General features: G+C 52.6%; 1 protein-coding gene and 1 long non-coding RNA gene across 2 annotated transcripts; both read left to right on the top strand.

Moving 5' to 3' along the window:
• Positions 1-6,787: 6,787 nt before the first annotated feature.
• LOC309800754 lies at positions 6,788-8,571 on the top strand. Its single transcript, XR_014293500.1, has 3 exons — positions 6,788-6,824; positions 7,400-7,520; positions 7,855-8,571. It is a non-coding gene; the product is annotated as an uncharacterized lncRNA (long non-coding RNA).
• An 8,359-nt stretch (positions 8,572-16,930) lies between these two features.
• RHBG (Rh family B glycoprotein) lies at positions 16,931-28,515 on the top strand. Its single transcript, XM_082614464.1, has 10 exons — positions 16,931-17,141; positions 22,363-22,549; positions 23,263-23,413; positions 23,536-23,683; positions 25,348-25,514; positions 25,818-25,955; positions 26,039-26,172; positions 26,733-26,854; positions 27,859-27,932; positions 28,134-28,515. Exons 1-10 carry the CDS (start codon positions 16,955-16,957, stop codon positions 28,200-28,202), a joined length of 1,377 nt encoding a protein of 458 aa, XP_082470590.1. The 5' UTR covers positions 16,931-16,954; the 3' UTR covers positions 28,203-28,515.
• The last annotated feature ends 41,827 nt before the right edge of the window (positions 28,516-70,342 follow it).

Below are 70,342 nucleotides of genomic sequence, written 5' to 3' on the forward strand. Positions count from 1 at the left end.
TTCGTTGATGCGCGAAGGCTTTCTCTAGTTGCAGCGAGCGGGGACTACTCTTTGTTGCGGTTTGCGGGCTTCTCATTGTGGTGGCTTCTCTTGTTGTGGAGCACAGGCTCTAGGCACTTGGGCTTCAGTAGTTGTGGCTCAAGGGCTTCAGTAGTTGTGGCACGTGGGCTCTAGAGCGCAGGCTCAGTAGTTGTGGCACACGGGCTTAGTTGCTCCGCAGCATGTGGGATCTTCCCGGACCAGGGATCGAACCTGTGTCCCCTGCATTGGCAGGCAGATTCTTAGCCACTGTGCCACCAGGGAAGCCCAGGAACTTGGCTTTTACTCTGAGTGAAATGGGAAACCATTGGAGGATTGTGAAGAGTCATGTGATCAGAAATACATTTATTTTGACAGGATGACTCTAGCTCCTGTGTTGAGAATAGATTGTATTAGAGGCAAGGGAGGAAGAGGAGGTTATTTTAATAATCCGAGCAAGAGGTGAAGGCAGCTTGGACCAGGGTCATAGCTACGGAGGTGGTAAAAAACGTTTAGAGTCTGAATATATTTTGAAGGTATAGGTCTCAGGATTTGGTGATAGAAGGATACGATGTATGAGAGAAAGAGAAGTCAAGGATGATGCTAGATTTTTGACCTGAATGTCTGGAATGATAGAGTTGTCATTTATGAGATGGAGAAGCCTGGGAGAGGAATAGGAAGGGGTGGATGCAGAAGTAAGGTTCTGACTGTGTTAGGTTTGTGATGCTTGTTATGTATTTAAGTGGAAATGTCCACCAGGCAGTTAGATACATGACTTAAATTCAGGGGGGAGGTTTGGGAGGAGATAAAGATTCCATAGACATCAGTGTATTAATGATATTGAAAGCTACAAAACTGGAGGAGATCACCTAGAGAATGAAGAGGCAGATAACAGAGCTCTGGGCACCACAAGGCTAAGAGTTGCATGAGAGGAAGAGCTACTCTCAGGCTCTGCTGTCCTTAGCTTTGATTGGAAAGGCTAAGGTAGTGTTAGATGAAAACATCTTCAAGAATGAAAAGAGCCAAATTACCTTTCTTTCACTGTTAGGAACATAATTTGATTACTAGAAACAAAAGTTACTTTAATTATTTTCCCCAATTTTCCACCAATATTTTCTTTCCCGTACCTCCTTGTCTCTGATTTTCCAATCTTTCTCCTTCCAGGCCCCTGATCAACCAAGCCATTCACCACTACCGTCCAGAACTCCATGTATACTCGACCTCAGGCCACTTCTGCCATACAAAGTAAACGATTGACTAGGTGTGATGCTCAAGGCTCTGGTCCGGGAAGGAGCTCCCTCCATGGTGTCCTTTAGGGCCACCCTTGAGTAAGGCTGTGATACAGAGGCAGCCCATTTACAGCTAACCCCAGTATATCATGTTGACCCATCTCTGACCAGACTGAGTTGTTGTTTTTAACTTTGATTTACAGAGAATTTAGAACATACACATAAGTAAATAGAATAGTATATGAACTCCCATCTATCCCTAACTCAGGCTTAACCATGGCCATTTCTGTCCCATTCACTTCCCCTCTCATGATATTTTAAACAAGTTGCATACATTACATAATTTCACTGTAAATATTTTAGTATGTATCACTAAAAGATAAATGCTTTTGAGAAATGACAACATTATTATTACACTTGAAAATAGCAATAATACCTTAATATCAAATATATAGGAAGTGTTCAAAATCAGACCTGAGTTTTTGTTCCTCTGTCAGTTGGTCTTGGAAAGTTTCCCATGAGGCCATAGATATGAGTTGAGGCAAAAGCACTGGAGCAAAGGACATAGACAGTCTGGACCACCAGTTGATGTAATTAGCATGGGTCTTTTGGATCTGCTCAGGCCTAATCCCAAATATGCCATTTTCCCATTGTACAATGGATTGCTGCTGTGCCCTCCCAATCTTATGACTCAATGGATCTGATAATACCCAGTCAAGATGAGTAGCTCTGGATGAATAGTCACTCGATGTCCCATAGTCAGTGCTGGGTCTGTGCTCAAGCCCTATAGCCCATTTTTCAAATGATAACATTCTCTTTCACAGTAGGCAGAGTTTGGCTCCAGAACCCTGAGTCTGTGTTACAGCCCTCCTATTGGGGCTTTCTAGAGACTCTCTACAATGTTCTAATCCACTGTAGAGACCTTTGGATTCATTGTGTTTTTTTGTGTCATGTGGCTTTAGTGGCAGGACAGCTTCAGTCATAGCCTGGACATGCCATAGAGCTCTCGCTTGTGTTGAACCCCACTCAAAACTGATAGCCCTTCAGGTCACCTAATAAATGGTTTGGAACAATATTCCCATGTGTGGGATATGTTGCCTCCAAAATCTAAAGAGTTCTGCCGGTTACCATTCTTCTTAGTGGTAAGGGACACAAAATGCAACTATTTGTCCTTCACTTTAGGGGAGATGTTCTGGCATACCTTAGATTATTGGATCCCTAAAAATTTCTTCAATGTTGCAGTGTTGGAGGACAGAGGGAATGAAAAGCACCTACCAAACTGAGAAGGCATCTTGAGACTGTAAAACGTGGCAGCTCCATATAATCAGTGGATCAGTGGGTGGGACTGGGATCGAGCTGCTTTCTGTACCACAGAGGGGCCATTGGGATAATTTTATAGTTAACCTAGGGTATGGGGGTAGGTGCTTGGAAATAGGACGTACATTCCTAAGTTAAGATTTGTGAATGGGTAACTAGTCCTGTGGGCACTGGGAATACGTCAGGGAAGGTTTTTCATCATTGTTTGGGGACTAACAGAGCATAGAGGCTACCTAGTCCGAATGATTATTAGGAAATATCTATTAACTACAAAGCCCTTGATGACAGAGAAGTGATTCACTGCACACTACAGTCCTGGGTAGGGTCAGCGAAAGGTCAGGAGAAACTGTAAGGGCCCAAGATGACGTCAGTCACACTAACAGCCATACAGTCAGGAGCCTGAATCTTCTAGTCTTACTGAACTACTTACCACTTCATGATCATCAAGTCCAATTAGTAAATCATCAATATAGTGGACTGGCATATGTTGGGCAGCATGTCAAGACAATTGAGTTCCCTTCAGACTCTACTGGTTAGAGAACAGGAGAGTTAGCATGATCTTATGGCGAGACAGTGATTTTGTACTGCTGTCCTTCTTATATAAAGGCAAATTGCTTTAAACCAACCTTACCAAGGAGGATAGAGAACACACTTGCGAGACCAATAGTCACATGTCAATGCTAGAAGCTGGCCAGTAAATATACCACATTCAGTATGGCGGCTATGATTGGGGCTACCATGTGGTTAAATTTATGGTAACCCATTATCATCCACTCTGTTTGGCTTTTGCAGGAGCCAGACAAATGAATAGTATATGAACCCTTATGCATCCATCACTTTATCCCAACAAAACTACCATCCCTGTATCCTTTAAGTATTTGATGGTGGTGCTAATCTCTGCAAGGGGAGAGGGTTGCTTCTGCTGACCTGGCGTGTTCAGATGAAGCTGGAGGTTCAGAATTCTCAGGTTCATGCGCACAGATGTCTCATTCCAGGTCTTTGAGTCTTACTCTTTTCCTATCAGGGTCCTGACTTTGATATAGGAGACCTGTTGGTGCTGTGCATTCAGCCTCCTTTGCTGTTCTGCTACCCTCAGTTAGATCCCGTATCTGATTTTCTCACTGTCTGCCCTGCAACTTAGATGAGAGTCTTCTTAGGCATTGCCAAAGAGGCTCTCTGACTTTCGTGGTATGCCTTGAGTTGTTAGTTGGTTGACCTGAGCCTATAATTTTCTTTTTTTTGAAGGCTTCCAAAGCAATTAAAAGCCAGCCAATCCTTATAATTACCATTGCCCCCATGCCATTAAAGGGTAAAAGCTAACACAAATGCCAACACTTCACCTTTTACCACATCCCAGTCCACCACGGGTGAGAATCTTAGTTATTTGATGCTAAAATACACCAGGAATTACCAACAATGGAATCCTTTTTGCCATCTGACTAAAAAGTGATCCGGGGCTTCCCTGGTGGCGCAGTGGTTGAGAGTCTGCCTGCCGATGCAGGGGACATGGGTTCGTGCCCCGGTCCGGGAAGATCCCACGTGCCGTGGAGCGGCTGGGCCTGTGAGCCATGGCCGCTGAGCCTGCGTGCCCGGAGCCTGTGCCCCGCCACGGGAGAGGCCACAACAGTGAGAGGCCCGCGTACCGCAAAAAAAAAAAAAAAAAAAAAAAAGTGATCCGGCTCCAAAATCCCATCCTGATAGTCTTCATTCTAGTCTGGAACCAGTTGTTTTAGCCTGTTTCCCCCAAAAGCAAAGCCTGAATCAAGTGTTTTCACGCAGGTAGTTTATTTGGGAATGCGATCCAGAGAGAAGTTATGCAGAACAAGCGGAGTGGACAGGGAAGAAGGGAAAGATGATATAAAGATGCATCATTCAGTTGGCCACCACTACAGGTGACTCATGCTCAATCCCACAGGACCTTCTGAGGAGCCTCATGAAATGGATCTCAAAACCATTTCTGAGAAATGAAATGAAATGAAAAGAGGTAATGAAGAGGGGAAATGTATCTATTGGCTCCTGACCCCTGCTGGACAAGAGTGCCCCACTATTGTTAACTCCCTGTCTTAATCAGTCTAGGATGCTATAACAAAGTACCATAGTGGTGATCATTTTGTAATGTATAAAGATACCGAGGGAATTCCCTGGCCGTCCAGTGGTTAGGACTCCACGCTCTCAGTGCCGAGGGCCTGGGTTCCATCCGTGGTCAGGGTACTAAGATCCCGCAAGTCACACAGCATGGTCAAAAAATTAAAACAAAATAAAATACAAATCGAATCACTATGTTGTACACCTGAAACTAATATAATATTGTAAGTCAGTTATACTTCAATAAACAAACAAAAAACAGAAAAACAAAGTACCATGTACTGAGTGGCTTACAAAAAACAAATTTAATCTCATAGTTCTGGAGGCTGGAAGTCTAAGATCAGGGTGCCAGCCTGGTCGAGTTCTGGTGAGGGTCCTCTTCCAACTTCTTGTATCCTCACATGGTGAAAAGAGGGTGAGAGAGTTCTCTGGGGTCCCCCCTTTTTTTTTTGCGGTATGCAGGCCTCTCACTGTTGTGGCCCCTCCCATTGCGGAGCACAGGCTCTGGACGTGCAGGCTCAGCGGCCATGGCTCACGGGCCCAGCCACTCCGCGGCACGTGGGATCTTCCCGGACCGGGGCACGAACCCGTGTCCCCTGCATCGGCAGGCGGAGTCTCAACCACTGCACCACCAGGGAAGCCCTGGGGTCCCTTTTTAAGAGCACTAATCCCGTTCACGGGGACTCCACCCTCATGACCTAATCAACTCCCAATGTCCCACCTCCTAATACCATCACACTGATGGGGTAGAGTTTAGAGTTTCAGTTTCAACTTAGAGTTTCAGTTTCAGTTTAGAATTTTGGGAGGCTACATTCAGTCCCTAGCACCCCCATGCTTCCAGTTTACACATGCATAAGTGTTTGTAGGTTCTTGCAAAGAAGCCCCAGGGCAATAAATGGGAGGGGTGGCACAGATTCCAAGGAGAGACACTGACAGGTTGTACCTGCACTTAGCTGGTTGAAGCTTGTATGAAACTGTCACTGCAGCATTAGCTGGAGCAAGAGGTAGGGTCCAGAGAATTTACAGAATAGTTGCCTGTTATAACACGTGATAGTGCCTTTGGAACATCCTCATGACAGTGTTTCAGAGGGAATTGCAGGGAGGGGTATGGGAGAAGGAAAATGGCTGGTGTGCCTGAGTGGCATTCCCCCAGTGTCCTTCTCCTCCTGGCTTTCCCCTCAATGGGGCTGAGATTTCACTAACTACTGTTCCTCTTCCTTCTTACCTGACTGTGTATCCTAGAGATACTAGATTTTGCCATTACTTCCTCTCCAGGGCTTGATTCCTTTTTGGGTTCTGGGGCCTTTCTAATTGGTCTGAGGCCAAGAGAAAGGCCCGGAGAAAAATCTTTAAGAGGAGCCTGGGTCCCTCCTCCTCTTCTACACTGGGGCAGAGGGGGTGGGGTGGAATTGACTGATGGAAACCCTGGGATCCTCACAGCCTTCTAGTCTCATCCAGAACCTCCAGCGCAGAGTGCTAAACTACCTCCCTGCAAATAAGCCCTCTGCTGTGGGCTTCCTCTGACACAGGGTTTTGGTTTTCCCTTCCCTTTACCACTGACACATTGGCATTTTTCCACTGAATGAACAGTGGTGCCCAGACTGACATCTTCTGCTCAATCCTGCTTTGCCACCACTTTCTTCTCTGGGTGAGCTGGGCCAACTCTTGCCCGGCAGGTCCTTCCCTCTGTGTACTGACACTGACTCCTGGGGATGGGATGAAAACCAAGGGAATGGCAGGGTCCCATAAGTGAAGACCTCATAAAGCAGGCAGTAGGATCCTAAGGACTCAAGTAGTAGATTTTCTGAGACAGGAGGTGATGGGTGCATCTGATTCAAGGACTACTGTTTGCTGCCAAACTGAACACTTGCTGAAAAAGTCTGAAGATGGGTAGTTTTTGTTTTGGATTTTTCACGAAGTGCGACACTAACAAAGAAGTGAAACCATTCTGTGTTCTCAAGTTTGACTGGTTTGACTGGTTTGTTCTTTAAGCAGGTTAAACCGTGAACACACATCCTTGGTGAAGAGGGTAAGCCATTATCGACCTTTGTTTCCCTGAGGTTCTGAGACTCTTAGAGCTAGAAAAGGCCTGAAAGTTCGTCAGCGTGCATCAGAATCACCCAGAGGGCTTGTTCCATGCAGACTGCTGGCCCCGCTCCTGGAGTTTCTGATTGGGTAGGTCTGGGGCAGATCCCAAGAGCTCTCCTTTCTTTCCTTCATTTATTTATTTATTTATTTATTTTTGGCTGCATTGGGTCTTTGTTGCTGTGCGCGGGCTTCCTCTAGTTGCAGAGAGCAGGGGCTACTCCTCGTTGTGGTGCACAGGCTTCTCATTGTGGTGGCTTCTCTTGCTGTGGAGCATGGGCTCTAGGCGCCCAGGCTTCAGTAATTGTGGCACGTGGGCTCAGTAGTTGTGGCGCATGGGCTTAGCTGCTCCGCAGTATGTGGGATCTTCCTGGACCAGGGATCAAACCCGTGTCCCCTGCATTGGCAGGCGGATTCTTAACCCCTGCGCCACCAGGGAATTCCCAACCTCTCCCTTCTAACAAGCTCCCTGGTGGCAGGGGGCTGATGTGCTGGTCTAGATCAGCGATCCTCAACTCTGGCTACTCATTGAAATTGTCTGGAGAGCTTTAAAAGAAAAATACTGGTGCTGAGACTCCACCCAAACCTGTTAAATCAAAGTCTCTGGGGGTGGGGGCAAGCACTGGTATTTTTTCAGAGTTTCTTCCCCAACCCAAATGATTCAGAGGGACACTGATCCAGCATCTCCGCCAGGCCAGCATGGTTCACTTGAGGGAGTGGGTGCTGCCATACGGGGTCTCTCACAATCATCTGCTGAGCCTTTTCAACTTTCCCGCAGTGGCTCTGGTGAGTGTGCTTTAGGGCCCCCTACCCCTCTATGTCTATGATTCTCCTGCCAGGAATTACCCAGCTACCTGCCCAGCTGCAGGAAGCCCAGTCTCCTTCCAGGGCAGCAGGTCTGGGTGCTAGAAGACTCTTGTACCTAAACCTGGGTCTGACTCCTACAGCTTTCTCCAAGCACTTAGTAAGCCAATTCCATGGTGAAGACAGGAACCAATAGTGCCATCCCCAGCCCCTGCAATCTCAGACCTCCATTGCCCAGATAAAGCAGCCCCCGTTCCTGTAACATCCTCCTGTGGCTTTCATCTGAACCTGCCTCTCTGTTTATTGCTCATCTCAGATGTGACAGTTCTACCTGAATCCAGAACTTCAGGTGTGTCCAGAGCTTGGAAAAATGAAGATCAGAAGGGGAGATTCAGAACCCTGGAGGAGTTCTCTGGGAGCATTTCCCCAAGCCACTCCTCTATCCCACTGGCCCAGCTTCTCCCTTCCTGAACTCAGGATCTTCTGGGTTTTGTCATCTGATATTTGCAAACCACTTGGCAGGAGTTTGATGCCATCAGACCACCAGTTTCAAGTAGTGACACATTTTTTTATTATTATTATTATTTGGCCACGTGGCGTGGCTTTCGGGATCTTAGTTCCCCAACCTGGGATTGAACCGGGCCACGGCAGTGAAAGGGCTGACTCCTAACCGCTAGACCACCAGGGAATTCCCAGTAGTGACACATTTTAAAACAATACAGTTAGGGCTTCCCTGGTGGCGCAGTGGTTGAGAGTCCGCCTGCCGATGCAGGGGATACGGGTTCGTGTCCCGGTCCGGGAAGATCCCACATGCCGCGGAGCGGCTGGGCCCGTGAGCCATGGCCGCTGAGCCTGTGCGTCCGGAGCCTGTGCTCCGTAACGGGAGAGGCCACAACACTGAGAGGCCCGTGTACCGCAAAAAATAAAAAAATAAAAAAAAAATAAAATAAAATAAAACAATACAGTTAAAAAGAACTTTAGTGAGTTTCACATTAGTGAAGAATCAGGGGTTTTTTGTTCCTGTTCTTGACAGCTTTTCCTGTTGCTGTATGACCAACGCATAGAATAGTGCCTGGCACATAGCTGGCTCTCAGTAGCCATTTGCTGCATATTTAAATGGCTGATAAAATGAAATACTTAAATAGATAAATATTTATTGAATGAGTCAGTGGGAAGGATAATATCGTTTACAAACTGATCTGGCTAAGAAGATAGGACAGTGAAGAGCACACTGAGAGCCAGCCAGGGAGCCTAGCCCAGCCAACAGGGCGGGGTCTCCCTCTTTCCTGTCCACCATCGCTGCCCACGCCCACGAAGATGGAGGGGTGCGGCCTGCCCCCTCCATGGGAGCTAACCTGCTACCGGCTTGAGCTGTGAGTGCTGGAGCTGCAAGCCTAGGGTGAAGGTGTTGTTGGCAGAGGAAGGTGGGGACCGGTGGGATGACTTAGCTCCATTGCCAGCTGACCAGCTGTCTCAGGGTGGAGGGCCTGGCAGAGGAAGCAGTAGGGAAGGGCAGGCCCTCGAGGATGGGGATCTGGAAAGGACTCCCTGCAGCGGGAAAGGACTCACCCTGGTGGAGTCAAAGTCCTGTCTCCTTTCAGCCCAACATTTCAGTCAGGAATTGGGTGTGGGGACCATGCCATGCCCAGTAGAGAGAGGGGTTGCCCTCAAGGTGGCCCAGTCCAGAGAAGGGGTGGAGGTATAAATCCCAATGGGGCATCCAGCACTCTAATTTGGGGAGCACACGACAAGGAGCCCAAAGGCAGGGAATCATACTTGAGGTGGGCCTTGAAGGTGAAGTCCTGTTTTAGTTGAAGAACAGGCACGTGGGTAAGAGCCCGAACTAATTACCCACCAGAACTAAAGTAGAGAGTCTGGAAAGCAAATCTGTCAGCCTGGAGGGAGAAACAGGCTGCATTTGGGAGGGGTCTTCTTGGTTCCCTGCTGGAGATGGGCCCGCCACCAGTGGCTCAGGTCAAAAACCTGGGTACCATCCTTGACTCGTACATTAGTCAGCTCAGGTTGCCATAACAAAACACCATAGACTGAGTGTTTCAACAACAGAGCTTTATTTTCTTACAGTTCTGGAAGCTGGAAGTCTGAGATCAGGGTGCCAGCATGATCTGTTTCTGGTGAGAGCTCTCTTCCTGACTTGCAATCAGCCACCTTCTTGCTGTTGTCCTCACTTGGCAGAGAGGGCGAGAGTGAAAGCGAGAGCAAAAGAGGTGGGGGGGAGCTCTCTGGTGTCTCTTCTTATACGGGCACTGGTCCCATCATGAGGGAGCCACTCTCATGACCTCATCTAAACCTAATTATCTTCCAAAGACCCCGTCTCCAAATACAATCACCCTGGGGGTTGGCACTTTGACGTATGACTTTAAGGGCACACAATTTGGTCCATAGCAACTCCTTTCTCTCTCACCTCGTATCCAATCCTTCGGTAAACCTTGTCAGTTCTACCTTCCAAATATTGGGCTGACCAAAAAGTTTATTTGGGTTTTTCGTAAGACGTTAAGGAAGAACCCGAACGAACTTTTGGGCCAACCCGGTACGTCCAGAATCTGACTGCTTTCTGCACCGTTACTGCTACCGTCGGCTCTTGCCTGGATTGCAGCAGTGGCGTCTGGACTGGTTATCTGCTCCCCAGGCAGCCAGAGGGATCCTATAAAATAATACATCAGGTCATATTATTTCTCTGCTCCTGATCCTTCAAATTGCTCCCCATTATGCTTACGGTAAGGTCCAAACTCCTCACCAGGGCCTTGAGCCCTCCGTGTGCTGGCCCCCGCTACCCCTCCTGCACTGCCCCATTGCTCACTGAGCTCTTGCCACACTCCTTGCTGTTCCACCTCAGGGGCAGTGCGTTTGCTGTTCCCTCTGCCTATCAGTCTGTACGATCCCCTCTCACTTCCTTCCATCCCTCCTGAGGCCTTCCCTGGCAATCCAGTCGAGCAGCACCCCTGTCACTCTATCCTCTAGCCTAGCTTTGTTTTCTTCAACAAACCTCTCATGACATCTTATATATCTATTTGTTTGTGTTTATTGTGTGTCCCCCCACTAGAACAGCAGCTCCATGAGGGCAAGGACGATGTCTATTTGTTCACTGCCAGGTCCTCAGGGTTGAAGCAGGGCCTGCTTGACCTTGCAATGCATGGCTCAATAAATAGCTACGAAATGAATAGCTGAATGGTCATGACCTTGCTTAACAGCATTAAGAGACTCAGATCCCACATTCTCCTATGTGTCTCAGGAGCTTGGTACACTGGCTGGGCTGCAGGAGGGAGATCAGAGCAGACTGCCCACGTCCCTAGATGTGCCCCAGGGAGGCTGAGTCTGATCACAGCCCAGTCTGATCGCTCTTCTGCAGCTCCTGTCAAACCTTATGGAACCATCTTACCACTTCCATCCCGGCTGCTTCAGGCCCAGGGCAGAGAAGATGTGCTTCCAACCTTTACAATTGTCCTGTCCTGGGTTGTATGTAAAGAATAGTTCTATCCAACTGCTCCCTTTCCAGAGAAGAGAGGTGTTCATCACAAAGTGTCACTCACTTTTGGGGAGGGGAGGATGGGACTGGCCTAGGAGAACAAGGGTCCAACACCAGGATGCCTGAACAACAGCTCCTGGCAGAGGGAGGTAGTAGGGCTTGAGCCAGCTTTCCTGGCTTGTCCAGGGCGGAGGGTCGTTTTGGTGGGTTTGGTGGCGGCCCAGAATCCTTAGGAGAACTGAGGAAGGGAAGCTGGGGTGGGGACGTGGCTTCTCATCTCCCCGCGCCCTTTAGCTGCTGTCACCTCCGCCTGACCCATTTCTAGATGCAATTCCACTGCACCCTAGATTCCCTCCCAGTTTTTCTCTCTATCTCTCTTTTTTTTTTTTTTTTTTTTTTTGCGGTACACGGGCCTCTCACTGTTGTGGCCTCTCCTGTTGCGGCCTCTCCTGTTGCGGAGCACAGGCTCCGGACGCGCAGGCTCAGCGGCCACGGCTTACCGGCCCAGCCGCTCCGCGGCATGTGGGATCTTCCTGGACCGGGGCACAAACCCGTGTCCCCTGCATCGGCAGGTGGACTCTCAACCACTGCACCACCAGGGAAGCCCTCTATCTCTTTTTTTTTTTTTTTTTTTTCCGCCTGTGCCACACGGATTGTGGGATCTTAGTTCCCCGACCAGGGATGGAACCCTGGCCCTCTCAGTGAGGGCTGAGTCCTAATCACTGGACAGCCAGGGAAGTCCCCCCTGGCTTTTCTCTTAAGTGGCTCCAGTCAGGCACTTGAGAGTTAACTGAACACAACTATGTTTTTAAAACTAAGGACTGGGGCTTCCCTGGCGGCGCAGTGGTTGAGAGTCCGCCTGCCGATGCAGGGGACACGGGTTCGTGCCCCGGTCCGGGAAGATCTCACATGCCGCGGAGCGGCTGGGCCTGTGAGCCATGGCCGCTGAGCCTGCGCTTCCGGAGCCTGTGCTCCGCAACGGGAGAGGCCACAACAGTGAGAGGCCCGCGTACCGCAAAAACAAACAACAAACAAACAAAAAACTAAGGACTGAGGGACTTCCCTGGCTGTGAGTGCTGATCAACCGTCACAACCATGGCTGTACTATTGAAGACGTACTACATGTCACGTGATTTGTGGACATTAATCCTCACAACAACCCCTGTGGGGTTATTACTATTCTTATCTCCACGTAACAGATGAGGAAACTGAGGTTCAAGGCATGGTAAGCAACTTCTCCAAAATCTCTTTTGGACAGAGTTGGGACTCTGACCTCTGTCCCTCTCATTCTGAGGCCACGCTCTCACCTTCTGCTCTTTGCTGTCTTTCAAAACTTGTACTGGTCAGGAATTGATCACGGACCCCCAACAGGATTGCAAGAATTGCACCATTGAAGCAGAGCTGCGGTCAGGCCTTGGGAACTGAGACTACATCTCATCCATCTTGGCATCCTGAGAACAGAGCAAGATTCTGCTCTGTTTGATGGTGATGGAGCGTGGAGGACATTCCTCCAGAATCTAGCACGTAGCGTAGCACCTGGCACATAGCAGGAATGCAAACAAAATGTATTACATGAGTGGAAAACATTTTAATTTGATATCACTACCTTCTGACAAACTTTCTTCCCAAGGTATTGTCATTTTCATTTTACAGATGAAGAAACCTTAACAAACACAAGTCATCTGATTCTGGCAGTCTTTTACATGGAAGTTATTTTGGTGAGCCTCTGGGGACAGAAAGCCATATTTGATTTTTACCATTGGCTGTATTTAAACACAACAATATTTTGTATGGTGCGACTGTGGCTGTGGTTTTTGGGAAAAAAATGAGGTCTGGGGTTTTCCACCCCCAGAAAATGGGTGCTGAGGAGTTCTCTAGTATAGCTTCTTTTTCTATTTTCATACCAGACTGTTAGACAAAAAGAAATCCCCCTGTTCCACCTTACCTGTGAAATTAGGCCAGATCTCATGGTAAGCATCACTTCCTCTGGGAAGCCTTCGCTGATCACCCCCAGCATGGATTGGGTCCCCATAGGACCTGTCTCCCCCACTATCACCTTGGCAATGCGATTGCCTGCTGATTCACCTGCATCCCCCCCAGATAGACCTCCCACCCCCACCCAGGGATATATCTCATTCCACTGAATCTCCAGCCCCTAGCACCATGTCTGGCACACAGTAGGTGCTCAATGTATGTTTGTTGAATGAATGAAGGCTCTGCCTTCTCCCAAATCTCCTCTTTTCAAGAGTTGTTGTGTCACAGGGGCTGCTGGTCTGATGGCCCTTTCTGAATATGCTTGTCCTAGGCCCCAGACTCTGCTGGTCACCTCCTCCAGCCGACGACAGGAAAACACATCAAGACTGTGTCTGCCCACTCCATCCTTTCCTGTCTCCAGAGGCACATGTGCCTATTAATATGTTGGAGTCAGCAACCCATTTGCCTTCTCTGCTCAGCCAATCAGAACAATAATAACCATATCTGTTGACTGCTTATGAAAATGCCAATGCTCTACATCAATTATTTGTAATCTTCATAACACTTCCACAAAAGGAATATTATTACGCCTGTAGATAAGGAAACTGAGACTCAAAGAGAGCTCAACAATTTCCTGAGGTCGTACAGCAAAGATGTATTGAATGAATGAAGGAATGAACAAACAAGTGTCTTACTGATTCTGGTGCTTTGCTATTTTTCTCTTTTGTTCCCCATAAACACTGGGGATAGCTTGATGGAGCAAAAGGACCCAATTGGCTTTGGGGATTCCTGAGCCAAGAAAGCAGGGAATAGGGAGGTGGTGACCCCAGTAGAGAACAGCCCCAAGCAACCCCGAGTTACTCAGTAACCCAAACCCTGCTCCCCGTGGACAGCCTGGCCAGGCTGGGCCAGGGCAAGCAGCAGACTCCAGTTCCCCTTGGCCACCCTCAAGTGCCCAGCTGGTCACAGCTGGAAACTGGAGATGGAAGGTCAAAGATTGGGCAGACCCCAGGCCAGGCAGGATGGGAGCTGGTGACAGAGTTTGGGCCCTGAGAGGAGGTCATGCGTGGAGGAAGGGGAGAGAGGTGAAGCCCCCCATTCCATCAGAGTTTTCAGGGCCAGAGAAGGGAGGAGGAAGGGCCAGAGGCCCTGACAGCACTTGGCAATCCAAAAGAAAACCATGGACTGAGATCCTCCATAGTGGGTAGTGGGCCAGGGGAGCCCTCACAGGTGTAGGCCTGCCAGGAGAGCCCTCAGAAGGGGCGGGTGGGCCAGGGAGACCCTCAAAAGGGGAGGACTGTCAGGGTCTTGCTCTCTGATGGACCAGGGGTGATACCAGATGGTACCCATTAGTTGTTAAAATACCAAGATCCTCCTATAAAGATGGTATTTAGCAGTTCCCTAAAGGTCTCCAAGTATGCCCTCAAGAGGTTGACCCAGCTATCCTGGCCCTTCCAGGGGGCTCCCTCTAGACCTCCCACAATCCAATAAATAAAGGGTTGACACCTGCCAGGTCTGGAGGCATCCAGGACCCAACCATGTTACACGTGTGACCAGAACCTCAGGTCACAGCCCCAGGACCTGGCTTAGGGTTGACACTAAGTGAATATTCGTTGAATAAATGAATGAGCAACAGAGGAGAGGGAAAATCAAAGATTCAGAGGAATTCAGAGAGACTAAGAGAGACAACAGGTGAATAGAGATGGAGGAGGCTGGAATCAGGGTGGAGGCTCCCAGAAGATGCTGGGAAGGCCCAGCTCACTCCTCTTTCTCTCTCGCGTTCTGCTGCTTTTGAAGACTCTTCCCCTTAAGGGCCTGTCCAGTCCCTGCCTGTACAACCCAGGGCAACCCCCGCTCCCAAACAGGGCTCAGGAAGCAGGCGGAACATTTGGGGCAGAAGGCTGGACCTGGGAGGATACCCCAGATGCTGAATTATCTGAGAATCATTATCCAAAGGCTGCTGACCAGACATCTTCTCCTACCCCACCTCCTCCCCCTGCCCCACCACCTGCAGAGGAGCTAGAAAACAGCCATCCTGCTGACCAAGAAGTGAGAGAGAGTCTCGGTGCCAGGGGCCACCGAAGGCCAGAGAGCCTGCTCAGCCTGGTAGAGCAGTGCTATCAGAGGCAGCTACCACCCTCCCATGCCTGCCTGGCTGGGCACCTAGAATCCAACTGTCCCCCAGAGCCCATGCTGGGCCAGAGGCTCAGGCCCCTGAGGGGAGGTAGGGAGGAGGTGAACTGGGGAGAGGGCAGAAGGGGAAGCAAGGAGGAGGGTCAGGGACTCTGTCACTCCTGTCCCTTCCAATTCCTGAGAAGGGGCAACCCCCATTCCTAGGAGGAGCCCTACCCTGCATCAGTTCTGGGCAGTGGCTGGTCCCTATGGGCCTAGGCCACATCCCCTGAGAATGGCAGCTCTTCCTTCAGGCCGGGGTCTGAGACATCTTTGCTAATACCCACAAGTCCCTCCCACACAACAACCCCCTCAGACAGCTGGGGATATGCTACGGGCAGTGTAGACAGAGGGCCTTCCCCACCACCAGCCCCACTGACCTTCACATTTTCTTCTTTGAAGCCCCTTGTGGACTCTGGGAGTCAGAACCAATAATGTGAGTGTCCTCCATCTGTTTAGAGGTCTCCAGGGACCCGGCACCCACTGGGTAGAGGCCACGTACCTCCGCCTGGCCTCAGTTCCTGAGCACCCTGAACGTGCACACGGTTTCTGCTTATGTGGGTCCCCTTCTTGAAACATCTCTTCTTTCTTCACTTACTCAGTTTCTAGGTTGTCCTTCCAGGCTGCCTGCAGACACCACCTCCCAGGAAGCAATTCTCCATCTTTGTCCCCTCCCTCATCCCCACTCCTGTGGGTTCTTCAGCCTCTCCTCTAGGCCCCCAGGGCCTCTGTGATTCCCAGGGTCACACATTTACCCCAGTGGTAATTCAGTTCTCTCCTAAGTGTCTCTCTCCCAACTGGACAGTGGCTCCTGGAGGGAGGGGTCATCTGGTTCATCTCTGAAGCCTGGTTCACAGTAAGTGCTCAATTAACAGCTGCCTCCTCGCTGTCTATCTACCAGGACCCCAGCGGATGCAAATCTTGCTTGTGTAACAAGGGTCTCTTGACTCTTAACTGAGAAGACCCTCCTGCCATATAGCTTCCCTTCTTTCCAGCTGCTGGGGCAGCCCAGACCCTCTCATATCCACACTGGACGTGCAGGGAACCCAAGTGTCAGTTGGCCCCTGCCCAGCCTGCTCGCAGGTCCAGCCTTCTGACCTAGAAGTGTGGTGGGATGCAGATGCGGGTGAGGAGGCTGAGGCTTGGGAGTGGGGTAAGGAACTCAACTGTTGAGGCTCAGACCTCCCCGGCCAGGTTAATCATCAATGCCTAGAGAGCCGGCTCTTCTTTATCTCCGTTCTCTATCGCCTTTTCAGTTGGGCAAAAGATTGAGTAATCCCTCTCTTCTCTCTTGTATTAACCCTGGAGGGGCTCGGCCAGGGAAGTCTGAGCCTATTAATAAGGCCGCCTATTCTTTGGGAAACACTCTCTAACAGCATGTTTGAGGGGGCGGGTGCCCTCCCTTCTTCCTCCCCCCCACCGCCCCCTGCGGTCCCGCAGCTGCGCCCCAGCAGGCAGAACATAGGGCGCCTTTCTAGGGTCATTTCCAAGGACATGTCCCAACCGGAACGGCGCCAGGGTCAGCTGGCCCAAAGGAAAGAGGACTTGGGGGTACGAACGCCCCATCGCCTCCCACCCCTTGCCCCACCTCAGACCTGGGACACCGCCCACCCTTCCCCGCCTCCCGGGCTGGAGCCAGGAACTGTGGGCAGGTAAGCCTCCCCGTGGGCGGGGCCTGGCTCGAGTGAAACCTGCCGGGCCCGCCCGGTGAGTGTCTCCCAGGACCGCGCGCCAGGAGCCCTAGCCGGAGCCCTAGCCGGGGCCGGAGACTCGCAACCTCTATCCCATGGCGGGGTCTCCCCGCCGCACCGCGGGCCGGCGACTGCAGCTGCCCCTGCTGTGCCTCCTCCTCCAGGGCGCCACCGCCATCCTCTTTGCGGTCTTTGTCCGCTACAACCATGAAACCGACGCTGCCCTCTGGCACTGGCGCAACCACAGTAACGCAGACAATGAATTTTACTTTCGCTACCCAAGTGAGTGCGGGTGAGGGCGCGGGGGGAGCTAAGGCCTTAAGCTCCCCCGATGTCTTGGGAGGGAGCACTTGGATGCCCAGATCTAAGCTGCCCCAGATTTATAATAACACCCTTTCACTAGCGTCTGCCACGTTCCAGGTATTATGCTGAGGGCGGCACATGCATTTTTTCTCCTTTAGTCTATGAAGTAGGCCAAGATGGGGAAACTGAGGCTCAGAGAGGTTAGGTGGCTGGTTCAGGGTCTTGCTGTCAGAACTGAGGGAGCTGGGATTTGAACCCAGATCTGAAGCCCCAGCTTTACCTACTCTCTTTTTGGCCTAGTTGGGCTTTGCTGGGCTGTTCTGCCTTTCCTGGGGCCTCCACCCTGACCACAGGGAAAAAATCCTCTGGGCAGGGGAGATAGGGAGTGGGGCGCAGGAGGCAGTGATGGTATTAGCTGTGAAGGCAGCCAAGACTAGTGGACTGAGACATTTCTTCCCCAGTCCCCCAAAGCTGGTTCTTCCAGAGCCACAGAGAAAATGATGTAACTATCCACCAGCCAATCACACAGTAGCAGCCCCCCAGCCCTGCGAAGGAGGCAAGGCAGGGTCATTAGCCCATTTTACCCAGGAGGAAGCTGAGGCTCAAAGGGGTTGTGATTTGTTCATGATCACCTACCGTGTGAGTGACAGAGCTGGAACTAGGACTCAGCCATCCTCAGGTCCTAGCACCACAGCTCACCTGCCTGCTGACAAGGCCCAGGAAGGAGAAGGTTAAGCCCCTGTCCCCTGTTGTGGACAGAGCCTCTCCCTCAAGATTGGGGACCCAACCTTGTGACTCAGGCCCAGGGCAGCTGGGACCAGATCTCCCAGACTTCATCACAAATGGTTGACCAGGTCTCTAAGCCTCAGTTTTCCCCATCTGAGCAATGGGGAGAAAGATGCCTCCGTTTGAAGGATATACATTCAAATGAGGCCCAGAATGTGAGAGTCTCCTATAAAAATCCTAGGCTGTTATTACCCTACTTTCTGTATGCAGAGCTGGTGGCAGTTTGTCCCCACCTGACCCTCTCCCAGCCCCAACCCCAACAAAATGAAGCTCACAATGCTGAGGATAGAGAGGGTGAGGTGGAGGCTTGGACCTGGACATAAAGTTCCAGAATACCGGCCATCCTAGGCAGAGGGAGGGCTACAGCTCCTCCCTCCCCACATTTCACCCCAATTCTGGCTGCATGAGGTGAGCCATGGATGCTGGAATCAAAGCCAGAGCCACAGAGCTGGGATGGCAGACTCTTGGGGTCATACATTTGTCCACAGAGATGGGGAGTTGGGCAGGGACAGTCCACAGACTGAGAGAAGTAAGCTCCTGTTCTAGGGTCTGACCTGGCTGCCTGCCATGAACCCCCATTTGCTTCTCCAATGGGCCTCACTCAAGGCCTCCAAGCCCTGCTTGCTTCACAGTCCTCCCTGAAACCCCCAACCTCTCGTCCCTCTGCTGCAATGGTAGGCCCTCCTGGATGCACAGTTTTCTGTCCCTGGATTGCAATAAGAGGAATAGCAGTGGGAATCCTACCTCCTTTTCTGCACTAGGTTTCTATCCCTGTGGACTTGGGACCCTGGTGCAGGGATGGGTTGGGGAGGAGGGAGGTGTGAGGTCCCTGGAGCCTGAGGCTTTGATGAGCCAAGTCTTCACTGATCCCTGTGTCCGGGAGAAGTGGTCAGGGCCAGAGGGTGGTGTAGCCACTGCCCTTTGATTTGGGAGATGAAAGAGAGTTTTGCCGCTGTTGTTTAGCTGTGGGACTAGCCAATGCCAAATGCATGGCTGCTCTGAGTATCTGTCTGTTATTTCTATAGGAAGGGCCTTTAGAGCTCATCTGATCCACTCCTCTCAAATGTGGAGAGAGAGCCAGAGAGGTCATGTGACTGCCCAAGATCACACAGCAAGTTAGCCAGCCTAGAACCGGGTCTCTTGACTCCCCATCTGCAGACTTTCCCCCACATTACAAACTTCTTATCCTATGAGGCAAGTAATGGAAAATAAGAAAGAGGGGGAAAACTAACACAACATGTAAAGCAACTATACTCCAATAAAAAAAAAAAAGAAAGAAGGGGAAAGACTAGGGGAAAAGACTAGGCATACAGGGGACACAGAAGCAAAGATGAGAAAGGGTTCTAAGAAAAAATATGGACAGGTTCTTTTTTATATATCTCTGAGACCTGACTTGCAGGGAGAGGGATTTAGGACAAAGGGAATCAAGATTTTCTTGAGGTGGGGACAGGGGGAAGTGACTGGGACCAGAGTGGTTTGTGACTTTTCTAGGAGAATACAGCCCTATCTGCCCTCTTAAATGCACATGGGGGTAGAGTGGTGGGGGGAGATGGCCTCCCCAGCTTACCACTCCCTTTTTCCTGCTTCTCACATTTTATATCCCCACTTTACAGATGAGGAAACTGAGGCTTAGAGAGGTTAAGTGGCTTGTCCAAGATCACACGTTGAGAAGTGGAGGGGGGAGGTGCTGAAACTTAAATCCAGCTCTGTTAGATGCTAAAGCCCCAGCTTTAACTGTCCCCTTGTCCCACAGTCTGACCTTGTTCAGGAGTCATCTGGTGGGGTTGGGGAGGGGCAGTAAGGGAAGGAGGGAGGGTGATAGGTGGCCCTAGAGGGCTTTTATCTTCTCTCCAACCAAAGGTGCATGGGTTTGGTGGGGGTGGGGATGTGATGGAAAACAGGCTCCATCCTGCCCAACCCAGGGATCCCCTGAAGGGAATGTTGAGGGGTCATCTCATCTATCCCCCTGCCTCCAGCTGGAATAGCCCCTTACCCACCACAGTCCATGGAGAATGTCTGTGTGGAATGTTCCACAGAGTGGAATGAGTAAAGGAGATTTCTTGATGTTTAGACTCCAGGTGAAAGGCCAAGGGATTGAGTTTTGATTCCAAACAAACCCGGGGTGGGAGATGTAAATATTATTGCCATTTAAGACAAGTTCTGGAGCGGTTTCGGCATGAAATGGGCATGACCCAGCCCCCTTTGTTGTTTTGTTATCCTTGGGCAAAAGAACAGACATGGCACCCCCTTTACTGTTTGCACAAGGAGAAAACAAGTCAGGCCGTGAGGCTAAAAGAACTAAGGCTTCGGGCTGAGTTCTAAGACACCTCTCCTTTTCTGTTGGGTTTTAGTATCTGAGAGGGAAGAGAGATCTGGGTGATTTGGGGAGTGAGCAGGGCTGGAAAAGTGGCACAGTCGTGGGGACATTTAGTGAGGCCATCAGACCTCCAGACCCTCAACCCCTTGGCCACTGGGGCTGGCAGCTGAGCTGTAGACCTCCAGTTCCAACATGCACCCAACCCTCTGCCAAGGGCTTGCAAACTCATTTCCTATCAGCCCATACACAGCACACACACACACACACACACACAAACGGGAAAATCTGCTTCTCTCAAAGTTATTGATTACATTCTAAAGTTCAGTAATAAATTTTTGGCTTGTTGGTGCTTCACCTTTAAACAAAAAAGGTGATTGTGATTTTCTTTCTTTGTGATCTGCCTCTTTCTACAAGAGACGCGGTCATTTACAACAAAAACGTAAATGAGAAAAGAGAAGTATAGAAGCAGTACACAAATAATGAACACTGAAGGCCTACAGTTGTTATAGTTGAAATTCCTGTAGCTCTGAGCTTCCAGGCAGCTAGGAAAAAGGGGTAATATGGTCAGTTATGTGTTCTCATCAGAATCAAGGAAGCCTCACATATGTGATTCTTTGATCCTTTGATGGCTGTCCTCCACCAACAGCTCTACATTCCCAGAGCCTGATGCATGACTGCTTAGTAAACACCTATCACATGAATGAGGGAAAGCAAAGCGGTTCCTGGTTCCTCAGGGTAAATGACATTTCCTAGTAATAAGTTCCAGGAGAAATTTCTCACATGGAGCTATGAAAGGAGAGTTTATGGTCATGGTTGACCCTGTTTCTCAGTAAGTTATTTACAACAAATGCAATAATGCGCTCAAGTGTTTCTCTAGTATTTCTCAATTAAAGCCAAAGATAACACAGCATGATGGATACATAGACCCAAGACAAAGGAAACAGGACTAAATGCACTGGCTGAACATCATACTAGGTTGTGTTTCAAACCCTATTTACAAGTAGATGGGGGGAGGGATACAGAACAAACTAATACAAAAGCAAATTGTTGTATTTATCTCATTTTCACTATTACTGTCAATTATTTTAGATTTTTTTACACAGAATAGAAAGCAAACAGAAAAGACCCCAAATCTCCCTGCCCAGAAACCCCACTGACACTTAAAAAAATTCAAGTGATTCATCTATAAAATTAAAACATTCAAAGTATAGAAAGAAACAAACTATAGGGTAAAATCCTCCTTGGCTGGAGTGGCCATATTGCATACCTCCAGGGGGCATTATTTGCGCCAGAGTCGTACAGCTCAGCAGTCCTGCCCCTTCCCTTCAATTTCTTTTCTCTGAGATAATCTCTGTTAACAATTTAAAGTTATTTTTGTAAATTAATTTATAAAATTTAAAATCCTGGGGCTTCCCTAGTGGCGCAGTGGTTGAGAGTCCGCCTACCGATGCAGGGGACACGGGTTCGTGCCCCGGTGCAGGAAGATCCCACATGCTGCGTAGTGGCTGGGCCGGTGAGCCATGGCCACTGAGCCTGCGCGTCCGGAGCCTGTGCTCCACAGCGGGAGAGGCCACAGCAGTGAGAGGCCCACGTACCACAAAAAAAAAAAAAAAAAAAATTTAAATCCTGAAAATGGAGAGGTATAGATTCTGAAGTATGAGGAATGGAGGGTAGACATCAAGAAGGACTTCCGGCAGAAAGGGAAAATTGAAGAAAAGCCGGAAAGGGAAGAGAATTTCCAGCACAGAGGACAGGGACTGCACCAGGAAAGAACACAGGAAGGGTTGGACTTTTCACCGGTTGTAAGCAACCCAGGGATAGGGCAAATGAGTGGGGCAGAGAAGAGAGCTGAAGGCCCTACTCTCTTGCTCTGACCTGGGGACAGCAGGAATGGTCTGGGTCCCACTGCTCCAAGCTGGCCAGCTCTGCATGGGGGACCCGGGCTGGGAGGCCAGTCATGCCCAGGGAGTTTTATAGGCTCGGCTCCAGCCTCAGGGCAGCCCTGGCTGGTGAGAGCTGGGGGTGCTGGCAGGATGGCTGATTGGTGGATGGGTGGCAGCCTGAGCAGCCCTGAATGCCCTCCCCCCGCCCCTACAGGCTTCCAGGATGTGCACGCCATGATCTTCGTGGGCTTCGGCTTCCTCATGGTCTTCCTGCAGCGCTACGGCTTCAGCAGCGTGGGCTTCACCTTCCTCTTGGCCGCCTTTGCCCTGCAGTGGTCCACACTCGTCCAGGGGTTCTTCCACTCCTTCCACGGTGGCCACATCCATGTAGGCATAGAGAGGTGGGCAGTGGCAGCCACCCTGGCTCCCCTCAGGTCTACCTGGGAGGCCCCTGTCCAAGGGACCCAGCTCAAACCCAGTCCTTCAAGTCTGCTCCCTGACCCAGGTTTTTGACCCATCAGTTGATTTCTTTTAGGTGCCCTGCCTATTCTGTTGCCTGATTTCTTCTCCCATCCTCGAGCCCCACCTCCCCATTTTTTTAGGCCCCTTATTACCCAAGAAATGTTGGGAGGACAGATAGTGTCATGGAAAAGGGCAGGGTTCAGAGGAGCTCTTGATTCAAGATCTGGTTCTTTCACCTGTTGTGGGCTTTGTTTGCTAAGGCCCAGAACCTCCCTGAGACTCTGTTTCCACATGTACAAAAAAAGTCGAGGTGAGGGGTTTCCCTGGTGGTGCAGTGGTTGAGAGTCCACCTGCCAATGCAGGGGACATGGGTTCGTGCCCCGGTCGGGGAGGATCCCACATGCCTCGGAGCGGCTGGGCCCGTGAGCCATGGCCGCTGAGCCTGCGTGTCCGGAGCCTGTGCTCCGCAACGGGAGAGGCCACAACAGTGAGAGGCCCGTGTACCAGAAAAAAAAAAAAGACGAGGTGATACCTTCCTGCCTACCAGGGAAGAGCTTAGATGGGTAGGCTCATTGCCTCCTCCCCTCCCCCCACCCCCCAGGGCTGCCCTCGCTTCCAGCCGCCTCACACCCTCCCCATCCCAACCCCCCAGCATGATCAATGCTGACTTCTGCGCCGGGGCTGTGCTTATCTCCTTTGGCGCCATACTGGGCAAGACTGGGCCGGCTCAGCTGCTGCTCACGGCCTTGCTGGAGGTGGTGCTATTTGGCCTCAACGAGTTTGTGCTCCTTAGTCTCCTTGGGGTGAGTCTGGATGGGGATGGGGTGAGGAGTGGGGGTGGCCAGGGCCAGGCCCTGAGCAGGGAGGGCGTGGGGTAGGGGTAGGGGCGAGGGGCTGCCCCTCCACCTCAGCTCCACCTCCCCAGGTGAAGGATGCAGGAGGCTCCATGACTATTCACACTTTTGGTGCCTACTTCGGGCTGGTCCTCTCCAGGGTCCTCTATAGGCCCCAGCTGGAGAAGAGCAAGCATCGCCAGGGCTCCGTCTACCATTCGGACCTCTTTGCCATGATTGGTGAGGCCTGCTGAGGTGTGGTGGGTACGGGGCCAGTTCATCTCCAGGACTGGTCTTGGGGTGCCACCTAGAATCCTTGGGGTTCTGGCTGGGAACTCCCTTCCAACTCAGATTCTTCCACCAGAGCCCCGGGAATCCGTGCTCACCATTCTCAGTAGTTTTATGACAGGTTCTTAGAACTCAGCACTGGGGTATGCACATGACCTGAGATCCATCCTAGGGGCCTTTCTCAATTGAAGTCTGATGGCGCCAATCTCTGTTAAAGGCCTCCAGGGCCCCCACTACCCACAGTTAGATACCAGACTCCTCAACCGGGCACACCCACCCCTGCAGGATTTTGGCCGCTCCTCCCCCGCTTCCCCCCTCCCCACTCACCCTCCCCGCGCTCTCTCTCCACCCAGACTCGGCTTCTCCCCATCTCTAACCTCCAGGCTTTTGTCCCTGGGGCAAAAGGTGTGTGGGGGGGGTCCTGAGGTCATGTCCTCTCAGGAGATTTCCTGGAAGCCCCTGCACTCTCAAGGGGGAGTCGAGAGGTCGTAGGTCACGCCTGCGAGCAGTAGGGTCTGACCTGCAAGCCCCATCATCACCACCTGTTTCTTCTAAGCGCATACCTCCGCCTTGGCCTCTGCGCCTCTCTCTTTGTTCACTAATGAGTCAGGAAAGGAAATCTGTATTTTATGTTTTTGAAGGTAGTATTGAGTAGTGACCGAAGTGCCCATTCTTACATTAAAAAGAGACTGGTTTTGTATTTCTTGCTCACCTCTGGGTTTGTTGTGAAATAGAGCATGTGGAACCCTAGGTCAGCTGAGGCTTCCTTGCCCTTTGAGACCCAGATAAGTTTAGCTTGAAGTCCAAAGGCTTCCCCAAGATGTCCGTGCTTTCCTGCGAGGCTGACATTCTCAGATCTCCTCTGCCTCCCAGCTTCTTCTCCTCTGCCTCCCAGCCTCTTCCTTGATTCTTCCCAAAACTCTTCTCAGAAGACGCATGTGTATGTGTGGTAGATTTTAATCAGACTGTGGAGGTGCAGAAGTTACATCGCAACCCAAGGACCACTCAGGACTAAGGGGCAGTCTCTCAAGCCTCTTTGCTTTGCCGACCCTACCCTACGGGGTCCCCAGCTCCCCTTCACCTGCCCTTGGCCCCTCCCCCTCTCCCTCCAGGACTGACCTGGGAACCGCAGGCAGGGCATATGGAGCTCCCAGTCCTTACCCCAGATGCGCAGGCCCAGCCCATCGGTGCTTATGGCAGGGCCCACCCTCTCCAGGGGGCAGTTGAGGTTATAAAACAAATGATTTTCCTCTTATGTATATCAAGTACCAGATTAGTGCCTAACATGTGATGCCCGTTGCCTTTTTTTCTTTCCTTTTCTGATACTTAAAAAATCTCAACCCTCTGTGGTTTTCAATCAGGTAGCTCCCTTTTCTGCCAATACCCTGCGATAGCTACCACTTGTCGAACATTTAGTATTGGCTAGGCCATGCGCTATGCACTTGGTATGTATCACCTCATTTAGTCCTCATTTTATAAAGTAGGTATCACTATCCCCACTTTACAGATGAGAAAACTGAGGCTGCTGAGAGTAGGTGACTTGAGTGCAGTTACACAGCTTGTACCTTGTCAGGGAGTCACCTCCTTCCTCTCATTCCTGCCTGCCCACCATTTAGGGACCATCTTCCTATGGATCTTCTGGCCTAGTTTCAACTCTGCACCCACTACGCTGGGGGATGGGCAACATCGGTCAGCTCTCAACACATACTACTCCTTGACTGCCAGCACCCTCAGCACCTTCGCCCTGTCAGCCCTTGTCGGGAGAGATGGGCGGCTGGACATGGTATGGGGGAGAGGCTTGGGAGAGGCAGAGGGATGGACCGGGAGGCGGGGGAGAGATCGGAGACCCTGCAAGGCTGATTCTCCAGGGGAACAGGTAAGGGCACAGGCACAGGGGGCTCCATCTGCACTGGAGGCGTTGGGTTAGAGCATGAGGTGATGACAGGATAGCAGGAGAGTTAGAGGGTTAGATGGTGGGGGGACTTCAAAAGCAGTAGGTGCCACTGTGGTGGGCGGGGTTGGGTTGGGTGTGGGTGTGACGATCTGAAAGGGCCTCCAAATGCCTTGTTCTTTTGTGCTCCCTTAGGTCCACATCCAGAATGCCGCACTGGCTGGAGGAGTTGTGGTGGGGACATCTGCTGAAATGATGCTGACACCCTTTGGGGCTCTGGCAGCTGGCTTCCTGGCTGGGACCGTCTCCACACTGGGCTACAAGTTCTTCACAGTACAGATGCCTCTTGGGCCCTGGGCAGAACAGGGGGTCTTCGGGGGGCACAGGAGACTCATTATTGGTGTCCTGTTCTCCAGCCCATCCTTGAGTCAAAATTCAAAGTCCAAGACACATGCGGTGTCCACAACCTCCATGGGATGCCTGGGGTCCTGGGAGCTCTCTTGGGGGTCCTTGTGGCTGGGCTGGCCACCCATGAAGCTTACGGAGATGGGTGAGTTCTCCCCACCCTCACCCCCCATCCCCAGTGGAATCGTTATCCCCCTGGAACTAAGTCCCTTACTCTCTTCCTCCTTTTGTGGACCAACAAAAAAAAGCTGTCTATTTTCTTTCATTCATTCATTCATTCCTCTACCTCCTGGGAGCTGAAGAAACTGGAGTGAACAAGACTGGGGACTGCCTTCTTGGTCCTCATTCAAGTGCAGCAGAAGGTCATTGAACAAGTGATTTCAATAGTGTTATTACTAAAGGGTCAGGTAAGAGATACTGACCCTTAGGATAGATTTTTGCACATCAGGGCTCAGAAAAGAGGGCAGGCAAAAGTGACCCTCAAAGTGAGCCTTGAAAGGTGTGAAGGTGTTGCTGGCACACGGGAGGTGGGAGTGTGTTCCAGGCTATGGGCCTGACTGGAGCAAAGGCCCGGAGGTGACTCAGCCTGGCAGCTCCCTTGAGGCCCTTTTGGCCGCTGCAGGAAGTGGTGCAGTGCACTGATGCACTGACCAGCCCTGGCTAAGTGCTCCATCCCTGTCTCCCCCCACTCTCCCCTTCCTGCAGCCTAGAGAGCGTGTTTCCACTCCTAGCCAAGGGCCAGCGCAGCGTGACGTCTCAGGCCATGCACCAGCTCTTTGGACTGTTTGTCACACTGATATTTGCCTCTGTGGGTGGGAGCCTTGGAGGTGAGTGACCTTGGCTTGGGGGTGGGGTGGGGATGGGTGTTGGCAGGAGCTCCAGGGAGGGCAGAAGACAGAGGAGGGGGTTTCTCTGGAGGAAGGGCCATTGCATCCCATCCCCCTGCCATTCATTTACTCACAGGTATCTGTTGAGCGCCTACTTTGTGCCAGGTGCAGGGTGGGGTTGTACATTTAAGGGGTAACTTCCTCCAGATAAGGAGGACCAAGTGGGTACTTGCTCCCTTCCGATGCCAAGGGAAGGTGGGAAGCCTGCTAGGGGCTGACAGATCCCTCTCCTCTGTGGCTTCCCTGTGCTGCTCCCTCTGCCCACTAGAGGGCAGCCCAACCTCAGGCTGAGGCCCTGAAGCGTGTAGGGCGGGGGCAGGGAGGGAAGAGCCCTGCCTGTCTCATCACTAGACTGGAGCACAAAAACCTTCCACAGAGGCAGCCTGCCCACTGACGCCAGGTCAGGCAGTCCTTCCTGATATCTGGCCTTAGTCCTTTTGGCCTTCAGAATAAAACATCTGATTGAGTATCCCCACCCTCCTGCTCCCACCCTGAAATTTTCATTCTCAAACAAGGTTCAGCTCATTCATTCATTTAATTACTTACTTACTCAATAAACACTTTCTGCACCCCTCCTGGATAGGCGGCCACAGAAGGCTTATGAGCTGTGTTTCATGACAGACTCACTATTTAGCCCGTTCCCAACTGTGCCAACTTGAATAAGTTATTTAACTTCTTTAAGCCTTGGCCCCCTTCTCTGTAACAGAGGGATCATATTCACCTTGCAGGGTTGCTGTGGTTGCTTAAGGAGCGCGATGCTTGTCAAGCACTTTGCATAGGGCCTAACAAAAGTTGGTGCTCCATAAATACCGCTGTGATTTGCCTGTGCCAGGCATCACGTTGACCTCATGCCTCCTGGCTCCTCTGTGCCCAGTGGTATTGAGTGGCAATCTCCCCCATGGGGGTGGCAAAAAGCCTCACACATGATCCTCTACTGCCACCAGGGCTGCTGCTGAGGCTGCCCTTCTTGGACTCCCCGCCAGACTCTCAGTGCTACGAGGACCAGATTTACTGGGAGGTGAGATGTGGCTACAGCCCCTCAGGCCCATAGGGCTCCCTCACCCTCCAACCTTCCCTTCCCTGCCGCACCTCCTCTGATCCAACCTGCCTCTTTCCTTCCTCGCTTGCTCCTTCTCCTCTGGGGTCCCCCCGCCCCGAGCTGTGGTCTCCAGCCCCCTGGAGCTGCCCCTTCACCTGCTCCTCCATCCTTGCCCTTCAGGTTCCTGGGGAGTATGAGGATTTAGCCCAGGGACCTCTGAGGGCAGAGGAACTGGAGACTCGGGCCTAACTTGCTTCCAGGCCTTGAAAGGACGCCCTCCTTTTAGAAGATGATGGCTGGCTACCGTTGGGAAGCTTTTCTTTTCTAGTTCCCGTCACTTCTGCTGCAAGAAAGAAGACAGGAGCTGGAAGGAGCCTCCTTACCATAGGCAGCATTGGGGGAGGGGCTGTAACTAGTGTGGCGAGGGGAGAGCCTCACACAGCCCCACCCCACTGCTCCACGCCCTGCAAGTGAGGCACCCAGAGACTGCTGATCCACTGGACCAGCATCACTCCGTTACAGTGAAGCCTGAACCAGGGCCTGGCTCTCTGAGGGTGATAAATACCACGGTCACTGAGGACTCTCACTCCTTTTTTTGTGCACTGGGAATCTGGGGGGCTCCTCCTACCATCTAACTCACGATGTTGGAACCTTGGCTGAGAAAGGACCTTAGTGGTGACAATATCCTGCCTCCCTGGGTCCATGGAACTCCCCCTAGGATGCCGTGTTCTGCTAGGTGGATGCCCAGACTGGGCTTACCTGCCTCCAGAGACAGGGAGCTCATTCTCCTCCAGCAAGTGTGTGTTTGTTATAGGACAGACAGTGCAGGCGGCTGGAGAGCTCCTCCTATTCCAGAATGGCTGCCACTCTGACCCTCAAATTGGGTGGCCTCTGAACAGAGTAGGAAGAGGGCCCCTGCTGGGACTAAGAGGGGCATAAGGAGTTCTTTGCCACTAACTCCTCAGAAGCTGGAAGCAGCCAGCCCCCAGGCACCAACTTATGTCGATGTCCCGAGTCTGAGGAGCGGGGACTAGGAAGGGCAAATGAGTTGCTGCAGAGAATGGGGCTTCCGGCAGCCTGAAGCCATCTGACCACCAGAGGGCGCTCCAGACCCAGCAGAGGAAGATGCGGCCTTTCTTGCCCTTCCATCCTCTATCAAAAATGGGAAGTCCTTCTTACAGCCTAACGGCATCCCTGTCTGCTTCAGCTCTGGTCCTCACTATTCATGCCACAAGACTTTTTTGAGCTCCCAGTCCCTACCACATGTCATTCCAGATCTCTCATTCAACAGAGAATCCATCCTCCCAGTAGACCAGAGCTCCTTTCCCAACCCTGAAGTACTGGGACCCCCCCCTGCCCTCTCCTGCTCTTCCCCAGGCTTCTTAGTCTGGCTGGGGAAAGAGGTCAAGCACAGAGTTGAGGAAAAGCTGAGGGACAAGGAGGGCGGTTGAGAGAGAAGTGCCCCATGGGAACCACCCCTGCCCATGTGGCCCACATATATTTGGTATATCCCTCCCCTTGAGCTCCCCTCCTTCCTCCACAGCCTCCCCTGACCATTGCTGGCTGGGGTAGGTATGTTGGAGGGAGATCCTTGTGCTGAGGCAGGATGACTGCTGAGATTGCAAAAAGGTACCCTGTCCTGTGAGCCCCTGCTGGGAGGGAGTCTGGGCAAGCAGAGGCCCATCCCCCATTTCACCCTGCAGAGCCATCACTCTGCCTCTGCATGGATCCAGGTACAGCCAGCTGACCTGTTCTGCCCCTGAGCTCCCTGAGCAGTCCTCAAACAGAGATCTGAAAGACTTATAGGAAGGAGAGACTTAAGGATAAGACCCTCCCTGCCCTTGCTTATCCTGGGTGGGAAAGGCTACAAGTATTCATTTACTACACATACCACCAACATTTTCCCACTTGATCCTTTCCTTCTACTCTGGTTCTTTCTTGACCACAACCAAATCTCCTCCAGGCTTGACAGAAAGGGGCTGCTCTAGCTTACGCTGGTCATCGCTCTCATCTCAATCCAGGGAGGCTTCCTGGAGAAGTGACAACTGAATCCTCCCTGGGAGAGGGCAATTACCCAGCCAGCTTCTAAGGGAGGAAAGGCTACAGTTCCTAGGGTGGCCCACCAAGAGATCCCTGAGAAAGGGTGATGGCTGCCCAACAAGAGATGGCCCTGAATATCCCCGAACCAGATAGTTCAGGCTCCATCACCCCCATAAAGCCTCTCATGGCCTGGGAGACGCTGCTGAGCTCTACTACAAGATCCAGCACCCTGGCTTCATGGCTCAGGGAACTCTGTCCTGGACTGAACTCTCCTAAACCAGGCCCTTGGTTTTTCCCTCTGCATTTCTTCCTCTCCCTCCCCCAGCTTTTCCTGTAGTGCCTAGCACCCTGGTGAGCAGTCCATAGATTGTTCGGTCCAAATGATGGACTGAGCCATCATTACTGGTTTGGGTATGGGGTAATCATCCCATTACTGCTTTCAGGCAGGGAGCTCAGAGGGCAGGAAAGACAGGTATCCTTGGAGCCTCTCTGCTTCACCAAGACTGAGCCCCTCCCCCATCTTTCCTGCAGCTCCTGGCTCAGCACCATTGGTTCCCCACACGGTGGCCCATCCATTCAGGCTGGGTCGACAGGGTGACAATGAGCAGGTCAAGGAGATGGCGGGGACAGGGGCCAAGGGCGCTCCTTCCTCACCCCTTCAGGACAATGAGGCCTCTGCCCCTCAGGGACAGCCCCTCTGATCACCACCATTATCACTCTCAATGCAGGACAATCAGACACTTGCCGACTCATGAACTCCGTCTGTCCAGCCCCAGTGCCTGAGCTCTGGGGACAATGATGGACGAGGACACTGGGCCCCTGCTCGCCTCCCAGGGCCCCACTGATGGGGAAGATTGGCTGCGCTGGGGTCAGTGTCAAGCCAGCAGAGCCAGAGGCATTAAGGAAGGGTTTCTGGAGGTGGAGCTGTACGGGCTTGGCACAAGTATGTGTGGGCGACAACAGAGCTTCCTGCCCAGACATCTGGCTGGGAGGTCCAAGGTTCCCCACGCGCCTCAGGGTGCTTCTGTGCCGGTGTGGCCCGAGCCCCCTGGGCCAGGCCAGGAGCTAGGAGCTGCTCCTCTGACCTCTGGAGGACCTGGCGCCCTGAACCTGCATAGCCTGGGGAAGGCCTGAGATGCCCCGTTATTGGGATTCAAATCACGGCGCATGGTGGCCCCAGCTCAGGGAGGAATTAGACACGGCGTGGGTGTCCGAAGTGGGGGTCGGTGGCGGTCCCGGGACAGACTAACTCGGCAGCCGCGTCCCCCGCCCCACCTCACCCCGATATTTCTCTCCCACCGTCAAGATCTCCCCCGCCCGGCTCTGCGCGCCCCGTCTCCTTTGTCTGGTCCTCCCGCCCGCTCCCAGCCGGGTCCTCCGCGCCGCCCCGCGCGCCCCGGCCCGTGCGCCCGCCGCCGCTGCCGCCGCCGCCCGGGAACAATGCGGGCCAATGTCTCCGGGCGGGCAAGCGGGCTATGCAAATGTCCAACGGCCTGTGAGAATCCCCCTCTGCCGCCGCCCCGGCTTCCACCGCCTGAAAGGGGCTGGCGGCCAGGCCCGGGTGGGGGAGGCCGTCCCTGCATAGGGATGAGCTGTCTTCCCGGAGCGCCCGCCCGGGACAGAGCGCTATTGTCTCTGTGCCGCCGTCTGATCGCCGATCGGAGTTCGCCAGCCCGGGGAGGAAGGAAGAAGGCGACCCAAACCAGGCCTTGGGGCCAAGGACGGGTGGTCACCTGTTCCCTCCATACCTACTCCTCTCCCCAGAGAGCCTTGACTTTGGGGTCAGACCTTGGTGGGCCCCCAACTTGGCACCCCACTCACACAAATCAGTTCATTTCTGAGCCTCGTCTCTTGGAGGTTAAGCCTAGCCTATAGCTGATGCTCTTCCCATCCTCCCCACCTGTTAACTGCCCTCTCCATCTCCATCCATTTTTTCACATTACATTGACCAGAGGCGTCTCTGGAGCCAGTTCCCTTCCAGAACCTTGAGGGAAATACTCATGGTTTCCCCAAAGCAGGTTACTGGACAGAGATGCCCCCGAGGGATCCTCTGTGACTCATGAGCCCCAGGCCCAGTCCAGGCCTCCTTCCTGCTTCCTTCTGCTGCCACCACCAGTTAAGAAGGCCCACCTTTTACTGGGAGAAACCCTAGCCGTGCAGGACTGAAAGAAACTTCTCCAGCGATGTAGAGGTGCGGGGGAGTGGTTTGCCACAGAAAGTCCCCTCCTACAAGTGAAACGTGCATCCCTCTACCCCCAGCCCAGGAGCTTGTGCCCATCTAACAGATGGTATTGGCCCAACACTGGATAGTAGGCAAGGGACTCTATGCTGGAAGCAGAGTCCATTCTAGCTGGGAACTTGGCCTCTGCTCTTGGGTGCTTACAGGCTGAGCTCCAGTAACTGGGCTTTCGACTCTGCAAGGTGCAGGACCTGTTTCCACCTTTCCTACACTCCCACACAGGCTCATGATCAAGGGCTGATGCCACTCAGGTGGGAGCTATTTCAGAGATGGTGCCTGGGCCCTTGAAACCATGATGCTTTTGAGACTCAAGGTTTGGGGGGCAAAATCAATCGGGGCAACATCAAAATGAGAACTGTCCCAGGAAGTCCAGGTTTTCAGTTCCAGTAAGGCAGGAGAGAGTTGAATGGGGAGAGGAGGGAGAAGATGCTGGTAGGGCAGGCAGTCTTCTGGGAAGCAGGGGTTCTAGTGTTGCCTCAGAGGCCTGTTCATTTCTGGTTTGGCCCAGGCTTTCACTAAGACGGAGCACTTCCTTCTGTCCTCCTGGCCTCTGTGATGAGATCCAGGTACAACATGCATGGCAACTCCATTCTGGGGAGGTGGAGGTGCAGTGCGGGCAGTGGAGCCTGGCCTCCTGGGATAGCATTTGGGAGACAGATAAGAGGAAAGTTGGGGGGCTTCCCTGGTGGCGCAGTGGTTGAGAGTCCTGGCCTGCTGATGCAGGGGACGCGGGTTCGTGCCCCGGTCCGGGAGTATCCCACATGCCAAGGAGCGGCTGGGCCCGTGAGCCATGGCTGCTGAGCCTGCGCGTCCAGAGCCTGTGCTCCGCAACGGGAGAGGCCACAGCAGTGAAAGGCCCGCGTACCACAAAAAAAAAAAAAAAAAAAAAAAAGAGGAAAGTTGGGGTCAGGGGATGTGGGCTGGGAGCTGGGGCATTTTATGGTGCCAGGGAAGCAGCCAAAGTTCTGTCCACCCCCACTCCCCACCTTTGGAAGTGGTCCCTCCTCCAACTCCTCACTGGGTCTCTGTTCCAACCTGGAACACTCCAAAACATTCTGACCTGGGGCTGCCCAGCCTCATGGAAACTCCTTCAGGGACCCCAAAAGCCACATCTGAAAGAAGCCAAACCCACGTCCCCGCACGTCTCCACACATGGCTAGAGGCTCCACCCGCCTGAGCCCCAGAACACATCCTTCCTCCCACGACCCTCCCTCTTCTCTTCCAGGACATTTGCAGGTGGTCCCCAGAAGAGGTTGGACCAGAGATACCTGCTCTGAAGGGGGCCCTCTCTCTCTTTGGCCTGGATTTCTGGAGCTCTCTGGGCCTGCTCTGGATGGTCTTTGGAAGGTCCCTGGGCAGGACCCAAGCAGACCCATCTTGGCTCTGAGGCTGAGAGAGGAAGTGGGCTTTGTTGTTCTGGGGCATCGGCTGGATTCTTAAGTTCGTTTTTCCCACCCTGCTCGTCTTGGCAGGGGAGCCCTCAGCTGGAGAAGCTGCCCCCCCCAACCCTAGTGTCCCCTCCTTCCCAGCTCAGCACCATCCATCTCCGTCTCCCCAGAGCAAGGAATGTGGCTCCAGGACACTGTGGGGCTTGTTCCCAATCCCCTTCTAGCTCATTTCACTTGGGCTTTTACAGGCTCGCCTTCATCCCACAGGCTGCTGTCTGGGTCCTGGCTCTGACGGCGCAGACAGAAATCTCCCCTCCTCCCTGCAATTCCTCACGCTTCATTTTGTCCCAACACCATCTGAGGAGGCTACACCGTGGGGGGTCAAGGAACCCTGGTGTGGGAGCCGGTGGGGGCAGTGTCCCCCTTCTTCCCAGACCTCCAGCCACTCAGCTGGCCTCTGCTGTAGCTGGACCCTACAGCTGCACGGTATCTGCAAGCTATGCACAGGGTCTGCAAGCCCATCCATCCCCTCACTCGCGTTCCTGTCCGTGCCCCGCAAGCCTCGATTATTGGTGGAATTAGTACCGGGCTTCTTGTTGGCAGTTGCTAATTAAGACCATTTGTAAACGTGGTTATTAATGCTGCAGAGGGCTGCAGCCACCAGCATCTATCACCCGCACCACTGGCAAGGTGCTGGCTCAGGATGGCTCCCGCCTGCCTCCATTTTGCCCCACCAGGCTTCACGTCTTCGAGGCGAGGGCTGGTGGGTACAGAAGTTCGCAGGGGGTTTAGCTGAGCCTTACAGAGAAATGGAGGGGCCGCCTTCACTCCAGGGTGCCCCCAAACTGGAACCGTGAGTGTGTGTGTTGGTGGGGGGCGGGGCACTGTGTGAGCCACGTGCTGCCAGTATCTTTCTTCCCCAGAATGTTCAGGGCTGCATCAGGGTGGTGCTCATGAAGAATCTAGGGAGAGCTTGGGCCATCCCCTAACGTGCCCCTCTGCTCTCCAGAACCCAAATAGCAGCTTTGCCTTGAGCCAGGTGAGGGGGACCATTTCAGTGAGACACTCCATATAAAAGGGGGTGATGCATCCGAGTGGAGCATTTACCTCACAGTTGCTGAGTACCTACCAGGTGCCATGCCTTAGGGATCCTCTCATAAATAACTCACCCCTTCCGGGGGACTGTCCCAAATCCCTCCAGACTGGCTGAGGTCTGCCTCCTCTGTAGACCCCCTCACCCCCTTTCACACTTCAGCCAGCCTCACAGTGTGTTGTAAGGAGCTATTCATTTTTACCTTCTCACCCCCATTGGACCACACGTTGCTCAAGGACAGTGGCTGTATGTTGCTTACTGCAAACAGTAAAAGGCTTTGTTGATTCAGCCTTCCTGCCCCGCTCCCTCCTCTCTGACCTCCAGCCTTGGGCTTCCAGAGCAGGATGTGTGGCATGGAGCCTCTGGCCCATTTTGCCTCAGTTGGACCCAGTCAGCCAGGACTCGGAGGAGGTGTATGTGGCCTGGCGTGCAGGGCTGGGCCTCTCAGGGGCCTTCCAAGGGAGCCGGTCCACTCTCAGCAGGCCTGTCTGGGCTTCCGCTCCGGCTCAGCCTGGCCGCTGCACCCCTCCCTCTCCACTCATGTCTGGAGAGGCGGCCCAAGGCGGCTCAGGAGAGCTTGGGAAGGGACCCTCCCCCATACACCTGCTCTTCCCCATTCTTCTGCATACGAATTTTACTGTCTTGACCCTTTCCTGCAGCTTTTGAAGGAAGGATCCACCAAGACTTTAGTGTCCCCCAATCCAGGAAAAGAGAAGAGGAAAAAGAAGTCCTGGAAACAAAACCCCTCCAACAACCTTAAAGTAGGAGAGATTGGTTGGAAGGTTTTTAATCCCTTAATCCCTCTCAGATGGGCCTTGAGACGTTAATGATTTTCCTAATTATTCCCTCCCATTTTCCCATTGCTCTGTAAGGACTTTCGAGTGGAGTGAAATTCCGAGTGAGCGGGTGTAGGATGAATGGTGGGCCCACCTCCCCCCAGATCGAGCCCAGAGTCCAGGCGGCTGGGGAGGTGGGGGAAGTCCAGGAGCGCTCCAGCTGGGGGCTAGGTCTTCCCGGACACTGACACCCGTGTGCAAGGCGGGCCTGGGACAATGGGGCTGTCGGGGGCTGCCTGAGAGGGCCAGGTGTGGGGCTGGGGTCCCCTCAGTGTGAATGGCCCATTATCCTGCCTAGAGGATGGGAGTGGAGGGTCTCTTTGTGTCCCCCAGGAAAGGCCCCTCTGGGTGATAATCACCCTGGGAGGGAGGTGGAGGTGGTGATAAGGGTCTTTAGAGGGGGCCAAGCCTCCTCAGAGAACAGTTGGCCATTCAGGCCTTTGGCCCGTCTCTTGTTTCCAGCAGGCTGGGATCCTGTGGCCCATCCATGGGGGTGGGGGTGAGGGGGAGGCCAGCAGACATGGCCTAGCTCTGAGCTCAAGCCCCCTCCCCATCACCATAGCCTGCTAGACTAAGTTTGGGGGTAAGCTTCTGCAGGAAACCACCCCCAGACCCCCTTCCCAACTCCCACCTAGTCTTGGGTACCCTGGGGCCTTGCCTCACCTCCACCAAGACACTGAGTTTCTGAGAGTAGACCTTGACCCTGGCGTGTTGCTCTACTTTATAAAACACTTGCAGAGATTCTCATTCCACCTCTACAAACTCCCTGTGTGGTGAGGGCATCAGCCTCATTTCACAGATGACAAAACTGAGCTTCAGAGCAGTTAAGGGACTCGTGTGAGTTTACACAGCCAGTAGAGGCAAAGCTGAGATGAGAGCCTGATCTTCGAATCCTAGGCACAGGGCTTTTGCACTTGCTCCCTCTGCCTGGAACGCTCACCTCCTTAATGACCACGTGGCTGGCTTCCTCATCTCCTTTGGTCTTTGCTCAAATCACATCCTCCATGAAAGGAGAAGTCTGGGGTTTCCTAAAAAGTGACACGGGAGGTGGGGGAGAGTAGGTGGAAGTGCAGATGGAACAAGACTGGCAGTTGTTGAAGCTGGATGAGGGGTAGATGGGGGTTCATTAGATTAGTCTATTTATTTATTTATTTATTTATTTATTTTTGCGGTACACGGGCCTCTCACTGTTGTGGCCTCTCCCGTCGCGGAGCACAGGCTCCAGACGCGCAGGCTCAGTGGCCATGGCCCACGGGCCCAGCCACTCCGCGGCATGTGGGATCTTCCCGGGCCAGGGCACAAACCCGTGTCCCCTGCATCGGCAGGCGGACTCTCAACCACTGCGCCACCAGGGAAGCCCAGTCTATTTATTTTTGCAACTATTTAACATTTTCCACAAGAAAAGTTTGGACAAAATCTGTCCTTCCGGAAGCACCTTATTTTAAGTTGAATTCACCACCCCAACTCCAGCCCTTATGTTCCCTTTCCCTTCCTATTTTTCTTCAGATCATTCATCAGCATCTCTACCTATTTTGAGTATTTGTTTGGATTCATGTTGGTCTCCCACACTAGCCTCACGAGGCCTGAGGTCCTGGGGTCTGTTGATGCGGGCTGGTGCCCTGGCACACAGAGCAGCACCTGGCACTTAGGGGCGCTTTGTCCATATTAGCGAAGGCCCGGATGACCTGGGTTTGCGGCTGAAGGCTCTTGGCCAAGCCGCCTTGAAGCAGAGAAAGGGCGGCCCATCGGCTTGGGTTTCTGGCCTGTGGGGTCCTTCAGCACCTGGAGCCACAGCCGGAGGGTCCTTCCCAGCGCCCCCCAGCCTGGACTAAGCCCCTAAGTGTCCCATTATGTACCATTCACTTCTCACTTTGTCGGGCCCGTCCGCAGCCGCTGCGTCCTTTTGTCAGAGGGGCCTGGGAGTGCGAGGAGCTATTACCACAAGGCCTCATTATTCCCAGCCAGAGCAATAATGACGAGTCCCTTCCCCAGGCTATAGCACATTTTGTAGGGTCCCTCCCATTTAATAACTATAATAACAGCCACCATTTATGAGCCCCCACTTCGTGCCCCGCCGCGCCAAGCACTTTACATACATTATCTCATTTAATCCCCCCAACAGCTCTGGCAAATAGCTACTGTTTGTATCCCCATTTTTCAGATAAGAATGCTAAGACTGGATGCCCAGAGCTCCTTTATCCTCAGCTCAGCCATACAGGGGGGAGGAAGGGCAGGGATACACCCATGCCCCAGATGGGACAAGGAGGCACAGAGACGGGAGGTGGCCTGGGAGAGAGCACACAGCAGATAGCAGGGCCCACGGCTGGGGCTGGGCAGCAAGCGTCCCTCGGGCATGCGCAGAGGAGGGCGGGCAGCCGCCCCCAGACCTCTCCAGGCGATAGCAGCCAGACCGTCACTATGTGTTCACAGGGGCAGCTGCTGGCTCGGGGAGCTTCAGTGACTTGCCCTGTGCAGGGCTAGTGAGAATCCAGGGGCTCTGCCCGCAATGTCCACTCGATAGGGAGGGGGCGCTTCCGCTCCCTGGGCCAACACTGAAATGCTCTTAGAGGACCCGGTGGAGTGTGGGGCACAGGGACCAGACCCTGGGAGGAGGCAGGAGCAGGGTGAGAGAAGGGGAAGGTAGAGAGAAGGAACTGAAATTGCACTGTTTCCTCCCCAGTGAGGAGTCTCAGGGGTTCTCTTATGCTCTGGCCTTTGGGGTTAAACACTGTCCTTCCCAAGCTTTCAAAAAAGATGCAGTAATTATTATTTTAAATTAGATTTATTTCTGAATAATAATTTCTTCTCTTTTTAAAATGTTAATTAATTAATTTGTGGCTTTCCTGGTGGCACAGTGGTTAAAAATATGCCTGAACGCAGGGGACATGGGTTTGAGCCCTGCTCCAGGAAGATCCCACATGCCGTAGGGCAACTAAGCCTGTGCGCCACAGCTACTGAGCCTGTGCTCTAGAGCCTGTGCTCCGCAACAGGAGAAGCCACTGTGAGAAGCCCGTGCACCACAACGAAGAGTAGCAGCGAAAATAATAATAATAATAATAATAATTTATTTGGCCACGTGGCATATGGGATTTAAGTTCCCTGACCAGGGATTGAACCCATGCCCCATGCACTGGAAGCGAGGAGTCTTAACCATGGACCACCAAGGAGGTCCCCAGTAATTTCTTCACTTTAAGGGCATAAAACTTTAGAGGCCCGAAAGGGTGTACCACACAGTAAAGTTTCCCTTCTGCATCCGGGTCTCCACCACCCAGTTCCCATCCCAGAGGCAACTAATATTTCTGGTCTCCCCTGTATCCTCCCAGAGCTGCTCAGACATTTAGTTATAAAAGTAAACACCGGCCCCCCACCAGGCCATTCATCTGTTTCCTAAATGCGTGGTAAGCACCTTCTCAGCCAGGCTCTAGGCAGCCAGAGAGAACCCTTACCTCTTAGGGGATCTAGGGGTTGCAGGGGAGAGGAAGATCTCAGAAGAGCAGAAACGGAGCAGAAGGGATGGCTCTCCAAGGAGAGGGAACAGCATATGCAAAGGCTTAGCGGTGTGACACATGATGTGTGTCCAGGTCCCTAGTGTGCCTTCTGCATGAGAGGCAGGAGGGGGTCTGCACCACCTCGGTCAGGCTGGACTCCCAGAGTCCAGGGTCTTTGGACTACAATCTGCATGCTCTTGCCCCTCAGCCTGAGGTCTCTCAGAGTCTAGAGAGGGTTTGTTCATCTGTCCCTTCCTAGAAAGGAGCCACCCCTGGCCAGTGGGACCCCTGGCGTCTGCTTAGCCAGGGGGCTGGGCCCAGCTCTAGTCCCGAGGGGGAGACCTACTTTACCATGGTTGTGAGGGTGACATCAGTTTATAGAGTGTTTTGTGCAATGCTCGACACAGAGTATGTTTGCAGTTCGTGTGGGCGTTGTAACTGTTCCCAGGACACCCTAACCATCCCCGTCTCAATGTCCCCTCTCTGTGGGAATGTAAGTACCCTCTTTGATCACTCCTGGCCCCCCAAATTCTTCTCCAGGCCTCCCAGAAGTCCACTGAGCCACAGCCTTCCCCTTGGTTTCTCAGGGAGAGCAGTAGGGGGAGCCTCGCTGGGGCACAGGACCCTGTGAGCTGAGGTGTTCACAGTGGAGAGAAAGACTGCCCCTCCTGGCCCCTCAACTCCGCCTCTTCTCACCCACCCTCCTTTAAAAGGAACCCACCCCCACTCATTACCGAGCCCCAGCAACCAGGCCCTGGCTAAAGCCCTGGCTAAAGGCAGCAATTAGATCGTTAGCACCAGCCCCAACCCACCTGCTTGGAGTCCCTCAAACGCATTTTAATTATAATCCCTTAATCTCCCTCAGATGGCGAGGCTGGCTCTAGGGCTTTTGCCCCAAATAGCCCCTTCCCTCACTCTCTTCCCCCAATTAAGGGGTCCTCTCAGCAGAGAGCCCCTCTCCCAGCTAAAGGCCTCCCCGCCTGGGAGCAGCCTCCTCACGGGTTCTGTCGCCCTCTCTATGGGAAGTGGCCCCAGATGGCCAGCTAGTCCGCCTGAAGTTCCCATGTGTGTGGCTGAGCCCCCTCGGATTATGTGCCTCCTGCCTGGGCACGAGCTGAGATGCCTGGGACCACTTGTCTTTCCCTTGGTCTCCTCTTGTCCTGGTTTCTTTGTGTCCTCCGGGTAGCATCTCTCCCTGGCCCTTTCACAATGACTTCTATTTTCCTGTCAACCCATCCATGCCACCCTGTCCGGGCCAGCTGTCTCCTTGGCAATTCCATCCAGGAGCAGCCAGGTTCTGTCACAGGTGGAACTGAGGCCAGGGCCCTGACAGGATGTCTCCTGGTGGCAGCGCTACAGTGACCTCCAGCTGACCTCAGCAGAGTACAGCCTTGCCCTCCTGCCCCTCATTGCCCATCAGGGCGCTGAGACCCTCCGCCCCGTAGGGGCTGGCAGAACATTGGGCGTTCTCTGTCCCTGAGCTCTGAGCAGGGCAGAGGCAGGGGGAGGGACAAGATGACCCAGCATGTGGCCCTGTCTGAAGCTGAGCCTGGATGAAGCTCTTTCCTGGGAAAGTTCTGTCACTAATTGACTTGCAAATGCCTTGTTTGTCCCCAGATTCATAATTAGTGCTAAGGATTTCTAGGGCCCCATCCCAGAGGGGCTTTTTTTGGGGCAGCCTGTTCCTCTCCCCTCTCTGAGGTCGGCCGGGCTGGGGGTGGGCAGAGCCGGGCACCGGTGCCCAGCTGCCGTCCAGCGTTCCCACGGCTCTGGTGCCAACGTGTGAAAGGCGAGGTGCGGGGGACGCGGGGGCTGGGGCTCCCCGCCATCCTTCAGCCGGGACCAGGGCCAAAGCCCTGAGGCTCCAGGAAACGCCAGAGCTGGGGAGCGGAGCGGGCAGTGGCAGTGGGTGGGGGCCGGCTGGCACCCCCAGGAAGGAGAGCCCAGCCGGTGCCTGGGCTGGCATTGGCCGAGCCTGCAGCACGATGAATGGGCCAACAAGGGGCCTCTCTTCCCCACGGCTTCCCCACAAAGGCCTTGGCTACACCATGGGATGTGGGGGACCAGGGGCCACCGAAGGAAGAGGAGAGGCTATTCTCCAAGACGCCCCGACTCCCAGCCTCTGCATTCCCAGAAAGGGGCCCTGGGCTGGGGTCCCAGTGCCTTGGGTTCAGGCCCAGCTTGGACCTGGATCTACTGAGTGAGGAGGGCAACCCTCCCAATTCCTGTGGGCCTCAGTTTCCCCCACTGTATTATCCCTGGCGTCCTTCCCAGCCCTGATGTCCCCCTCCCGGCTTATGCCCACTCAGCTACCCTCACAGCCACACCCTACCTTCCACCGCCAGTTCCCAGCCCTCGGCAGGCCCTCTCTGGGCCTGAGACCCAGCCAGACCTCCCCTCAGCGGGTAGCAGCACTCCTCACTCAGGCAGAGCCTCCCAACCCCTAAGGCCCTTCAGTTCCCCTCAGGTTAGGAGGACCGGCTTGCCAGAAGGGAGGAGTAAGGGGATCCTAAGCCGGATCCTAAGCCGCGGCTGCCTGCCATGGAGTCAGACAGCTCAGGGCCCTGCCATTTGCAAACTGTGTGACCTGGACCTGTCAGTCTGTCTGGGCCTCATCTGTGAAAGGCCTCACAGGGTTATCACCGGGAATAGTGAGACAGTGAGTGGAAGACACTCCACGTGGGACCTGGCACAAAGTGGATACTCAATCGAAATTCTTTTTTTTCCTGCCTCCCTTTCAAAGCTTTCTGCAGTCTGCCCGCGTTTCTGGGTGACTGAGATGTTCTTTCACAGTCCACCCCCATCTTTTTTGCCTGGCTCTCTCAGCAGCCCCTCTATATTTCTCATTTCCTCTACAGTTCATTTCACAGGACTGGCCATTTTCCTTTGGTAAGTTCTTCCCGAAGTCTAACCTTCTATTGCAGGTTGCTCCTCCCCAGGCCTGGCCTCTTCGCAGGCTGCCCTGCACCTGGGGCCCTGAGGGAAAGGGGTAGGGATGGGCTCTATGGTAACCCTGAGAAGAGAATGCCCTCTTTCCTCATCTGCATACAGACGGTCTCATTTGCATACAGACAGACCTTATCTGCATATGCTCAGTGGGACTCTGAGAGCAGATTCTTAAGTGTCTGCCTGGACCCTCCCAGCCCAGTCCTGGCATCCCTGTTGAGGGAGGGGTCCCGCCCCACCCCTTCTGCCCCTGTCTGGGTCTGGGTCTTTCTGTTTCCAAAAGGCAGCCCACCCTCTGTGGCTCCTCTCCCACCTGCTGTCACTAGTGTCCGGCTTTCTTTTCCTGTGCTCAGATAAGTCCTTCCTCCCACCTCCTCGTGCCGCCCCAGCTCCTTCACCAGGAGCCTCCCTTCCAAGCCTGGAGGCCAGGCCACTAATGGAGGCAGAGGGCTGCTTTTCCGTGCCCAGGCCCCCCAAAACCCAGAGGGTAAGGAAGCCATAGAAGGTTGATGCTTAGGCTCCAGGGTCCAAACAAAAGCAGGGGGAGGGGGAGGGCAGACCTGGGCAACTTCCTTCTTGCTGATCCCAGGCCAGACCCTGTCTCCATTCACCCCTCCTCCTCCGGGGGCTGACCCCAGGGCTGCAATGGGTCCTTGCAAGGCTGCGCAGTGGGAAGGATCCTGAAAGGAGGTCTGGGAACTTCAGAAGCACTTGCCTGACCTGGTGAGCCCAGGCTCCGCCCCTTAAACATGCCAGATTGTGATACAAATGGAACTGCCTTTGCCTGGGTGCATCCTTGGCCTCAGTCAGCCCTCCTAGACCCTGTCCTTGTGGGGGATCCTGGGGCTCCTTGGAACGTAGGTTAGGGGAGCTTGGAATTCTCCTCATGGGCCTCCACCATGCTGAGGACCCTGGACACAGCCCTTCCCCTCTCTGGCCTCAGTTTCCTCTGTAAAATGAGGAGCTGGGCTAGAACAGGTGGCTCTTAATGCATTCCTTCTTCCTGGAAATCATGCCCAGGTGCCTAGCCAGCATTCTGTATGCAATTTCAGCAGATGCAAGGATCCCCCTGTGGTTCATCTTGACCTGAGGCTAGGAGCCCTGGTCTAGAGGAGCTAAAAATGCTGTGGTCAGTGTTTAAATGGAAGGGGAGGGGTGTGTAGACATACGTGCTTGGATGCGCAGAGTATCTCAGGGAGGACATAGGCACCAGTGGTTGCCTCTTGGGAGAGGAGGTGGGTGGCTGGGAACAGGGGAGGGTAAGAGGCATAATTTCCCTCTTGTGCTGTTGGAATTGAACCATGTGTATTATCTTAAGCCTTTTTGTTTAGAAAAATCCCAGGATTCCAGCTATAGTTCCATGGAGAGATTGTTGTTAGAGGGGAGGAAGGACTTTTTAGGGAGTGGTAGAGGCTTAAAAGGAGCTGGCACTCTGGACTCTGCTAACACTTTCCAGCAGGAACTCTCTAGAGATCGGAGGGGGGGCGCTATCTTTTGGGGGAGCATGTTTTATGCAGGTGTGTTATGGGGGAAATGAGGCCAAGAGCACAGCTCCTTCCTGCTGTGGTTCCCCTGCTCCCTCAGGTTCCCTCCCAGGTATTGTTGGGAAGTCCTACCTGCTGTCTAACCTGAATCCCTCTTGTTAAGCATATTCATCCCCTTCTGCCTCTACTGAGGGTGGACAGAGAGGAAGCAGGAGTGGGCGGCCCTGTGAAGCAGGGATGCTCTTTCTCTCTGGTCTGTTCAAACCCTGGAGGACATTTCTAAGAATGTGTCCCTTGGTGGCTGAGACAGAGGGCCATCCAGTGACCTCCCACACAGGCACTCTGGGGGAGCAACCCCACCCTCTCCCATCCTTTTGGTCCTTGGGGTGGTACCTAGGGGCCTCTTTGGCTGGGAGCATCAGCCCACTGCTCTGAGTTGGGACTGACCAGATCATGGATGGTGTTCCCAGGGGCCTTGGGGTGGCTCAGAGAGGTGGAAGGAGCCAAGGAGATCTTTCCTCCCCAACCCATCCCCCACAGGTGGGAGTTCTGTCTTAGTGAGGCTTCCCCCTTTTGTTGCAACGGTGGCTTTTATAGCATTGGTCTCTTAGAGGGAGCCCGGTACTGCCCTCCTCTCATTCAGCCCCTCCCCTGCCCAGGTACATCCACTACCACTATACTGTTGTTCAGTATTCAGGAGTCTTTATTAGACAGGAGATGGGACTTCCACCTCAGGGGAATCTCAGCTCAGACAACACAGGAGAGACCAGGACAGGTGGGATGGACAGCTTGTAGACCCGGGAGCAATGGTGAAACAAAGTGTTATCCCAGGTGGCTCCAGGTACAGTGGGCTGCCCAGGCTGGAGGCTAGGGCCTCCCCACTTCTCTCTGGCTCAAAGGCTTCTTGAAAGAGCTCTTCAACTTGCTAGAGTTTAGCCTCATCTTTCAGTCAATCAGGACGGCTTCTCAGAGGGAACCCAAGCCAGCTGGGTGAAGTAGGTTCTTCTTTTTGGTCTGAAAAGAAAAAAAATGTCAAGACTGAAGAAGGTTCTCTTTGGATGGAGACCTTAGCAGGAGGCAGAGGGCAAGCGTCCAGTGGCCAGGAAATGCGAGAGACCGGGGAGGGCTCCATGTAAAAGGGGTCCACCATGACAGTGGATGAGTCTAGGAGCGTCTTCTAGGTGCTCTAGGCAGGGCCATGGCAGGGGTTGTGTGTGTGGAGGGGGAGGCAGAGAGGGCATGCCCAGGGCAGGAACTCAGATCGCAAACAGGTGAGAGGCTAGGCGGTGGCCCAGGGGACTTGCTTCAGGAAGACAGAAAGCATAGTTCCTTGGCTAGGGACAAACCTGGGAAGATTTTGTTGACTTCTACAGCTCCCGTGGCCTCTTCCCCAGTCCTGTCTTTAACCTGCAAGGACTGTTTCAGCATTCCTCAGACTTCACTCCTGCACCTGAGAAGGAGTGCCCCTTCCTCCCCTGAGAACATGCAGAGAAGCCCACCCTCACCCCCGCCGGGGCGTCTCTCCTCTCAGTCCCTTCTATTGTGTTTGGAACATGTTCTGCAGGAAGTCAGCACGGGGGAGGGAGACAAGCATATGCTTTGGGAGCCACGAAGTCCCATTTGAAGCCCAGCCCAACTTACCAGTCCTGTGACTTGAGGCTCTGATTATGCCTTTGTAACGTGGGGACAGTATCACCCAGTTTTCGGGACCCTTGGAAGATTAACTGAGACAATGGCTAGGAAAGGGCTTACACAAGCAAGTGGGTGCCAGATCAAGGTCAGTCCCTTTCCTTCCTGGGGTGGAGGGAAGCTGTGCCTAGGAAAGAATAAAATCAATAGGGGCTACACAGAAATCAGGGGTCAGAAGCACAGCTGTGGGCACAGCATTCCTTTCCTGCCCCACCCGGAGTTGGGAGCCCCCAAAGTTCTCCTCACCCGACTTCTCCAACGGCTTTAAAATCTGAGAAGAGGGCTTCCCTGGTGGCGCAGTGGTTGGAAGTCCGCCTGCTGATGCAGGAGACACGGGTTCGTGCCCTGGTCTGGGAGGATCCCACATGCCGCGGAGCGGCTGGGCCCGTGAGCCATGGCCGCTGAGCCTGCGCATCTGGAGCCTGTGCTCCGGGGCTGGGGAGGCCCGCGTACCGCAAAAAAAAAAAATCTGAGAAGAGAATTTCAGAAAGAAATTCTTTCTGAAATTCTAGGCCACACTGCTGCACTGCCCATCTCTGCTCAGATCAGTGTCACCTTCCTCCTACCTAGACTCTCAGACTTTCCAGACTTGCCTCCTTCCTCCCTGTCCCATCTCCTCCTTCCCTGCCCTGCCCCCAACCCCACCTTTGCCAGTCCCTAACCTTGACCTTGACCATACTATGGAGGGGTGGGGATGGGAGGTCTGCCTCACTCATCAAACTGGAAGCTCCCCAAAGGCAAGGACTCAGTCTCCCTCAAACCTGGGCTCCTTGAGACCTGTGTCCCTGACCCCCTCTGGCCCTATTCCCAGCCTGGGCTGGCTCCCAGAGGCCCCGAGGTGAGCCAGCTGCCCCTCAGTGCCCCCTAAGTCTGTTAGCCTCTCCCTCCACAGCTCTCTTTCCCTTCCTTGCTCCAGATCCTCAGCCTGTCTGGGAACCCTGCTAGCCCCAGGCTGGCTGGATCTGGGGGAACAGCAGAGGAAACTGGTGTCTGTCAGGGCCTGGGAAGGGGTGGTAGATGAAGCCCAGCGCAGGGCCCTCCCCTGGGTGGGGGAGGAGGAGTCCAGATGGAATAGTCTCCGCCTGTTACACCCTCCCAGCTCCAGACAGAGGGAGCATCTCCTAGCAACCGTACAGTAGCAGGGGGCTGGGAAGAGGGTGGGGGCTGGGAAAGCGGGGCGGAGAAGAGTGATATCGTAAATTATCCCTAGCCCCTCCCTGCCAGCCCACCCTTCCTCAGTTGAGAATGGCCTCCTTTCTCTCTCCACCTGCTCCTCATTCAGGATTCCCTTGCAAAGCTGGCCCCTGCTCAGTGCCCCTTATAGGTGCCCCTCTAGCTCAAGGTGACCATTCTCAGCCTTCTGCTTGAGCTACAGAGGGAGGGAATTCTTATCCTCCCAGGATCTCTCAGGGACCCTGCTGGAATGTCCCCAGTGGCTGGAGGGGGAGACTGCCTTCCACCCCCACTGCACCCGAGCTAGAAGACTATCACTTGCCAACGGTCTCTGGCTCCTGCCTCTCTCTTTGGGTGAGGATGGGGGCAAGGAAGGGAAATTTCAAAGCATTTGTGACACTGACTCCACTTCTCTAAACAAAAGCTTTTAGACTTGGGACCTCCAAGTCTTTAAGGGGCACTTGGGCCTCTCACCAATCTGGCCAAGTCTCAGTTTCCCTATCCCAACAGCTGGAGTCCAGGAAGCTCAATAAAGTGACTAAAGCTGGGTGGCAGTTCCTTCCTTACCTCTCAAATTAGCCATGTCAAGCCAAGGGTCAAAGAACTGGTACTTCAGCAGTATAGATCTTGGTTAGACACTGGAAAGGACTTCCCAAGACAGCAGTAAGCAAGATCATGGAATTTCCTGGTTGGAGAGAGGAAAAGTCTGTCAAAGAAACAGGAAACTGAGTGGCAACCCCTTAAATTTTGTCTCATTAGTGCTTTCTTATCCATGTTAAATAACACATAGAGAGTATTTAGCAGAGCCTGATATATAGTAAGCCTTCGTTTTGGCTATTTTTAAAAATCACATATTAATATGATTTTTTATTGGATGGATATCAAGAGAAGGATAAACCCCCTGGAGACCTATCTCTCATCCTCCAGGAACTCCATGGGAAAATCCAGATATGAGATAGTGCCCCAAGTACAAGATGGCAGCCAATTGCCATGGTAACAGCAGAAGAAGGAGTCTGGTTGGTTGCGGGGGCAGTGCCGGGAAGCCAGCTGGTGCCAGATGGACAAACCCAGCAGAAGGTAGCCCCAGCTGGGTGAAGCTCATGACCCTGTGCCCAGGGCTCTCCCTCCATATGCCAGCCTCAGCCTGTCCCTTCCCTCCAGGCCTAAAGGCTCCATTGCTATCTGTGGGGATTCCTCCTCGAGAGACTCTTGCTTGTACAGCAAGGGATGACTGCTTAGAGACAAAAGACCCTCCTGCTCAAAGTCTCCCTGGCCCACCAGCTGAGAGATCTAAACTGGTCTGAATTTAGCTCACTCCTGACAGTGCTGAGGAACCTTAAAATCAGGGACTTGGGAGGGTCCTAAGTGGCAAAGCTCGGAGGTACCATTTTGTACCCATTCAGTGGAGGGTCACAGTGTCCGGCTAAGGTTCCCTCTGGAGAGCATTGAGATGAGGCAGCAGGGTGGGCTAGGGCAACGAAGGGAAGTGGAGCTTCACTCCACCCCTCCTCTCTTCCCAGAATGGCTGGACAGTATCCACACAGGGCCAGTGGGAAGTTCTTCCTGAGAAGGATGAAAGAAGCTGTGGTCATGGAATCCATTTCACCACATAGTTGTTAAAAACAAGTGCCTCCCAAACCTGTCTCAGCAAGATGCTCACCTGCTTGAGACCAGAGAGCTCCAGCCAGTCCACGGAGCCCAGCCACGCTTCCCAGACAGGGCTTCATCACGTCCTGCACCCAGAGGCCCTTCACTCTCCTCCCCAGCAACCCACTCCCTCCTTTCCAAACTCTGGAAGCCTTCCTGGATTGTCCCCATCTGCCTATCGTGGCCCCTCTGACTCTGTGTCTCTCAGCATTTAGAATGGGCACTGGACATGTGCACACAACCTTGAAAACACTTTCATCCACACCGACTTATTTGATCCTCAGGATAACCGTGGAAGGAAGTTAGAATCCAAAGACGTTAACTGACTTGCCTAAGGCCACCCAGCTAGTAAGGGAGGGAAGATAGAATTTGTATCTTGAGCAGCCTGTCCTATTCCAGAGTCGAAAACCAAAACCTCCTTCTTTTGTTGTTCTTCCTATGGCCGGAGCCCCTCTATCAAATCTGTGAGCAACCTGCCAGCTGAGGTGTGTCCACTGTCATTCTACCGCTTCCAGTGCCCCAAATCCAAACTTGTATTAGCAGGGACGGTGTACCCAACGGAGGGTTGGAGGTAGGGGAGAAGGTCTACCCACACTGCCAATTAGCATAAGTGACACTGAGGCCAGGCAAGGAGAGAAACCTCCCCTGGGTGTGGAGACCGAGGGGACCTTGGACTCCTTTTTGGGCTCTGGTCAGTCTTGATCCCAACATAGCCCTCCCTGGACGGGGAGCTCTGTGCAGAGCTGGAGGGGACTCTATGCTGGAAGAAGAGAGAGGCTCCGGGTGGGGCTAGCCACAGAGGTACTATGGGAGGGCATGTACAGTTGGGGAAGGGAGGCTGGACAGGTCTGGCAGGATCGGAGATACACCTGGAAAGACATGGAGAGGGAGCAGGGGCAGAGCCTTGGTGCTGGAGAGGAGCCTGTCCTGGGAACGGCTCTACCATGGATGGCCTCACTGTGAGACCTGGCCAAATCTCAGCTTCTGTTTCCTGCCAGGACCTGGCTAAAGCTTGAGGCCACCCCTCACCCTCCCCTCCTCCAACCCCATTCCAGCCCACTCCCAGTGGGCCCTGGGAGCTAAGCCCCCGCACCTGACATGGCCACTTCCACAGCTACCCACAGAGAGGTCTTTGTGCAGAGGCTGCGCCTGGGGGAGGGGCGGTAGGCGGCACACCCACTTACATTCCACCCTAGTGGCCGGCAGTGGCATCATCATCTCCTCAGCTGTCTCTCCAGCCTCTCACCCCTTCTCTAGGAAGAATCTCCTCAGAGCCTTGGCCCACCCCTGGACCCTCACTTACCCCTTCTCCCACTCCCTCCTCCAGGAAGTTTCCAGGACTGAGCTTCTCTGTTCTTCACTCCAGTCCCCAGAGGTCCATCCCCTGTCCTGACCTCAGGGCACTCACTGTGCTGGGGACCAACCTTGGCTTCTCCACGTCTCTTCTCAGGGAGCTCCCCTGAGCCTGCCCGACCGTGCAGGTGTGTGTGGCCGAGAGGACTGAGGGTGATTCTAGAGGGGGAGAGGCAGAGGCCCTTCTTCAGGTGGCTCCCACTTCTTTCACATTCCTCTCTTTGTTCAGAACCAGCCAAGAGCCAGTTAAGTATCTGGTTGGTGCTGGGCTCAGTGGGCAGCTAGACTCGGGTTTCCCCCTTCATCCTGGGGGTGGTTATGTGCTGTCTCTGAGCCGTACTCTGCACTCAGCACCTCGGAGGCTGTCAGCTAACTGCCCAGTACCCCTATCAAATCCAGTTTCCCTGGTGAAGCACATAAGGCTCCTAATCACTGAACTTCTGCCTCCATTTCCCATCTCCTCCCAGTCAGACTCCCTCCGAGGGACACGCTAGTCGCCTGACACAACATGCTCTTTCCTACCTCCTTGCCTTCACATATGCTGTCCACTCCCCACCACGCACTTCGTCAGACACCTTAGACTGTTAGCCCCTGCTTAACTTTTATCACTTTTATCCCCTTTATTTTATCACTTATCTTTTGGCCCCCTCCAGAAAGCCTTCCTTAACTCACCTAAGGTGTCCCAGGGCTCTGGCCCCCATGCTGCCACAGCACCTTGTATAAGTCTTCAGGACAGCAGCCTGTACACTGTCTTGTAATTATTCGTGTCTGCCTCCCCCACCAGGCTGCTATGCCCTCAAAGCAGCTTTGTATTCCACCTTCCTCTTCAACATAGCACCTGGCACACAGTAGGCACCCAATAAATCCCTGTTCAATGAATGAGCTGACATGGAGATATGGGTAAGGGAAAGGAAGGCATGGATGTGAGAAGCGCTACTGAGGACGAAGTGATGGGTTCTGATGTGACTGATCTGGATGAAGTGGAAAGGAAGAAGGCAAATCCAGGATAATGCTCAGGATTTGCACCTGAGGACCTAGAAGTTTAATGATGCTATGGGTAGAGGTGGGGAAGCAGGAATGTAGCGCAAGACTTAAAGCACAATGCTGAGTGAGTAAGCATCTGAATGCCCTCCCTATGTCTGGGGAATGGCCATCTCATGAGTTTTGGAGGGAGGTTGTACTTATAAGCCACTACAGAAGCCAAAAGCACAGGTACTTTCCCTGGTTTCCTTGCAGCTAGGGCCTGGTCATGCGGTCCAGGCTTAGCCAATCAGATGCACCACTCCAGTCTGATCTGGGAGCTAATGACAGGACCACAGTAGTTAGGGTGCAAATCTGGAGTTTAGAGAAATGAGTGAGCGTTTATAATTCCAAATGATGGTTGAAATGATAAAAGTGAAAGAGCATGAGTGAAAAGGAAAAAAAAAAAAAAAGAGTTGATAGCAGAACTTTGGGAAAGAATTCTGACTGGAGAACTGATCTACCCAGAGGACTGAATGACTAGAACCCAGAATGAATAATCAGGGATATAACAGAAGAACCAAAGGCCAAAGGAGAAGACATCAGTATGAAATGGATATCAGTAGGAAATGTTCCAAGAGGTCACCAGGCTTGAGCAAGGGCCATTTGGTCCAGTTGAAGAGTTTGTGTGAGAGGCTGGAGAGGGCACAGGTTTCACCAGTTATGAAGGTGGAAGCCAGACTGATGGGCTGAGGAGAGAAGACTTGGAACTTCACCTCAAGTACATAGCGAGGGGCCCTTCACAGACCCCAGAGAAACCCTCAAACTGACAGATAATCCTGCCTGCCCACACCTTACCCTCTCCCCCTCCTTTTCCTGCTGATACTCCCAGTTCTGATTCTTCCAGTATTTTTTTTTTACACTCTTCACAGTCCTCCAAGTTCTCTAACCACTGGCACCCATGAGGGGTCTGGAACTAAACTCAACACAGAGGCCTCTCTACCACCCCTGATCCTATGTGAGGTTCATGTGTCTTCTGGGGCTGCCGCCCCTCATCTCTCCCTCCTTCCTTCTCTCCCCATCCTCTTCTCACAATTCCACTAGTAGGAAGACTCAACAATGTTCCTTGTCAGCCAGAAAGTCCTTCTTATGGTCTCACCTCCCTCCCTGTCCACCAACCAAGGCTGGCTCTCAGCCCACACCTGTCAGAGGCGGCCATTTCATAGGCGGCAGCCACCTAAGATGGTGGCCTCCCTCTCTCCCTCTGCTTCCGTTCCCACAGCTTGCCTCCTACCCTTGCCCCTTTCTTTCTGAAGCCTGAGCCCAACAAGGAGGCTCAAGGTGGGGGGCCAGGCTAGGGAGCCAAGGCCGGAGGAAGCAAGACAAAAAAGGACAGAAAAGCCGGCCCCTTGGCATCTCTCTTTGGCATTTGAGTCTAGCATAGGGAGGGAGGGCAGAAGGGAAGAAAGAAAGTAGTGTGAGTTTTTATTTCTGTCTTCTTCCTGCCACCTCCCCCTCCAACACACACACTTTGATGAAAACAAAATCTCTCCCCTTTTCTCTCTTCTCCAACCCCCCTCCCCATTTTTCCTGGCTCCTACCAAGAGCCTCCTGGAATGCAAATGAGTTATATTATGCAAATGTATGCAAATCAGGCTTAACAAGCGGAAGGAGGGGGCAGAATGCCTAATGAGTAATGGCGGAGGGTACAGATGGAGGGTGGCAGGAATGACCCCATCTTCTCTGTTCCCACAGCCTGGGGGCTTGCTGGGGGTAGTGAGGTGTCCTTCACTTCTGGGAAAGAGTAAGGGAAGGCACCATTGCTTCTGTTGAGAAGGCCTAGGATGGCCTTGGCTATAGATGAGGGACAGGAGAGCTTGGGGGGAGACAGGGTTAAGTACAAGGGACTCACTTACACAACCTTGCCCAGAGACTCTGGATGTACCAGCCTCCCTGCCTGTATGGTCTGCTGATGGCTGAACCTTCAGCAGAAAAGAGGGTGATGCTTATGCATGCCATGGCTTGTGCATCAGAAAGGAGGATTCCCAAGGGAAGATTCCCAACCAGACCCAGGTTCTTCCTGGGGTGGGGGGGTGGTGCAAGCTGTCTCTCTTTGTGCTTTGGAAGGTGGGGGTTGGGGTGGTTGCCATGGCAACATAGCATGGAACACCCACCTCCCCAACATCCAGCCCCAGAGGACCTAGAGAGTTGGGAGGGATAATGGATTGACACCCCCTGATGCCCCCACCACCTGGCACTGCCAGCCGGAGATGGCGGCATCAAATCCTAGAAAGAATGGTCCCTTTGTTTCCAGGCTTGCGGTGTTGGGGGAGCAGGACTGGGCACACAGAAGGGCCTTTCCCAGGCCCCATTCCAGTTTGCGTGACTCTTGCCGGCCTCTGGAGACTCCTTGTGGCCATCCACTGGCCTCTTTGCCCTGGCAGGTTGTTGCCCCCTTGCCTTGTCTCCCATGGGCTTACCAGCTACTGCTAGGTATGCCTTCCCCTGTGCTTCTCCCTGAGGCCTCCCTTCCCAGCCCTTTCAGACAGAGAAAGCAGTCAGTTCCATCTCTTCCTGGCTTGTGTGGACACCTCACATGCCCGGACATGAATCCTGTCCTTTTTCGTATGGGCGCAACCTGTGAACTCTACCTACCTGCAGTAGGGCTGCTCCACCCAACTCAGGCAGGGAGACTCCTTAAGGAGGTATCAGACACAATAAGCAGGGCCAGGCTGGAAACCAGGAGCCTGGATCTTGGCCTTTCCACTAACCAGCTGAGTAACCTTGGTCATACCTCTTGCACTCTCTTGGGAATCTGTAAAATGAGGGCTATAGAGCTGATGCTATCTAAGGCTCTACCTGATCCATACACTCTGTATCTTACATGAGCTTAGGTTAAATTCTTCCTCAAATTTAACCCTCAACCTCCCTACTGCTTGAGCCCTCTCATTCAGACTCCCCAAAGTGGACAAACCCAGTTTCCTGGAGACGGAATGGCAACTGCCCTCAGCCTTTTCCTCTCCCTGAGACTCAACAGCTGCCTGCAAACAACTCCCAAAGATTAAAAATTCTAGAGTCTTTGATATATAACCGTGCAGACAGCATCCCCTCTTAACCCTCCCAAAGGGGGTCAGCACAGCCACCGCACTCACCGCCTGGGAGCTGTCCATGGTGCTGGATACGGCTCTGGTGCCCTTGTGGAGGAAAGAGGGCGGGAGGGTGGTGGAGATCCCACCCACCCACCCCAGACGAGAAGCTAAAGGGAAGAGAAGAAGCAGAAACATTTGGAAACAGCAAGGAAAGGGGCAGATGTATTTCTGAAGACAGTTTCTCCTCCCTGAAGATCTCCTAATAGCCAATACGACTTTGGGGGAGGAAGAGATCAAGAGTCAATGAAACTCTGAAACTCACCCTCCTTCATCCCTAAAGATTTAAGTGTCCCGGATTAGATCTGTCCTCATCTGGATCCTACTTGGAAATCCACAGGGAGATGGAGTCATAGTTTCTACCCTTGGGGTAGAGCTCAGGTTGAAGTAGTGGACAGGTTACAGACTTCTAAATTCCATCCTAAATTCTAAGGCTCCTACGAGGAATCTAGTAATAAAGATGAGGAAGATACACAATCTGCCTGATAGTATTATAGCTCTTAGGAGCTTGGGGGGGGTGATAGAAAGGTAGGGAAAATAGGAAAGAGTATGTGTGTGCCTGCTTGCATGTGCACAGGTGTGTGTGTGTGTGTGTGTGTGTGTGTGTGTGTTTGCGTGTTTCCCAGGCAGAGAGATGAGCCTATATCAGTGGGTCTTAACCTTAAATGCACATTTAGAAACACCAACGGGCCTTTTAAATGACACTGATGCCTAGGCCTCATTCTCAGGCACTCTGGGATACGCTGGACCCAATTATCAGTATTTTTTTTTAAAGTTTCCTAGGTGATTTTAGTGCATAACCAAGTTGAGAATCACTGGTCTGGAAGAAAGCAAATAAGAAGAATTTCAGGGGTTAAGCCTGAGCAGCTGGAGGAAGGGGCAATGCTAGGCCCCCTGAAGAAGGGAATGAAGAGGGAAGAGAAGGACAAACATATAACCTCCCCTCTCCTAGGAGTTCCCAATGGCCCCAAGCCTGGCCTGGAGACTGACTCAGGTGTTGGGCCTGTCTCTTCTGTGCTGTGGGAGCTCAAACCATTCCAAGGCAATGAGATGAACTTTCCCCTCACCCCAGTCCCTTGTGCAGAGACAGGGAATGGGTGCAATGACCCTGAGGGCGTGCTATTCCCCTTCACCCAGAAGGTCCCCAGGGAGGCAGTTGTGGAAGGTAAACAGCAACAATGGTCTCTTTCAGTGTCCAGATTCCAACCCTTCAGTCCAATTAGCAGACACAGCAAACAGCAATTCAGCTGCCTTCAGCCGCTGTCATAACAAACTCAGAGCAGCCTTAATGGGGGGATTAGGGCAAGAGGAGGGGGGGGTGTCATTCTGAGCCCTGGGAGAGCCTGGGTGGCAAGGAAGGGTTCCCCTTTTTCTCTTACCTCTCTTCTATCTAAATATGCCCTGGCCCACACTTACCTTCCACAGCCCTGTTCCTCGTTATCCTCAAAGCTCTGAGACTGTTTTTATGGTTTTGTCTACCCTTTCCCTCCAATGATTTTAAAGCATTAACCTAAACTCATTTAACAACTAAGGAAATTGGTACACCCTGCCTCTGAATGAGACAGTGTTATAACCCCTCAAGATCTCTGAGGTCTCAGTAGCAAAGGAAGGAAGATGGAAAGGTCAAAGATCCCCAGAACATCACTGTGGAAAGGAGGTGAAGAAATAAATATCAGTATTCCAACTCCCAAACCTTGGGAAGTACAGACCTCAGAAGGACTTCCAGATGTGAAAGAATGCAGAGGGGTCTGTGCTCTCTGGTGAGTTATCAACCTTGGGAATCAAGAGTCAGCAATTGGGGGACTTCCCTGGTGGCACAGTGGCTAAGACTCCACACTCCCAATGCAGGGGGCCCGGGTTCAATCCCTGGCCAGGGAACTAGATCCCACATGCATGCTGCAACTAACAGTTCTTATGCCACAACTAAGGAGCCCACATGCAGCAACTAAGACCCGGAACAACCAAATAAATAAATAAATATTTAAAAAAAAAAAAGAGTCAGTGATTGGGAAGGTGGGGGGTTGGGAGACAAGAAGACAGAAAACAACCCCCCTTTTTCTTTTCTGGCTGCACTACGCGGCATGTGGGATCTTAATTCCCAGACCAGGGATTGAATCTGCACCCCCTGCATTGGAAGCGCGGAGTCTTAACCACTGGACCGCCAGGGAAGTTCCCGAAAACACCCCTTCTTAAAGTCATTCAGTGATGAAGAAAAGTCTGCATATTGGTAGACAAAACTCTCTTTGGTTCGTTAATTATACCCACTAACTAACTGGTCCTTTAATTTAATAAACTCTTTTTAGTAACTCCAGAAGCTTAATAGAATAAATTTGGAATTATCATTTACACAGCCATACCTCTTTATCTACATAAGTCAGTTTACCAATCTTAAGTACTCTTACCAATACATGGTAAGATCCATTAAGGAGAAAAAAATACAATGGTCATTCTGCCACTTGGACTCCAGCCACTTCCCTTAACAGGCTTCCCGGGGCCTGTTCCTCCTCTACCCAGGCTTCAGACACTGCTTCCTCAGGTCCCAAGGGTCCCTCCTCAACTCCAAAGCTGAAAAGGAGGAGGAATTTTCTCAAGTTTAAGTGTTTTGAGATCCTCAGTCGAGAATATGCCAAAAAGCTGTCCTTTTTGCACTCTGAGATCAATCATATGCTTTCCAACAGTCATTTCAAACTGTAGCCTTTAGCTACTCTGCAATCTAAGAATTACTCTTTACCTGTGGGTATCATAACATATAAAATCTTTTATATAGAATTCTTCATTTGCTCCATGTAACAGCCCTGAGGATATAAATTCTTACCCCCACTGTACAAATATCTGATCTGAGGCTGGTTAATAATGGCACCTAAACATAGACCTTGGTTCAGTCACATTTGCTCATTCTCTTTCATTCCCTAGCCTTTCTGATTGTGCTGATTCCTATTATTGTAAGGACCTTTCAGATTGGGAAAATTTTGGCCCCGGGTGAGGGTGTGAGTGAAAATGTAAAACTTGAGACAAATATTTAGAAGAAAATTTCCTTTGAACTCCTGGACTCAGAATTCAATAGGGGAGGGTATTGGGATAAAGGGCTGAGGGGAGAAATAGGTAAAGAACCTAGCTTAAAATTTGTTTTCCAGTAGGAATAGGTGGATGTAGCAAGATCCGAAGAACAGAACTAAAACTTCTTGGACACAGAAATGTGATGATACAAAAGAGAAACTGGTAAGGCCCTTCTGTGCCCCTTTCAACCCAGCCTCCACGCATCCCCATTCCATCGGTTCTCCTATTGGGTTTAGCTGGAGGAAGTGCTATCTGGTATAAAGGTTGGGGGAGGCAGAAAGCAGGACTCAGTGGTTTCACTGTGATGTCTGCATTTGGTAAAAAAAAACCCAGATCCCAGAGTGTCTCTTCCTCTAGTGGATTTATAGCTATATGTAGCCAGGAATCCCTAATCTCACATCTGAGCTTCCTACCCACCATGGATCACGCACATCCAATCTCATACCAGGTCACACATCACTCAGTTTCTCACTCTCATAAGCAGACATAGACGGCCCACAAACACTGTCACCCATCATTCTCCTGACAAGCCTATCCACACACCCACACACCGTATGTATGCATGAGACAGACACAAACCCTCACTCCCACATCGCTCCTGCCTTCTATTCCCCCTTTCCACTGAGGTGCTTGTTTTGTAGGATGTAAACCCTCAACCCACCAGTGCCCTCAGGCCCTCTCTTCTCCTTTGGAGATCCTGTGGTCAAACGCATTAATGGGATACAACAATAATAATATAAAGCCAAATGGTGTGGCTAATAATATAGGTTTGAAGTCTCCTGTGGATGAGCCTCAGCAGATCCCAAATACACATTTCCAGCTAACTACATGAAAAGTTAAAAAAAAAAAAAAAAGTCAGCCCGTGTTCACAACCAGGCCTTGCATCTCACAGTGGGGTTTCCCTCTCCGCTGATGCACAGGTTCCCTCCTTTCTTAGCTCATTCCCATCTCAGTCTACCTACCTCACGCTCTCTAGTCCTTCCCTCAGGCAAGCATGGTAGAGTAGAGAAGTAGAGAAAGTATTGGATTTGAAACCACTGAGTGACATTAGCAACTCATTTGAATGCGTAGCTCCTGTTTGTAAAATGCGGTTAATAACAGCTACCTCACAGTGTTGGAGGATCAAAGGAAGGCACCTAGGCAGAGTGCTGTTACTGGGAAATACGGCGTGGTGTTAGGGATTAATAGTGCCTGCCCCAAACCCACTCCCTTTCTTCCTAATCCTGTCTCCAGCTGCACACTCCCCCTCCAAAAAACCAGATTTCAAACAGCTGAAAAAAGCAAAAAGGCCGTTAATCTCTCTTTCCTCCAAACCTCAGAAGGAAGAAGACATAGGCACTCTGGACTCTCTGAAGCCCAATTGCTTTAGTTTGGATTCCCAAATATTTCTCCCACATAATATATAATTGAATCATAATCTTGTAGCTATAAAATCAGCTCCTGGGAGGAAATTTTAAATTTACACAGGCAAAGGGAGTCCGTACGAGGTCATTTGTCCAGTTCTCCTGCCCTCTTTTGACTCCTCACTGCCCTGCCCTGTGTTCTGGAATGTGGGGGTGGGGTGGGGGGATGGTGGGGGAGTTGTCGGGATGGGGAGAGGTAATAAATGCAGAGGGGCCCCCTTCTAGTTTTGCTACCGTTACTTTTATTCTACCAAGTGACTAGACCATCCTCCACTCAACTGCACCTAAACACCCTTTTGCTTAAAATATTTAGGTCAGGCCAGATAAATGGATTCTTTTAGGAAAGGCCCTGATTAATCTCTTTAATTCTTTGCTTTCCCTGGGCAGCATAAATACCAAGCGACAAATTCCTTTGTGTTGGAGCTCCTTGAGGCCATTTGCTCTTGGAGATGATTTCCAAGACAGTGAGGATGGGGTGGGGAGGTAGCGTGTCCTGAAAGACCCCAACTCAACCCCTTTAGTCAGTGAAGACAAAGCTGGCATGAGAAGCTTTTCAAGACATCAGATTCAGGTCCTGAGTGGGAAGGAGGAAAGAATATGAAAACAAGGGGGCTGAGAAATACTCTGCACTCTGTCGCCCCGGACCCAGGCTGGGCAAAAAAGGTTCCCCAGCCACCCTGTCCTCTTTTTGAGCGACCCCGCCCCCACCCCCAGTACTTCCAGTCTACCTCCACTTATCTCCACTTTGCCATTCTCGGCTCCCGACCTAGCTGGATAGACTTACGTGGCTTCAGGGAGCCCATCAAAGCAAAGGCTAGCCTTCTCAGGTGACCTCCCCCAAACTCTCCCGCCCCAGCAATAGCTGTGAATAGCCTGCGGGAAGCTGTGCACCAGCGCCCACGGGAGAGGCCTGGCCCTGGAACCCCCGGCACCGTCCGGAATAACCCTGCAACAAGATTTCAACAGATCTCTCCCTTGGAGCAGCTTCCCCGGCAGTGACCCAATCCGCAGACTGCCAGAAAAGGCCCCATCCCGAGAGGTAACCACAACGCCCTTTCTTGCTACCCTCCACCCCCCGACTCGGCGGGGGAAGGTACTGCCTTGCGCCTGGCGATGGGGCTGCGACTCCTACCTGCGCGGACCGAAGTTGGAGGGTGGAAAGTCGCCCCGACTGTTGCGGTCTTGAGGCCCGAGGGCCGCCGGGTCCTCTTCTCGCCTACCACGGCCCGTGGGTCCTCGCAGCTCTAGTCCCTCTCTTAGGCCTCCCCCGCCCGCCCGTGCCGCCAGCTTTCCCTGAGCCCCTCCGCGCAGTGTATGGGGTTATTTTTACTTTCGGTTATCTAGCTTTATGAAGACTCCACACCACTCATACAGCTAGATAACCAAAGATAACAACCAACCCCGCCTCCTGGCTGCCGTCGCCGCCTCTTCCACGCAGCCTCTCGGCTGCCGCTGCGGACGCCTGTATCGCCGGAGCATCCTGGTCGCCCGCCGATGGGGGTTGGGGAAAGGGTACACTGGTAGAGGGGAGGGACGGGGAGAGAAACAGAGTCCAGGACGGAAAACGACTCAGAGACACAGGGACACAGACATGACAGAGACCGAAAAAGGCGTGGAAGGGACGCGACGGCCGACGGTGTCGAAGTCCGGGAATCGCCCCCGGATCCCCAAAGCTTGCGACGCCTCGTTTCCCGCTCCCCATTCGAGCCAGAAGCGAGAGAGTTCCGCTGGTCCCTGGGAGGAGGGACTCTCGGGCTTTTCGTGCCACACGGGAAGACTGCAGGGACCGAGACAGAGGCCTCCCAAACCTCACGGGGTCTACATTGCCCTCCTTTGGAAGATCCAGGCGCATCCGATAGTCTGAACCTTAGCTTCCAGCGGAGCCCAAGCCTCCGTGTGGGGTCGCAGCGGGGAGGCGCGGAGCCGGCCCCACCACAGCTTCCAACTCGCGAGGGCGGTGGAAGCGAAGCGGAGCTCATGCAGGGGAAAGGGCTGGATCCAAGCCTCTGACTAAAAGGGGGAGCGGGTAGCGAAATCCTGGGGGTTAAACCCCGGAGGTGTCCCAGAAGGAAACAGGGAAATCCTAGCAACCCAAACGGGGTGGGAGGAGGCGACCCAGGGACTACCAAGCGAGTCTCTCTAGGAGAGAGGGAAAAGGCAGAGACACACCCGGGAAGGGATCCGAGAGAGCACCCATGAGATGGGGATGAGGGAAGAAAGCGGAGGGCGGGCCGGGAAGGTGAGCCGAGTCCCGGGCCCCGCAGGACCCCCCAGAGAAATGGCTTTGTACAAAGAGGTCCAGAATCACCCAGGGCTGTGAAAATGGCCGGGGGTCCGAAGCGAGAGGTGCCCTAGGCGTTGGTGGGAGTTCCGATCAGGAACGGGAATCGTCTAGGAGGTCCCGGGAGCCCTGAGGAGGGTGTGGGGCTCGGCCAGCCCCCCTAGTGGCGGAGGCGCCGGCACGCAGGATTCCGAGGCTCTAGCCCACCTCGTGTCCCGAGCCAGCCAGGCCACTTACATCGAGCCTAGTGTGCCCATCCGTGCTCTCCCGCGCGGTCCTCCCTGCACGTTCCCGCCCACGGAATGCCATTGCCCTGGGTCCGAGATGCCAGGGCTCAGCGGGCGCCGGGGTGGAGGCGCCCGCCGGGATCTCAGCCTCCGCCGAGCTAAGGCGAGCAGGGCAGAGCGGGCCTCACCTCCCTAGCTCCTTCCGTAGCTTCTGCCGCTGCTCTGACCCGGGCGCGCTCCGGCTCCGGACTTTTCATTCATCCTTTCACGCTCCCTCCCCAGGCGAGCCTGTGATTGGCTCCGCCGAGCCTGACGTCACCACCTCGTTCCCCCGCCGGCTCCGCCCCTCCCCCTTCCCAGGTTGAGCCGGAGTGAGCAACTGGGGCGCCCTCCCCCCGGGACAATGGTGATGGGGGGAGGAACTACTATGTCTGTGTGCTGATTCCCAACCTTTTGCTGCATCCCCGAGACCTGCCGGCCATCTCCAATCCATTGCCATTTGTGCTTTTGCACTCCAACCTCACTCTTTTTGTAGGCTCTACATTTTCCATTTTGGCCCTAGGTGTATTGCACCAGGTCCAGGGCTCAATGATGGGAAAAGAGATCGGGTGACATGTCCTCAAAAAGAACCAGATGACTGGAGATTCTACCTCTACCTGCCTTCTCTCATCAGGATATTCTTTGTGCTTCTCGGATTCTGATCCCTCCCAGACTGTGATCTTAATCTTTTAGGATGGACGGGAACCTCCCTTGTTGGTTTTCAATCCAAAATAGTGAGGGAAAGATCCTGGAAGTTTGGGACTCCTATTGGGAGATGCAGGGTCTGAGCGAGGCTGGGCCTCCTTCTTCGCCGTGCAGAAATGAGAATATCTCTTGAACTTGTTCGCAGCACCAAAGTTCCAGGTAGGGGAGGCTGGGGATCCCAGCTGGCATTAGTCTGGGCAAAACCTGCAGATTTGACCTAGCCCTGGAGGCCCTCGCTAGAGCTTTCTCTCCCTTCCCCCACCCTGTGCGCCTTCAACCGCGAACCCTGCACCCCCAACCCGGGTTCCATCTCCGGGTGTCTGGAGAGCCGGGGTCACAGGGAGAAAAATCATTCTCCAAGCAAGGTTTCAGGTTGCGGGCTTTCCCGACCCCGCTCCCCATGTGGCCGGGAGAATCAGAAGCGAATAATGCCGTGTCCCAACTCCCGGTGGCACACGCTTGGTCCGCAGGCAGGATCCGGATACTCCAAGGCTGGTAGAGCCCTCTGAGATCGAGCTGCGGACCCCCATTTGAGCCGCTGTGACAGACAGGGAGTAGTTCTATTTCCTGGTGCCGAGTTACCCCATCCCTCCACCCACTCTCCTCTGGGCCCCTTTTCTAAAAAATCCTATGACTTACTTGGACATCGGGAGCCAGTCCCTCTGCCTAATATGGGTTGGGTCCTATCACCAGGGATCCTACACCAACAGGGGTGCACTGGGTTTGGCCCAGTGTTTGGCCATCAGACCCAGCCAGGTGGTTTTATCTGCCCCAGGGTCCTGCCTCTGCATAGTCTAAGACAAAGCCCAGCCTGAATGCTATTTGCCTTGGTTAGATGCAAGCCGTGCCAGTGGGTTTCATCTGGTGCGCCCCTCAAAAACTGGAAAATGTATGAATAATTGCTGCATGATTGTGAGGTGGGGGGCACTTTGAAATAGGATAAAGCCCAGGGCCCTGCGTTTCCCCACCACAGTGACAGAAGGGAGCTGAAGCAGATGCCCTGATTTCCCCAGGTCTCAGGGCAGTGCTTGGCACACCTTTTCGCCCTCTGTCAGCCTCCATAGGGTCTCAAGGCCCCTACCCAAGGGAAAGGCTCTCTAGAAACTTCCACAGTGCCAATTCTTCACCCTCCCAGAACTAAGAGCACACCAGCCAATGGTGGGGTATAGCTGCAGAAAAGCAGAGCCCTCCCCACTCTCACAGGTAGACATACCCTATTGGTATGCTGCTAAATGCATTCCCTACATGCATCCCCCATGCCAGGCTCCAGAGAAACTATAGGTTTCTTCATGCCTACAGACCTCCTCAAATATTTCTCAGTGTACCACCTCATACCCCTTTATAGGATACCCAATATCCTCTAGACATTCCAGCAATCCTAAATAGGGCCCACACTTCTCCGAACATACCACCAACTTCCCCTACAAGTATTTCCCCATTTGCCCTTCCACGAGATCCCTTAAAAGCACCCTAAACAAACCTTTCTGCCCCTCCATCCTACCCTCACCCAGCTCCTGGAGGCTGGGGCCAGCATGTGGGAAAGAGGCTGTCTTCCTAGCTAGCACACTCCCCTTTCTCCTCTGTAATAATTTCCAGCCAAGTTCCCTGCCCTCTGTGGGGCCCAAGCTTATCTCCACAATTCCTTGCCCTGGCCTGGGCCATCCAGACAGCTTAGCAAGAAGCAGGAACCTCCCTTCCCCTTCAGCCACTGCTGTATTTTTGTTGGGGAGGGAGGAGGACAGAAACGGTTTTTTGTCCAACAGAAACCCCCCAACCACACCCTTATTGCCCAAATTCAGACTCAACTGGAATTCCTCAAAAACCAAGGTCAGGACAGAAGTGGGTACATACCTAAATTTCCCCAAATAGTTAGACAAAGAACTAGATCCCCTTGCACTTTACTGTGGCTTTGGCTCCTACAGAGGTGCCTCAGTCTAAACAGAGTGTCCAAATATAAGGGGGGGGGCCCACAAAAGAAAATGGAGATTATTCTAAGTTGTCCTGGCACTATCTACTTGGAATCCCCCTCTCTGCCTAGATTCCTGATGAAGGAATTTTTTGTTTAGTTTTGTCTGGGTGCAGTTGACAACCTGATCTCCCACAGCTCCTGCTCAGGGATGATGATGAGTGGGGCATCGTCTTTATTCTAATGGAGATGGAACTGCAAGCCATGAAAGAAGCAGAAAACTCCCCACCATCATATTAACTGGAATTGGTTTGTATACCAAGCCATGTTGCTCCAGATTCAAAAAAGAAACTGATTCAAGGGTAGCAAATGAGACAGCCCCTCAAGGGCAGAGGCGATTTCATACATTTTTGACTCTATGGTATCTAACACCATGCCTAAAACAAAGTGGGTGCCCAGCAACTGATGAATTAATTTATTTTAATTTTTATTTTATATTGGAGTATAGTTGATTAACAATGTTGTATTAGTTTCAGGTGTACAGCAAAGTGATTCCGTTATACATATTCATGTATTTCTTCTTTTTCAAATTCTTTTCCCATTTAGGTTATTACAGAATATTGAGCAGAGTTCCCTGTGCTCTACAGTAGGTCCTTCAGTAACTGATGAATTAATAAAAGAATGTGTGTCTCTGTGAGTGTCTGCAAGTCTGAGTTTGCCTTCACGTGGATTGAGCCCATTGTGGATGCAGAGGGTGGGCACTGACAAAAGGTGTGTCCTGTGGGATCTGTGTATGGGGATGAGAGGGGAGTGTGGGGAGTTGTGTGTTAGTGACTATTCCGCAGTTCCTTTGACCAGAAGGGACCCTTCTACTGCGGAGAATTGGATACAGCAGACCTGAGGGAAGCTAGCAGCTGGAGTAAAATGGGTGCATTACATCCCCCTTGCGCTTGGCTAACCAGCCTCAGTCTCTCTAGGAAGGCCTCAGTTGGGGCAGAGCCCTCTGCTTCCAGCACACAGCAGAGTCCGCTGCAGTGTTCTTAGAGCGATGGTCTGCAGACCCCACCCAAGTCCTTCAAGGGAAATTCTGGCAGACTGTGGAGAGAGCACACCAAATCCCTGGTGCTGATCTCAGTCTGTAAGTGTCTCAAATAGCCAAGGAGCATACATTCTTTGCCACTGCCTGTCCCCACCCCCATCCCTACAGCCCTGATGCCCACCCATTGTCTGTGTCCCTGAAGAGGTCCATGTATAAAAAAACATGGTCTGAATTATGCTCTCTGGATGCAGCTTTTGGATGGATCTTTACAATTTGGGCCCCAAAATATATTTTGGCATCAAGCAGCTCTCTTGAAATATTTAGGTAATTAAATAAAAAGCATATTTGTTCTTTGTTTCAATTATCAGGTTAATTTGCCTTGAAGATACAGATGAAAGCTGCATTTGGAAGAGGCTGGGTTCAGATATTTATTTCTGTCTTATAAGTGCATCATTATTGTGGACATTACCATACATTATTCTTTTGCTGTAGAATATTTGCATTTTCTCTGGGATAGCGACAAATAAAAGCAAGAATTTGCAGTAAAAAATACATGGGGAAGCTGTGAAAAAAAAATCTCTATATGGGCAGATGAGTTTAAAGGGCGTGGAGACATAATCTGGAAGATTTCATCCCTGGGGATACCGCCCTTCGATCCCCACAAAGTGTTTTTCTCCTCTTGAGAGGCCGGCCTGAAAATTCCTCAGGTCTATCTAAGCACTGCCTCCCTGCCTGCTCCCAATTCTGTCCTTGAACTCAGACACCCGCTCACTTGCTTGAGAGCCCTATGGAGTTGGAAAGGTGAGAACAAGGTGACAGAGGTGGTAGAGGGTTAGCCATCAGCAAATGGTCTCTTTGAGGGGCAAAAGCATGAGTGTGTAAGGGTGCTGTGTATGAACACATGCACGCGCACACACACAAACCTATCAACTAAGACAAATGCAATGACATATCTACAGATATTCCCAGCAGTACCACCTCCCAATGCTTACACACCCTGGCACACACACCCACTCACAGCTGTTTAAGCTCTGCAGGTCCCCCTTCACCACAACCCACACTCCTCTCCTTTCTCACCTCTCTCACCCATGTGCAGATATCTCTGCTCCTCTGCAACCAACCACCGCCCCCTGTGTCAACTGGCCTCTATCTCTGCCCTCAGCAGCCTATGAGAGAGGGGAAAAGAGTCCCCGGAATCCTCAGTGCCTCTCCTCTCTCTCACGGAACTGGGCGCAGGGTGGCCTTCGTTCCTAAGTCTCCATGTTCCATTCCCATTATCAATGACTATACAAGTCTTACTACAATCAGAATAGACCGAAATCAGGGGCTGAAAGCTAGAAGAGACAGGGCAGGGGGTAGAGAGGTGTAGGGAACAGGAGAAAACCCAGATGATTGCAGAGCCAGCTTCTTTCTCCATCCTCACCCCCAACATCACCATCAAAAACAAACAAATAAGAAAATAAATACCCCCAAAACCAAAGGGGGACACCTACGATGACACCAGAAACAAAGGAGGCTGCTTCTTCTCGGATGCCCAGCTCCTGTCAAGGAGGAGAATACAAAGGTTAAAGTCTTTTGAGTGGCTCCAGTCTTTTCTCACTAACACCTCTGTCTCCCTGACACTCTCTCACCAACTCCTTTTCTCCAAGTCATATGTTTTTAGGACCTAGACAGTCTAGGTTCCCCTCTTCAACTGCCAGAGCTCTGGGCTGCACAGGGAGATAGCTAAAAGAGAAAAGCCTAGACATGCAGGGAAGGCAGGGCCCCTGGCCTGAGCTTCTCCGGCTCCATATTGCCTGAACGACTCTAACCCAGGCCCATCTTCACAACCTCCTTCCACCTCCCTCCAAAACCTTACCGGCCCAGGGGTTTGAACTGAGCCTGTGGAGATGTTGTGGCCCTTCTGACTTAAAACTAGAGGAGTAATTCCCTGCGCAATGGCTAACATCCCCTCACAGATTCCTGTCGCTCATGGTGTACGAGAAAGCATGCTCAAGATAGAATGAAGGATCTGGGGTCAGACATACATTTTTGTCTATCTAGCTGTAACTGAACTGTAAACTGTAAAGTGCTACGCACTTGAGATACCGTCAATCACATCGTGTCTCTAGCTTTCTTCCCCCTTCTCATCATTACCTATCTACCTATCATCTACCCATGCATATCACTAAGGATCCATAAAGACATCTCCTGTAGCTATCAATTTCTCCCTCTCTTCTTCTCCTTCTCTACCTCACATACACAAAAGGTGTGAATACAAAGCAGTTTTTAAAAAAAATTTTAATGTTGGGTATGAAACTCAGTCTCAATATTTTATAGTCTTACTTTCCCAGTATTTGCTTCAGGCTAAATTATGATTTTGAGGAATGACATGTGTACCACAGGTAATCCAGCTCCTAAAATACTAAGAGCAGTGTATTTGTGTGTGTGTGTGTGTGTGTGTGTGTGTTGGGGTAATTTGGTGATTCCTTCTACATCAAACTCAATTCCACAATGAATTCTTCCTCTTCTCCTTTTTTTTTTTTTTAAAGTCAGGAAGATAACCTACCTAAATGCAGAGGAAATCAGAAAAGAAAGGAAGGCTGGGGAGCAGAGATAAGCCTTAAATCCAAGCCTGATTTCTAGGAGGGGTGTTTTGAATGCCCCCCTCCTCACTTCTAACACCCATGAATACCCACTTAACTCCCAGCCTCAGCTCTGCCAGCCCATCCACTCCATAAAGGGATGTCTCAGTCTGAAATTATCTTCAGACCAAAGAGGGAGCCAACCCCCAACCCCCAACTTGATAGAAAATAAGCACAAGGACAGTTGGGGAGCCTAAGGCTCCTTCTCCCACCCTAATCAAAAAGCGTCATGGGGTCCCTGGAGCAGCTGTACCTCTCCTTGCTGACCTCTGCCCTGCACCCCACCCTACCGCCCCCACACACACACACAATGTCCAGGGGGATGTGGTGACAAGGACCACACCCCAGGAGGCATGGAACAGGTGTGTGCTTGTTCGGTGGCGGCAGCTTCAGCCTCTCCCACAAACCTGGCCCCTGGGGTACCAGAAATAGCCTGTTGGCCTCTAGCCTCTACTACCCCACAATGGTCCCAGCCTCTCTCCCAGAAAGCACCGTGTGGGTGGGGACTGGGGATAAGAATAGTGTTTTCTTTCTATCTCCTCTGGCCCTTCTTAAAAAACAAGAAATTAAAAAACCACCGTCAGATGGGTCGCATAAGGGCTGGAGCAGGGTTCTCTCCCCTTTTGAACCTAGGCATCTGCCCCCAATACTTCACTTGCCTTTAAGCTCCCCTCAGCCCCTTTCCCACCTCCCAGCTCATGAGAAAAGCAAGGAAAAAGGGGAATAAAATTAATCTAAATGCTATCAATGTTTTTTCCTAATTCTGGTCTCCACCTTTTTGGAGACGTGGCTCCTTCCCCCACCCCCAATCACCCCAGTCCCTCAGACTTTGTCCGCCCCTAAAACCTGAAGTCTTTGGGGCAGAGAGGAATAAGAGTCAGAGCGAGGAAAGAAGGTCAGGAGTCCAAATACAGAACCATTTTTTCTCTTCCCTCACATCTCCACTACAATCTTCCTTCCTGCCTCTCCTCTGGTGCAAGCATTAAGATGTTGGCCCTGTCTGGTGGAGAGAAAGGAGGGGCGGATTAATAGGATCAGTAGCACCGTGACCCTAAAGCCCCCCTGAATCCCATTGACAAACTTAGTAAGCTGTCTCCCGGTTGGCCTGGGCTAGGGGAAGGAGGGGGACCAAGAGGCGCTCTGGGACGGCTGGGCAGGGGCTTGCCTCAGCCCACCTCGATAGATAGATGGGGGAAGCAAGAGATGAAATCCCACTCTGCCAACTACTACTCACACACATGCCTCATCCCTTTTGGTCACCCCTAAATCTTTTATCAGCCTTTCTTTTCTGTGATTATTGCACCCGCCTCCATTAGCCAGTGGGCAAAGTGGGAAGGTAGGGCGCCCTGACTGATTTTAGGGGATCCCTTCCCATCCACAGCTCAGATGTCTGAGGGGCTAGGACCCTCCCGAAAGAATGGCCACTTACCTGGCTGCTGTGAGGAGGACATCCTGCTCGGGTGGCCCCTGCCGCTGGACTGCCTCTTTCTCCTGGCTCCTAGCCTCTTGTGGAGTGGAGGATGCAGCTCCGATGACGTAGCATCTGTCTATCCATTCAGGAATTTCGCTTGCCTCTCTCTTTCTTTCCCTTGCTGCGCTCCCTCGAAAGGCAGCAAAAAGGGGGTGCTGCCCCTGTCTGGAGACACCATCACCACCAGAATAACAAGCCACTCTGATGAAGCCCCTCCTTCTCCCATCTAATGCCTGTCTGGGAAGGGGTCTTTGTCATCTTCACTCTTTCCCACCTCCTCCTAACTGCCTTTTCTAACCTGAGGCAGGAAGAAGGGGCTAAGGAAAGCTATTGTTCCTCCAGGCCACCCTTATCCCCAAAGGAAGCAAGAGAAAGTGTGTGACAGAAATACCCTGTCCCCAGTCTCCTTCCCATTCTAATTCACCTTCGAACTTGAGAGCGTGATTAAATGATGTGTGTCTAGGGTGGGGAGTGGAGTTGATACGGAGTGATAGAAAGAGCACAGTTTGCCATTTGGAGGTTCAAAGTATTCCGGTCTCCCCTTCCCAAACCTCCCCCAGCTCTCTGTCCCTGTCAGCTCAACTAATCACAAATCCAGATCTTAGCTGTAAAAGAGAAAGTGACAGTCAGAAGGTGAAGGCTGAGAGCTAGAGGGGTGACCAAGGTGGGGGGGCAGTGAAGGCCAGCACTTGGAAGCCTAGACAAGAGAAGAGGAGGGGTGCGACCACAGATCCAAAGTGGGAGATAAATTATCTTGTTCTTAGAGGAGGGAGAGTGAGTTGGGGGTTGGTTTCCAGGGCTGGGGTCCCGATATTTGGTGGAAGCTGGGGCCCAGAATGGTACAATGGTCGGGTCTCTTTTCTCTCCCTTACCCCCACCCTCAGCCCCTCCCTCTTCTCCCTCCCTCTCTTCCTGGCCTGCATGGGAACTCAGTCTGAGCTCGACGTGACAGACAGCAGGCCTGCATGCTAATGAAGTTTGTCTCAAGTTCATTGTCAAAGCCCCCCCTTTCCCCAAGGCCCCCTCCCCTCTTCTCTCATACACAAATCTCCCTCCAACTTTTGTCCCACAGACCTGGAGGCCACTTGAGTCTCTGCTGGCTCCCCTCTCTCACCCTCCCCCACTGCTTTCAGTCTCCCCTCTCTTCACCACCTCCCTCAGCTGGGGCGGGGGGCTCTCTTCTCCCTGGTGCCTTCCCAGCCACCTTCTGGCCTGGCCATCCCTAAGCTCTGAAAGGGGGATTCTGAGGGCAAAGGTCAGAGTCTATAGACCGGGTCCTTCTTTGCCTACCCCAAGGTAGGCAGACTTTGGGTAGGTGGGAGAAGGTAACAGACTGCCCCCAATCAAGGCTACCTGCCCCCCAATTCTCAGCCCTGTTCTGGCCCAGTCCCCCCATTCCAGCCTCAGCTTCCCCCTCCCCTCATTCCTCCCATTATGATTATTTTGCTCTCCCCTTGATTACATCTGCTTCACTAGCTCAGAAATAAAGATCCTTTGAGACTAATTTTGCACCCCCCGCCCCCAGCTCCCCACCCCTTCCCTCCTCCTTCCCTCTGGACCAGGGCTCCCTTTAGCTCCTTTCTCACCGGCTGAAGACATTGAGTTCCTTGTCTAGGGAGCTGGGGGGTTGATGGGAGGGGGTGCCAGTGGAATGGAGGGGGGGGGTCTCTCCAACTCTGGGACGTGTCCAGCAATCCAAACCTGTCCTTCCTTTGTTCCTACAAATCTCTTCATACTGTCACCACCCTCTGGAGTCTGCCTTTCTCCCAGTAACCAAGGGATTGGGGAGGAAGGGGAGGAGGACCCTGAACTCACTCCACCCCTCAATTCCAGAGAAAGGAGGGAGGGGGAGAAAGGCAGAAAAAAAATTTAATCCCCCCCTCATTAGCCAGAAAGGAAGCTAAAGGGGATAATTATAATTAAAAGCAGACAGCTGTGGATTGCGTCTTTTATGTTCCTCCAGGCTTCCTCCCCACTTCTGCCACTATCACCCAAAAATCTGCACAACTCCATGAGCATCTTCCCCTTGGTTTCCTGAGAGTGGGAGTGTGCTAAGAGAGTGAGGTATGGGGGCAGATTTGGGGAAGGGGACTGCACTTCCTCTCCCATAGACAGCACTTTCTTAAACATCTCAAAAGGCCTAGGACATGGAGAT

This window comes from Mesoplodon mirus (genome assembly GCF_964341445.2).
Source record: "Mesoplodon mirus genome assembly, chromosome: 3".
Classification (NCBI taxonomy): Eukaryota; Metazoa; Chordata; class Mammalia; order Artiodactyla; family Ziphiidae; genus Mesoplodon; species Mesoplodon mirus.

Excerpts from the sequence above, each read along its gene's own strand:
- RHBG (XM_082614464.1), top strand. The coding sequence starts at position 16,955 with ATGGCGGGGTCTCCCCGCCGCACCGCGGGCCGGCGACTGCAGCTGCCC. Across the intron at positions 22,550-23,262 it reads ATCCATGTAGGCATAGAGAG|CATGATCAATGCTGACTTCT; the intron begins GTGGGCAGTGGC and ends CCAACCCCCCAG. Across the intron at positions 23,684-25,347 it reads GGACCTCTTTGCCATGATTG|GGACCATCTTCCTATGGATC; the intron begins GTGAGGCCTGCT and ends CCCACCATTTAG.